A 68644-nucleotide genomic window follows, 5' to 3' on the forward strand; every position below is an offset into this window, starting at 1 on the left:
GTGGCCCATGGTTTGGCAAAGCATGCTCTGCGGTTAGACGATGAGCTATCCTAGTTCGAGGAGGATCCAGCGCTGGTTGTAGATGTCTGGGTCGTAAATTCATGAGTGATTATAATCACTTCGTTAAAAAAAAAAAAAAATCATCTGGCAAAGAGCAACAAAAAGGTGGGAGGCTTCCCCTGCCGAAATAGGAAAAAAAATAAAAAAATAACCTCAAGTATGAAGTTTATAATAGAATCACCATGTAAATTACTTGCTCTCAGTCAATTCCTCCATTAGTATCCCTTAAATAAGGCTCCTTAATCACCACGTGTATAACAAATTGATAATTAAATTGGGGGGCTGTTTTTTTCCAAAAAAATTAATATTGAATTTAGGTTTTTCTAGATAGCCATGGTCATATAATTTGAGCTCCCTTTTCGTATTACAAACTCAAGTTAATTTTTTTTTTAATAGAACTTAAGTTAATTTTTAATACCAAGAGAATTGAATAAAACATATACCATAAAATTATACCATGTATATAATAATTTCATTTTGGGTAAGAAGAAAAATACCTTCTTGAGATTAGTGGTTACGATGTAGGGGTGAGATACACTTCACTGCAAACAAAGCTCAGGTATTTATTTTTTATATAGTTTATTTTGACCTTTGATAACAAACAAAAGCAATCGTTCTGTATTTTTAGCTTTTCTTTCTAAAGAGGATAGTTTTAAAAATGTAGTTGAAGCTAAGGGTGTTTATACATTTAATTCAATTCGTATTATTTTGCTCATAGTACATCTGATCCGCACTAAGTACAGATTTCATATTTTAAATTCAATCTAATCTGCATAGTAACTCAAATCTAATCTAATCTACAAAAATACGGATTAGATCGGTTATCTTGAATTAGTTTCTTTTAATATTGAATTATTTAATATTTATTAAAAAAATATTTTTTTTTCCGTATAACTAACAATAAAATAAAATAAATTATTGTTATTTTATGTCTCCAATAATAAATTAAAATAAATAAAATAAATAAATTTAAAGCAAGAAGGAAAAAATTGTATGTATATAGATGTCAAATTTGATATTAAATTATATGTTCATTATAAATAATAATAGAATATATATTTAATTTATTATATTCTGAAATATATTTGTATTAGATTTTTAAATTATTGTTTTTTATATTAAAATATTAGTTGTATATATAATTTTTAAATATATATATATATATGGATTGAATTGAATTAGTTACTTTTACATGTCAATCAACATTTAATCCGCACAAGTGCGGATATCCACAGTTTGCGAATAGAATTGAATTGGATCGTGGGGATTGGACTAGATTGGTTATTTTATGAGCACCCCTACTTGCACTCCTCATTAAGGTTGGACACTTTTGTTTGGCAAAAATAAAGGTGTGGGAAATCTGTCAGACAAGCGTGTGATTATGGGTGTTCATAAAATAGTCAATCCAATCTGCACAATCTGATCTAATTCAATCTGCAAAGTACAGATATCTGCTCTTATGCGGATTAAATGTTGATTGATATGCAAAAGTAATTGATCCAATCTCATCCAATCTACATATATTTATATAAAATTTAAAAAAAAATTATATGTATACAATTAACATTTTAATGTAAAAAAATAACAATTTAAAAATCTAATACATATAATACAAATATATTTCAAAACTTAATTGATCAAATGGATAATCTATTCTTACATAAAAAAAAATTCGATACATTTTAAAACAAAATTAAATATTTTTTTACATATAATTTTTTTCTTCTTCTTTTGAATTTGTTATTTATTTTAATTTGTCGTTGGAGATATAAAATAGCAATAATTTATTTTATTTTGTTGTTTGTTACGTAAAAAAAATATGTTTTCATAAATATTAAATAATAAAATATAAAAAATTAATCAATCCAAAATAATAGATTTAATCCGCACTTACTGCGAATTGGATGCACTATAAACAAAATAGTACGGATTGGATTGGAAGAACACCCTTACATGTATTGTGAGAAACCTGCATTTTTTAGCTTTTAATTCAAAAAAATGTTGATTTTAAAATTATACTTACAAACTGAGAAATATCGTCTATACCACAATGTTCAAAGGAACATCAAGTCGTTAATCACGTGATAAAGTGAATGGAATACTATTTGAAAACTAATTATTAATGAAAGAAGTAATCCATTCATCTTATATATAGTAATTTATTTTTACACATTAGCAATGTGAGACTAACGATTTATTAGCTTATACCAACTATAAAGTCCCATTTTACTTGAATTTTATAAAAAATATGTTCAACTTATATTAGAATTAGCTGGCCAATATTTGTTATTGCCGGCCCACTATTTTTGGCCCACTTTACTTCATGGACTGCCTTCTCCTTTGCCCTATATATACATCTCAATGTAATAACCTAAAAACACTTTTGGCATTTCTGCCGTTTATACAATGCAGTAAAATAAAAGAGTTTTTCTCATTTATTATGGTATCAGACGATAACAACCTTTCCTAGCCCTTGTTCATCATCTTCTATGGCTCCAAGAACAAGGAACTCTACCATTGTCACCGCCTCTGTCAGCGAACCGTCGCCTCCTCCTACTGTCATCTCCGATCAAGACATCTCCTCCATTGACGCCACCACCTCCGATGTCGTAGCTCTGCCCGCATCTCCTCCTGTTGTTCCACCTTTGTCGGAAACGATCGGAGCTCATCCTTCTATGTTCAATCCTCCCACTTCTGGTGTGTTCGCCTCCGGTTACACTGCCGATCTCCCCACTTGTGGAACGATTGGACAAACTTCTACAGCTCCGATCGGTTCCAGCTCTGTTCCGACATCATCTTTCATGGCTTCTCAACCACACATTCCGCTTCTGCCATCTTCCGCTCCTATCTTGACCCCAATGGTCCAACAGCCGACTTCCCTCCCTTCCGGCACCACCACGACTCCAGCCACCACCTTCAGTCCTCCACCCGTCCAGAACTTTGTTGGAAATATTTTACCAGGATCTAGATTTACTACCATGTATGTTTCATTAACATCCTAATATGAATTCTAAAACAATGAAATAAACACATATAAAGTTTAGAAAACCTTACATTGGGTCCAGCGGAATAATATGTCTCCTTCCACTCAGATCTCTAACCCTTGTATCTTTTCGGTCACAGAGTATTATCAAGATCTGAGCCCGAATCTCCTTCTTTGTTGAATTCGGATTCTTCACAATCTTCCACACTATGATTGAGATACCACTTGATGTGTGTGGGCACTACTCTATCACTCAAGGGTCGAAATTAAAGAGAAGAAGAAGAAGAGAATAAGGGCGGCTATGAATAGAATAGGAGGCTAGTCTTTTCTCTGAAAGAAACAATGTACAAGTCATAGTTTCCTGAAGCCATCACTTTCTATTTATAGAATGCCATCTAGGTTTATGTTAGAATTGTATGGCATTAAAATAATAAAAAATATAAATGGTAAAATTTAATCATAGTGGCCGGCCATATAAGGATTGTAAAGCCCGCTTAGTTAATTTGGAAATTAGCAGTTATTTATGTTAATCATGAAATTATTTATAGCTATTTAAATAATTTAGTATTGATATTTATGGAATTCAGATATGCATAATTATGTCATCAGCAGTTTTTATATTTCGCATTTCCGGTGTCCGGTATTTTGGAACTCGGCGTTTGGCTCAGTAGAAATCACAACTTAGTATGTTAGTATTTTGGGGACGGGTTTTAGACATTGGGAATGTCGGGAATGGCCGGGAATTTAGAATGTCCCAAAAATACCCCTTTAGTATGATTTTAGTGATTTTATGGTGGAGGGGCAAAATGGTCTTTTTGCCCCATTAGTGTTTTGTCTTATGTGAGTTTTTATTTGGAAATTAAATGTTTATTTGGAGTTAATTGTTGGCTGAAATAAATGAATAATGTGATTTAAATTCCTTTTTCTCAAACATTTTTACACTTAGTCAAATTTAAGAAAAATAGAAAAAACTCAAGCTCTCTTTTCCTTCTCTCCATTTCGGCTTGGTGTTGGCTGCTAGGGCAGAGATTTTTCTCTTCAATTCTTGTGATTTTCTTCTCATCTAAGTGTAATTCAATTGTAGGTAAGATCCTTGAACTTATCCTTCTATGTTTTCTTGGAATTTTTGATAAAAGATGAGTAAATGCATGTGATTTTGGATGTTGTTGGCTGCTGTGTTTTGTGATTATTTTATGTGGTTCAAAGCATGTTAAATTGATAGGAATTAAGCTATGTTGAAAGCATGTAGGTTAGATTGTTAAGCTTGTAGTTTTTATGTGAAAAAGTATGAATTTTGGAAGGAAAATGTTGTGATTATGTTCTGTGTTGTTGCTGTTGTTCTTGTTAGTTTGCAGAGGTTATTTTATGCTTAGTTATGTTGATTTAAGCTAGTTTGATTGCTTGTTTTGGTGGTTTGCTCAAGCTTGAGTTTGGAACTCAAAGCTTGAGCTCCAATGGTGAATTTTGCATGTGTGGTTTCTGGGTAGGTTTGATGCCTTGGAATTGTTATTTGGGGCATATAGAACAGGTCTGGAAAGTTTGGGATCAATTGGGTTCGAATTGGTCAAGTTAGGAGATTTTTAGTTTGTCGCTCGCGAGGAACCGGAATTCGGTTGAGCATCCGAATTCCGGATGGGGGTTCGAATTTCCCGAACCGAATTCCGGTTGGGCAACCGTCTGCTTAGGTTGGGGATTTTTCAGAACCCTAGTTTTCCTCGTTTTTGGGTTTTTAGGGGTATTGCCATGCTTTTTATCGATAGGGAAACTTTTAGTTTCAAGTTTTAGTCCCCGGGAAGTGATTTAGCGTGTCACTTATAGCGTTGTGATTTTTATGGTTTAGGAGCCGATGTCCGCCGTTCGGCTTCGGTTCCGGTCGGGTTGACCGCACACCCGAAATCGGAATCCGTAAGATTAGTATAACAAGATGCATATGTAGATTACATGTTTAGCGTGCATGTAGGAAGCCCGTTAGATTACATTAGATATGTATTTAGGCTTCGAACCATCCAACCCCGTCACGTCGGTACAGTGGAGTATGACCGAATGCCGGAGTATGACCGGTTCGGCCGATCAGTGACACTTGGTTGGTGGTTCGATCTATTGACCTATCCCGTCGGTACAGCCGGAGTATGACCCGGCGGCGGAGTATGACCGGTTCGACCGATCAGAGGATACTTGTCAATAGTACCGTCCCCGAACGTTCAAAACTCAGTACCATGTTGGACATGGCAGTAGTGCTCAGTACCATGTTGGACATGGCAGTAGCGGGACTCAGTATCGTGTTGGACACGGCAGTCAGTTTTATGTATGATATTAGTATGCTTTTCTTACTGAGTCTGTCGACTCACAGTTTATGTTCATGTGTAGGTAAAGGCAAGGCTGTAGCTGATGGACCGTGACCGAGCATATGAGATTGTACATGTCGGGGCGGTTAGGCCTGGAGCGTACGATCCTCGGGACAGCAGGGCTGAGATTTTGTAACTGTCGTTAGACGACTTTATTTTGATGTAAAAATTGAACAGTAAAAACGTTTGTAAATATTTTTATAAATCGGGATCCCGAGACTTTTTGCAAAATGGTTTATAAGTTTAATGAAAAAGCAAAATTTTAATTAATCACGTTTTTCCATAAACCTCGTTGATTAGCAACGAGCTGCACAGTACGTTTAAAAATCACGTAATACGCCTAAAATAGTTAGGGTGTTACAAGGATAATGGGCCTCACTTTGTAATTTTGCCATTTTGTCATTTTTTCAATCCCATTTTCTCAAAAATACCAATTTTTCAATTTAACCATTTAAATGCCAATTCTAATTATTTAATAACTAAAAATTAATTATTAAATAATATTTTCATTTAATATATTTATTAATTAGACATATAAAGTCTCTTAATTAACAAATAAAACCTAGAATCTCTTTTCTTTACAATTTCGCCTTTGCTTAGTGAAAATTCATAAACTAGACATAGTCTAACTTTCGAATTATAATTGATTAATCAAAATTAATTAACTGAGTCTTACAAGCAGTATGGTCTCAACTAGTATGGGGACCATGGGCCTATATAACCGAGCTTCCAATAAGTCGAACCGAATTTACCAAGTAAATTCCCTAACTTATTAATTCCTTATTGAATCCACACTTAGAACTTGGAATTGCACTCTCAGTCATATAGAACGCTCTATATGTTCCACGATATAGATACGCTATTAGTTATCCATTGTTATAATCCTAATTTGATCAATGACCCTCTAATAGATGATCTACATTGAATAGGAACTAAATTACCGTTACACCTTCAATGTATTTTATCCTTAAAACACTTAGCTCCGTATAAATGATATTTCAGCGAAGTGAAATGAGATCTCCACCATTTATCTCTGTTTAGCCAAGCTCGAAGGATATCATCATTTCACTTCTAAATTCCTATAGAAGTTAAAGACTCCATATTTATGTTAGCGCTCCCACTCAATTATACTATCATGTTCCCAAAATGTACGTATCACCCTGACTGTTCAAACGTAGGCTTAACTAACAAATCAAAGAACATGTATAATACTCTTGAGATCAAACCTAACCATACCAGGATTAAGATCATTTGATCTAGGATCAACAGGTGATATTGAATTGAATAGATATTACGGTAAATTTTAACAAATCTAATCAAAGTTCAATATCGATCCCTTCCGATGTATACTCCATACATCTGATACTGGTAAACTTTGCCAATGCCCTGGAAAGGACATAACACTTATCCAAGGTGTAAGAATACCTACGCTGATTATATCATGCCAGTCTAAATCTAGTGAACTGATAAATCAGGGAATAAACTTTCGAACATATAATTAAGATTATATTCCACTGTGCTGACAACACTATAATCATTAACAAATTCACATGTTCTGGACTTAAATAGAATTCATACATTATATGCATATAATCATGAAATAAATCATGTGAACCATGCAACATAAAATGTTATTTCTGATCTTTATTAATAAGTAAATCTGATTATATTGAAATGGGTTTTATTTAGGGCACAAAACCCAACAAACTTTTCATTTCTTGGTGGTAACCTTCCTTATCTTGGACATCAAGGCCAAATGCCTTTTACTCATAACTCATTGTTTATTGCTAATCACGGCTTTTCTCGTGTCGTTCTTGGTCAACCTTCCCATGAACTGGAGATCACCCAAATAACCTCATCGCTTCATTTCTCTTGACTGGTCAAGAAAATTTCCAATCATGGAAGCATGCAACCTCTATTAACATCGCTGCCAAAAAACAAAACTCCCTTCATTGAAGGCACCATACCTCGTCCACCTCCAAATGATCCTTCTTGCTCCACATGGGACATTTGCAACAACATGGTTATGTCATGGATTCTTCAGTATGTATCTCGCGAGATCGCTGCTAGTATTATGCTCAAAACCACTGCTTGTGAGATGTGGACAAACATCCATGATCGATCTAATCAAAGCAATGGTCTCCGAATCTTACAACTCAAAACTTTCGTTGGCAATGTTAAATAGGGTGATAACTCGGTCACCACTTATTTCACCCAATTGCAAGCTTTTTGGGATGAGCTCAACGAGTACCAACCCAATATCCCCTGCACCTGCGGCTGTACTTGCGGTGCGATGCAAAAAGTTCAAGATTATTACACAAGAGACCAGATCATTCAGTTCTTGTTTGGTCTCAATGAGTCTTACTAGGGTATTCGGGCTCATATATTACTCTATGATCCATTCCCCTCGCTGTTGAAGGTGTTCTCCATGGTTGTTCAACAAGAGCGCCAACACTGTCTTGGCAATACTGACGTTGTTACTGCTACTTCGGCCAAACCAAATCTGAACCAACCATCTCGGAGCAAGAAACCTCGACCAACTTGTTCTAATTGCCTTAAACCGGGTCACCTTGTCGATAAATGCTACTTCCTCCACGGTTTTCCTCCTAGATATGGAGACAAGGAAAAGACCACCACCACTGCTCGGGCAAATCACGCCTCGGTGACTCCCACTCCAGACCCCTCTGCGGCTGGCTCTTCCCAACTTCAGCTCAGTCAACAACTAATCTCCCTATGGTTTCTAACATCTTCGGTAATGACGATCTTTTTTCTCTTTTCTTGTGGATTGTAGATAGTGGCGCTACACATCACATATCACTCTCTTCATTGCTTTACATCTTTAAATAAAAATAATGTTGTTAACTTGGTTACATTACGTAATGGTCATCAAATTCATATCAACAAATTTGGAACTGTTACAAATTCTTACCAACTTGTCTTAACGAATGTCTTGTATATTCCTGAATTCAAATTCAATTTATTTTTTGTCAATGCTTATCTTGAACATTGTGTTAATAAACTCACTTTCACTTTTGATCAATGTTTGATTCAGGATCCCTCCCTGACTTCTACGATTGGGACAACTAACAAAGTTGGACAACTATTTTTCTTTAAACAAAATCATCGTTTTCTCACTATGGATATTTCTGTTTTTGCAAACAATACATGTAATTTGAAGGAACCCTGGCATTTTCGCCTGGGTCATCCTTCTATGAACATTTCTACTATCTTAAATAATCGTTTACAATTTTGTGAAAAACCTTTCAATTTTATGTGTTCTATATGTCATTTTGCCAAACAAAAGCGACTTCCATTTACATCTAACGATAATTTTGCCTCTTCTGCTTTTGATTTAATACATTTTGATATATGGGGTCCTGTTCATGTTACTAGTATTGAAGGTTACCGATATTTCTTAACTATTGTTGATGATTTTTCTCGCTATACTTGGGTATACATGCTCACTTCTAAATTTGATGTTTCTTTCATTATTCCTCAATTCTTTTCTCTCATTGCCACTCAATTTTCAGTTAACATTAAAGTTGTTCGTTGTGACAATACTAAAAGAGCTCAATTATACATTCTTCTATGCTACTAAGGGAATCTCAATAAATAATTCTTGTGTTGGTCGTCCTTAACAAAATTATTGTCGTTGAGCGAAAACGTCAACACATATTAAATGTTGGTAGAGCATTGTTATTTCAATCTCATTTATCCTTACCTTATTGGAGTCATGTCATTAATACTACTGTACATCTTATAAATCGTACTCCATCTAAATTACTAACAAAAGAACTTCATTTGAGATACTTTATAACAAAGCTCCCAACTATGATCACCTCAAAGTCTTTGATTGTCTTGCCTTTGCTTCGACATTAGAAACCAAACGATACAAGTTCTCCCTAAGATCTCGACCTTACATTTTTATAGGTTACCCCCTGGTATGAAAGCTTATAATCTTTTAAATATTAAAACTCAAGAAATCATTCAATCTAGAAATGTCTACTTTCATGAAGATATTTTTCCACTTTCTGAAACTACATCTCCCACATCTATAAATGAATTGTTCTCACTTTCTTTGCTTCCTTCTACAGGACAGTCACATACTCCCTCTAAGGACATCTCACCTGTTCCCAAACCTAATGACATTTCATCCTCTAACATTTTTCCTGTCACCAACACTACTCCTGATGAAGTACCATCCACACCCAGGAACATATCAACTACTTCTCCTATCACTTCCACAGTGGGAAGAATTTTATCTAAACTTAAACGTCTTTCTGATTACATTTATAATACCACTACTGCTTATTCTACTGCTTACCCTATTAATAAATATTTGTCTTACAATAGGTTAACACAGAACTTTCGAGCAGTGGCTCTTGCTGCCCATACCTTTGTAGAACCTACCAGCTATAAAATGGCACCAAAAGATCCCATATGGCAAAAAGCCATGGATGCTAAAACTGATGCCCTTGAAGCCAATGACACTTGGATTGTTGTCACTCTTCCTGATGGCCACCATGCCATTGGCTGCAAATGGGTATACAGAATCAAATACAATGCTGATGGATCTGTTGATCGATGTAAAGCACGATTGATTGCCAAAAGGTTTTAACCAAAAACAAGGTATTGATTATCTTCACACTTATTCCCCTGTTGCAAAGTTTAATACCTTAAAACTTATGCTCGCTGTTGCGGCCATTAACAATTGGTCTCTGTACCAACTTGATATTACAATGCCTTTCTTCATGGCGATTTAAATGAAACTGTCTATATGACACTCCCAAAAGGGTACAAACCCAAGGGACAAATTCCCCCAAATGTTGTTTGTAAGTTAACCAAGTCTTTATGGCTTGAAACAAGCCTCTAGACAATGGTACACAAAACTCAGCAATTACCTTCTATCTACTGGTTTCACTCAGTCTCTCTCAGGCCACACCTTGTTCATCAGAAATGATAAAGGCATTTTTCTCGCCCTATTAATATATGTTGGTGACATTGTGATTACCTCTAATAATGATGATGTTGTTACATCTTTTAAACAGCAACTTAACTCTGTGTTTCAGCTTAAGGACCTGGGTCCTTTACGTTTTTCTTGGGATTCGAGATTGGTCGTTCTTCCTTTGGGATATTTGTCTCTCAACGACCTTTCACCCTTCAACTTTTGACTGACACACATTTTTTACGAGCTTCTACTGCTCCCACACCAATGGAATCCGACATTCGGCTCTCATCCGATGTTGGAAAACCATTAGAAAATCCAAAAATCTACCGCAGCCTCATTGGTAAACTTTTTCACTTAACCATTATACGGTCTGATATCTCTTTTGCCGTAAACAAACTAAGTCAATTTCTATCCAATCCGAGGACTCCCCACCTCACTGCTGCTCATAGAATACTACAATATCTTAAGGGTTCTCTAGCCAAGGGCTATTTTTTTACTCAGCATCTTCCACTAACTTATCTGCTTATGCTGAAACTGATATATCAAACATAGACTTTCATCTCAAAAAAATTTCAGATGCTAATTGAGCTTCCTGCAGTGACACTAGAAGATCCGTTTCGGGTTACTGTGTCTTCCTTTGCAGATCACTTATCTCTTGGAAATCGAAAAAAGCAGTCCACCATTTCTCGTTCTTCCGCTGAAGCAGAATACCGAGCCATGGCTCATGCCCCTTGTGAGATCACCTGGCTATTGTTACTCCTTCAAGACTATCCATCACAAAGATCCCGCCATCCTTTATTGTGACAACACTGCCGCCATCTACATCTCCAAAAATCCCGTATTCGAGGAACGCACAAAATACATCAAGATTGGCTGCCATGTTATCCGAGAGAAGATCCAAGAGTGCACACTAAAGCTAATTCATGTCACCACCAAAAATAACATTGTTGACATCCTTACCAAGCCTCTTTTCCCAGGCTATTTTCACACTATTGTAACCAAGATGAACTTAAAAAACTTATATATTTCATCTTGAGCCACTATTTTCGGCCCACTTTACTTCATGGGCTGCCTTCTCCTTTGCCCTATATATACATCTCAATGTAATAACCTAAAAACACTTTTGACATTTCTGCGTTTATACAATGCAGTAAAATAAAAGAGTTTTTCTCATCTATTAACTTAATCCGACTACATGTACTATAATCTAATTAATGTAAAATATTTTTCCAGGATAATGAAAAAGAAGAATAAGTGTTACTGTCGTAAACCTTAAAAAAATTTGAAAAAAAAAAATTGATTATAAGATTTGTATTGTCGAAGTCAATCCACGCTGTTTTATTTCAATACAAAAAGTCACATGAACCCACAAATGAATATATGAATGTCTTCGTCTTCATTGTAAGCTTGGCTTCAGTATGTTATTTTACAAGCTTCAACTTCCTTCTCAACAGTAAAACCACAAACCTGTCTCGGGCTGCAAGAACAGCAGAGCCTTGCTGGCTTGATTTAACAATATAAACAGTCAACATTCCATGCAAAATAATACAAACAGCAATGGAGAAACTCAATGTATTACCAATGTACCAATGTGGATCGATAATAATTAAATCTAAGGATACATCACATTAATTTAATTTCAGACGAAATAAGAAATCTACATGTCACAACATAGAATAAGATAATTTAACTGCACACAATATGGCTTTACCTGTATTATGGTAGAAGTACACATTTGTCATCAGCAATGTCTTAACCGAAGCAACATCATTATCCTCATTGTCATTTATCAGATTTCTTTCATATGGATTTTAAAACCTCTTCAAGGACTAGTCCCCACTGAGTCCAATGGGTGCCACCCTGCAATGGAAAGTTTAAGTAAACTTGTGATTCAGTCTGGGGAAAAAACAAGTGATAAATTACAACTGGATACTTTTATATCCTTTACATTTGACACAACTTTCAAATCAAAGAATATTCTATGATTCAAATCAGGATGAATGGAAAAATGGAGAAGAACAAGCATCCACGACATACCTGGCAATATACAGCATAGGGTTCTCTTAATGGTCCGTCACATGAAAGCTCACTTGTACTACCATCAATGAAAGTTCCATCAGCAAAAATGACCTGTGACATATTAGCTAAGAAGGTGATGAAGAGAACAAATTGATAGAAAGAAATAGCACCAAAAGATCTATTCGTATCATAACATATAACTTGATTTAAAGCTTGCATATGGTCAGACCTCGGAGGCATATCCAGGAGTTGTACCAGCCACTGGTTTAGTGAATGAACCTACTGGGGAGATTCTTTGTACAGCCTCACAAAAAGAAAGGAGACGCTCACGGCTTCTGAGTTGTACGGCCTGAAAGGTATCATAAAATGAGCTTTTTTCTTGTGTCTGCATCATGCTTGGGTCAAGTGGAGGCAAAAAATCTAGAGAGTTCTGTATTAGCTTTGATTAGATCATATTAAATATTAATTTTTAGATGCATGCAAAGTGTTCCCCAGAACTAGATTACTACATCTTCAATTTGAAAAAGAACAGGATTTTTTAAGAGTTTATAAGATATGAAACATTGTACAGTAATGTGTTAATACATGTAAACAATTTAGCTAAAATTAACTTTTAAGAGTTCATAGGATATATACATAATAAATAAAACTCACCTGTACAGTATCATGACGAGTAACACGAGGAAGAGGCTCTACTTTATACCCTTTTGATGCCATTACTTCAGCTATAAGCAGGGTTCCCTAATGTCACAAGAAAAAAATCAAAGTCGAGTAGTGTGTTTAATTTTAAGTAATGGACAAGGATGCTGCAAATTCTAGTACCTTGATTGCTTCTCCAACCATCTGAGGTGAAAGAAACAATCCCTGGAAAAAAGACCGCATAATATCACCAGGAGTTGAGCCACAATCTACTCCGAGCCCTGGTGCAGACAAACGAGATGCTGCTGCTTTAACCAATATCTCCTTCCCTGCAACATATCCACCACATGGTGCTATGGTTCCACCTGGATTTTTAATTAAACTTCCAGCAATTAAATCTGCACCCTGCACATGATATTGGTAATTTTATGATCATTCTCAAAAATATTGAAAGAAAGGGACGAAAAAGTATGTCACATACCACATACCACATATGGAGGCTCAATATTTTCAACAAATTCACCGTAACAATTGTCCACCATGACCAAGCAATTAGGGTTCTGCATCTGTTAAATGCGAGTAAAACACGAAAACAGTAACTATTCGATATTAAAGAACTGGAAAAATATTGTTGCAAATAACTAGGCACAAACACAGTGCTTGTTGTCCTGAGAAGCTTACCTTGATTATCTTTATTGCTCTACCTATCTCACTCACACTTAAACTCCGTCTCCAAGAATAACCACGAGATCTTTGTATGAGTGCACATTTAGTCTCAGGTTTCAAAGCCCTGCTAAGTTTATCCCAATCAAGTCCACCATCCTCAGCTAGCTGAAAATAATCAACATGAGAGCATTTCATAAAGTAGGAATGAGACTTCTACATTTTTTAGAGTAGTTACTCACAGGAACTTCTCGGTATGTTACTCCAAAATCTTTCAGGGACCCCATCCCATGGGAGTCTCTTTTTCCAATAACTTCCTCTAAGGTATCATAAGGAGCACCTGCAACTGCCAAAAGCTGATAAATAATTCAGTCTAGACTGAATTGTAAAATAAAAGATTGGAAGAAATATTTTAAACTTCCTATAAAACATTCAATCGATAGCTCACCTCATCCCCCGGCCTTAAAATAGCAAACAATGCACAAGTTATAGCATGTGTTCCTGAGAAAAACTGGCACACGGATGATGAGCAATTGAATGTACGAAATACCCATCTAAATAAACACAAGCAAAGAAATAAATGGCAGACCTGAGAGCGAACTATGGCAGATTCAGCCCCAACGATTTCAGCAAATACTTGGTCAAGTGCTTCACGTCCCCCAGCTTCATCATGACCATAGCCAGTACATCCGGCAAAGTGCTGATTTTAAATGATAGGACAAGATGGTCCATTGAAAAACCAGACAGAATCAGTTACAACTTCTATATACACAGCAATGGTAAGACTAAAAACCTAAATTCCAAAATGAAGAAAGGGCATGAATCCAATGACATTAGACAACCATACAGAAAAGGGCAATGCATTATTTATCCCATGAACAATAAAACATTACATGATTGCATAATGAATAGTACATATAATTGCTTGTGCTAATTTCATCAAGCATGGTTCTTTCACTACATTTTACTGAATCACTCATCCTAAACATCAAAATCACGGATTTTTTTTTCCCTCACTCTCAAGTATGTAAATTTCAATGAGAAAACATCATTGAACTTTAAACTGTAGACTTACATGGGACCCAACTCGGGCATTTTTGAAAGCTTTAAGAACACGGCTGGTATTGCAAGCAACCAAATCATCCACTGCTCTGAACTCTGAATATAAGGAGTCCGCAGCTTCAATAACCTGCACACATAAATGAATGAAGACCCTTTACAGAAAGTTTTGCCAAACAAAATCCGAACTTTCTGAGGAAAATAAAAAATTCTATGTTTTGCCAGGAAGTGAGAAATACTCACCTCTGGAACAAAAGGGCTGTGATTAAGATGATAATGGTGAGTAATTTGAGGGACTGAGAGTTGAGAGCTTGAACGAGGAGCAGTGAACATGGATACTGAGGTTTTCAGAGTTGGTGCAGGATAAGGACGGGTAGCATAGGATAAGCCCCACATGGTAAAGCAGTATGAAGAAGAAGAAGTGTTCATTTCTTCTCTTTTTGTTTTCCTAACTCAAGGAGGGAATAAGAAGGGGAGTTCTACTGTGTTTGGATACGGTTCTTACAAAAAAGAAAACTATTATTATTATTTTTATATTATTGCCCTATATATATATAGGGCCATGATAGGACCTAACAAAAGTTCCTTACGGGTAGGGAATTTTTTTTAACTATTGATTTTAGATCGTGTGGTTATTAAAATATAAGGTGTATACTCTTACAATAGGACTGTTGGTATACAATTAAAACTTTATACATATTATAATAATATTTAATTATATATTTATTTTTTAAAAAATAAAATAATATTAATAATTAAAAAAATTATTAATTTTTAATTTGAATTATTATTTTTTTAAGTTAACTCTCATGTAAATCTTGACAGTTTCCGCACCAATATTATTGTTATTCTAATTTTTTTCTCACTCGATATATTAAACTAGTGTGTTTTTCTTTTTTTTTCCTTTTATTTATTTTTTTCGTTTTTTTGTTGGGAAATTTCTTTTTCTTTTATTCATCAATAAATTTTAGGAGTTTTTTTATCAAGTCATTTTTTTTATCAATTTTGACTATAATATTATTATTATTATTATTATTATTATGACGTGATTTGGATCACTTAAGAATTTATAATAAAAACATCAACATTTGAAGTGGGAACCTTTATTTATTTATTTTTTTTTTCATTTTATTGATTAATAAATTTTATGGGTTTCTAGATTAGCATCTTTTTTTTCATCGTCGAAGTAATTGTCAATGTTAGAAAAGTCGTTAGAGCTGCTGCATGTAGGGGTGTTCATCAAACCGTTCAAACCGCCCACACCGCACCATACCGCAAAAAAATGTGGTTTGAAATTCTTTGCGGTGTGGTCGCTGATGTCGCCCAATTAGTTACACTGTGGTCGCGGTAGTAAACGGGCTATATGTCGTATCCACAGGGAGGAAAAATACACTCAAAAGGACAATTAGTAATTTTACAAGAATAAAATATGAACGTTGAATGTGATGAGAATATTGAGAAATGATTTTTAAAAATTAAACAAGTAATTAAAATGAGAAGTGATCAGAAAATGATTATGGAAGACACAAGCTTTGTACATGCAATTATATTTTCTTAATAAAATTGATTCTTTAACCTCAACTATAATTCTACACCATTAATTATAGTTGGAAAATGTGTATGATTAAGCTCACTAGAAAAATATGTTCTCTAATTAAATTAATACTACTTCTAAAAATACTATCATATTATATAATTTAAATCGACAAAATACCACCGGCAGAATGCAGTAAAAATCATATAATATAATAAACACTCTAATAATTAATAGCCTAACTTACATAAGAAAAGCATGACTGAACTTATATAAAAGTTACTATTAAATTTAAAGTGCAATTAAGAAGAAGAGAAATTTAATATAACAAATGTGAAAATGAAGAACAAAGAGAATCAATATATTAAAAGAATAAAAATTGCATGAACTTACACTTGAGTCTTGCCAAAGAAATTAGCCTAGAAAAGGCATTGTCTTTACACCAAAATTAATAAAGTAAAATAAAGAAGAAGGAAAGAAAAAGATAAAATTTTGGTATAATAACACTACTAAAATCTGATGCCTTTTTCATTGTATTTAGCTCTTATTTATAGTGCACATTTGCTCTCTAAACTGGTAAAAATTCGTGTACTATGTAGTAGGGGAAGTGGCTTGAAAAGCTGAAAATATGAGAATGTGGGCCATGTTGCATCAAATTGTGGGAAGTGAAGACCAGCTCAAACACGTGGAGCTCCTGGAGGAAGTGGCTGGCGTAGTGGGAGACATGATCAGTTCAGTTCGTGTCCCTTTGATCATTCAACAAAGCTCCAATATTTGATATTTGAGCCCAATTTGTTAACTTATATTGTGGTTATGGGCCTTCTTTCTTGATCTCATTGATTTGTAATTTTATCACTTCATAAAATTTTTGGAAAAATAACACAAAAATGAATATAAATTAAATATTTCCAATTAAAATAAATTTACCATAAAAACTAAGGAATATCTAATTTATATTAATTATATATGTATAAATAAAGGCTTAAAATGTACCAATTTGAGCCTTAATCAGTCGCGATTTGAATTTTTCCTAAACTGTGCAGTGCAGTGCGATTTGCAGTTTTGAATTGTTAATATGTGGTTCAAACTGCACCGCATCGCATATTATAAAAATTTTAATTTTTATATTTATTTAAGTTCAATATGTGAAGGCCCACCTAAGCCCACTAATTATTTTTTTTTTTTGCTGAAAAAATAATTATTGTATCGTTGAAACTTACAATTTTTTTTTTCATATTTTTTTTTCAAGTCTTATGATATTTTTGACAAGTGTTGCTCAAACTTTGTTGTATTTGTGATAATTTAATTATTTAGTGATAGTCCAAACTGCAAAAATTGCATAAACCGCACCGCACCACACCATTTTTTGCGGTTCGATTTTTGCGGTTTTTTAGTTTCGCGGTGCGGGTGCGGTTTGGGAAATTAGAAAAATACATGTGCGGGTTGGTTTGAAAAAATAGTCAAAAACTGCACCACCCACATCGTGAACACCCCTAGTTGCTGACACTGGAAAAGTCATCGAAATTGGTATTGTACCCAGAAAAATCACTGAAAAAATTACCAGCAAGAAGCCGGTTTCTTGATGAAGTAACCAGTTTCTTGATGATTTTTCCGGCGACAATACCAATTCTGATGACTTTTTCGGAGTTTTTTCGGAAAAGTCGACAGAGTAGCTGTCCGTGTCGGAAAAATTGCCGGAGTTGCTGACAACATCGAAAAAATCATTTGAATTGGCATTGTCACTGGAAAAATTACCGAAAAATCATCAAGAAACTGAATTGGCATCTGAATTGGTAATTTTTCTAAGAAACCAGTTTCTTAGTAATTTTTTCGGTGTGCCAATTCCGATGACTTTTCTAGCACCAGCAGCAACTCCGGTAACTTTTCTGACACCTGCAGCTACTCTAACGATTTTTCCAACGCCTGTAATAAACTTCGGTAATTTTTTTGGTACCAATAACAAATAAAATTGTCTAAATAAATAAAAATATTAAATATGGGCTTTGAAAACCTAATTTATATATATATGGCATATTAAATACTATAAAATATTTAAAAATAAAAAAAATACCATATAAATTAGTCAAACTTAAAAGTACCATATTTAAGTAAATAACTTTTAAAATTCTGAATATAATTTTCTCTTTTGTTATATGATAGTGTATATTATTATTATTGGAATATTATATGAATTTTTGAAAATTTATAAATAATTTATAGTATTAAAATTTTAATGGATTACTTTTATTACAATATTAAAAAAAAATTAAAAGACTTGTTAATATATAGAGTCAGCCCACTGTGGTTTCTTTGATAAAGTAATTTTTATTATTTTTTTTTTCTTAAAGAAAAAATTGGCTGTCGATGAATAGATTAATATTAGGTACAATTTTTTTTCTTAATTCTTATTGGCCAATTTAACTTCCTTATACCGTGAGGTAAAATGAAAGGGGCCTACACTAGATTTCCCCTATATATATAGAGTAAGACTGTGGTAAGACTTATCATAAATTCTCTATTGGTAGGGAAGTTTTTTTGATCATTTATTTTAGATTATTACGGTAGAGATTGGTATTTTACCTATCAATAGGGATATTGATTTATAGCCCCTGATTTAATCCAATGACTCAAATCAACTCTTGAAAACTACACCAAAATTAATATATTTTTTTATTTATAATTAATCTTTAATATTATTAATTATAGGTTCAACTAACAAACTCTAAACCTAACTCCAAACCTAATGTTTTTATCTTTCTATTTTATTTCTATTTAAAATTTAGTTTTAATTATATATTTTTTTTATTAAAATTTACATAAAAAAATATTTTAACTAAATTTATTTTTAAAACAATAATTATACTTATAAAAACTTATAACATATTCAACTTATAATAATTTTATAATAATCACTCTTAAAATAATTAACATGTCACGAGTTCAATACTTTAGAAGTAATATTTTCTTTTCTTTTCTTTACTTATATTTAATTTAAGATTTCAATTAATTTAGTAGTTTGAAAATTCTATCATATTATATTAATTAATTTTATTTTTCAAGATTATAATGTTCAATGTTTTTAAAATTTTTAGATATAAAATTAATTTTTTACATCAATTACATCATTTATAAAATCATGCATGAACTAGTAAATAATATACATTCATAGTATGCTTATTCTTAAACTTAGTTTAAGGTAGGGTTCTAAAAAAAGCCCAACCAGCAGACTGGTTCCCAACCGGAAGACCGGTTCCTGGGGATCAACCGGTCGACCGGTTGTTCTGAGCTCCCCGAACCGGTCGGCCAGGTTCGATGCGAGGAACCCCAAAAATGTCCTCAACAACTCAATTCGAGCCCAAACTCTACCATACTCTCTAGAACACTTGCATATGCTATACTAAATCCATTTCAAGCAACAGAACACATCAAATAGCTCAAAAATTAAAAACACCATTAGAGAGCCAACTTAGGCTCTCTAACTTCAAGTTTGAGTAATCTGTAGCAGAAATAGCTATCTCAGTACAAAATCAACTAAAACAAACCTATCTTAACCCCTGAATTCAAACCCAAACTAGCTGCACACTATAGAACCTCAAATCACTAAAATCATGCAATTAACCTATCTTGAGCTAAAGAAAACCATAAAGAAGAAGGCTAAGCATTATACCTTGAATTCGACCTCCTATTTCTGATTGAAAACTCTTTAATTGTAGCAAGGGTAGTTTAGTCATTTACCACTCCCGACAAATCCCCGATATCTCCAATGCCTAACAATAGTACCCCGCTATTGACATTCTAAATCATACAAAACGTGACTCTCTAATGGCCCACGTCACTTTCCACCGTTACCGAACACAAGCACAGAAAACGCGAAATTCACATATATAGCATAATACTACAATTTGAATTTAAATAAATCTCCAAACATGCAAATCATAATTAATAACTCAATATTCCAATTAACCCTAATCATTTAATAATCTAAAATATTGATCTTAAGCGGTCATTAGAGTTATCATATACTATCTAATTTGAATGAGATCAACGGTAATCGAGATAATTTAGATTTTTTTTAGTGCAAAACTTTTTTATCTATTTATTATGCATAATTTGCTTTGACAAAGAGCCATAACTTTTCATTTGAATATTATTTATTAATGCATGTATTATTTTATTGTTCACTATTATAATTACAACCTTAAAATTTTTATAGTGTATTCCATACATATTGTTTAAAATAAAAATTTTAAATTATTAAATTAATTTGAAAGTTAAATTAATAATAAATAATAAAAAATCATGTCTTTACAAGGGTAGCAATTCGATCGTTTATAGTACGTTTGAAGCACCTTATAATTAAAGTTGTCATAAACTATAAAATTTGGATGAGATCGACAATAAATTGAAATCGTTTAGATATTTTTTTAGTACAAAATTTTTCATCTATTTATAATGTATTTTTTTTTATTTGACAAAATTTATTATTCAATTTTTATTTGACAAACTTTTTATTTGATTATTATTATTATTGTTGCATGTGTTATTTTATTGTTCACTATTATACTTTATGTAATACAATCATCAATATATATTGACAAATAAAAGTTTAAAACTATTCACCACAATAATTACAAACTTTAAAAATTTTATAGTATAAGAATTGTTCCATATTAGTAAATATTAAAAAAAAATGAACTATTGTTTAGAAAAGAAAAATAAAGAAATTCAAATTATTAAATTAATTTAAAATCTTAAATTAAAAAAAAAATCATATCTTTTGAAAGGATTGAACTCATGTTATTGTACTTGATATATAATAATTTTACCTCTTACACTATTATTATATTATTGGTTGTATTGATTATGGTAGGATTAAATAACTTGAATATTTTGTACTTTTCTAGCTGCAATTATTGTGTTAAGTAGAAAATAAAATTAATTATAAATAAATATATAAATTTTAAATTAAAAAAATAATTAATTGAAAATTATAACTAGTCATAAGATAAATAAGTAAAAAAAAAATAAGTTTGGAGTTAAGTTTGGAGTTTGTTAGTTGAACTTGTAATTAATAATATTCAAAATTAATTATAAATAAAAAAAATATATTAATTTTTGTGTAGTTTTCAAGAGTTGATTTGAGCTATTGGATTAAATCAATGACTATAAACTATTATCTCTATTGATAGGTAAAAATTACAATACCTATTGTATTAGCTATTGGATTAAATCAATGACTATAAATTCTCTATTGGTAGGGAAGTTTTTTTTGATCATTTATTTTAGATTATATGGTTACTAAGATATTGTTGGGTTTGTGCCCTAAATAAAACCCATTTCAATATAATCAGATTTACTTATTAATAAAGATCAGAAATAACATTTTATGTTGCATGGTTCACATGATTTATTTCATGATTATATGTATATAATGTGTGAATTCTTTTTAAGTCCAGAACATATGAGTTTGTTAAAGATTATAGTGTTGTCAGCACAGTGGAATATAATCTTAATTATATATTCAAAAGTTTATTCCCTGATTTGTCAGAACACTGGATTTAGACTGACATGGTATAATCAGCGATAGGTATTCTTACACCTTGGAAAAGTGTTATGTCCTTTCCAGGACATTGGCAAAGTTTACCAGTATCGGATGTATGGAGTATACATCAGAAGGGACCGATATTGAACTTTGATTAGATATATTAAAACTTACCGTAATATCTATTCAATTCAATATCACCTGTTGATCCTAGATCAAATGATCTTAATCTGATATGGTTAGGTTCAATCTCAAGAGTGTTATCCGTGTTCTTTGATTTGTTAGTTAAGCCTACTTTTGGGTCAGGGTGATACGTACATTTTGGGAACACTATAGTGCAATTGAGTGGGAGCGCTAACATAAATATGAAATCTATAGCTTCTATCTGGCGAATAGAAAGTAAAGAATGATTTCCTTCGAGCTTAACCAAACGAAAAATAAATGGTGGAGATCTCATTTCACTTAGCTGAAATATCATTTATACAGGGTTAAGTGTTTTAAGGATAAAATACATTGTAGGGTGTTACGGTAATTTAATCCCTTTACAGTGTAAATCATCTATATAGAGGATCATTGATCACATTAGGGTTATAACAATGGATAACTAATGACGTGTCTATATCATGGAACATATAGAGCGTTCTATATGACTGAGAGTGCAATTCCAAGTTCTAAGTGTGGATTCAATGAGGAATTAATAAGTTAGGGAATTTACTTGGTAAATTCGGTTCGACTTATTGGAAGCTCGGTTATATAGACCCATGGTCCCCATACTAGTTGAGACCATACTGCTTGTAAGACTCAGTTAATTGATTTTGATTAATCAATTATAATTCTAAAAGTTAGACTATGTCTACTTTATGAATTTTCACTAAGCAAGGGCAAAATTATAAAGAAAAGAGATTCTAGGTTTATTTATTGATTAAGAGACTTTATATGTCTAAATTAATAAATATACTAAATGGCAATATTATTTAATAATTGTTTTTAAGTTATTAAATAATTAGAATTGGCATTTAAAAGGTTAAATTAAAAAATTAGTATTTTTGAGAAAATGGGAATGGAAAATAACAAAATGGGAAAGTTGCAAAGTGAGGCCCAATTTCCTATTCTGGGCGCCCACTATGCATAGGCCTTTACCATTTTATTTTATTTTTTTATTATTTTAATGCCACACAAATTTAACCTAAACCTAGAAGGAATTCTATAAATAGAAAGTGTTGGCTTCAGGAAACACACAACTTTGCACTTTGTTTCCTTCAAAAAAGGCCACACGCCACCTTCTCTCTTTTCTTCTCTCTAAATTTAGAAATTCCTTGAGTGATGAGTAGTGCCCACACACATCAAGTGGTATCTCAATCATAGTATGTAAGACTATGGAAAATCTGCATCAAAGAAGGAGAAAAGAAGATCCAGATTCAGATCTTGATTATGCTCTGCTACAGAAAGGAATCAAGGGCTAGATATCTGAATGGAAGGAGTCATATTATTCCGCTGCACCCACTGTAAGGTTTTCTAAACTTTATATGTGTTTATTTTCATTGTTTTAGAATTCATATTAGGGTGTTAATCAAACATACTTGTTAGTAAATCTAGATCCTGGTAAAATAATTTCCAACAGATATAAGGTGTATACTCTTACGATAAGACTGTTTACATACAATTAAAACATGTACATATTATAATAATATTTAATTATATATTTATTTTAAAAATAAAATAATATTAATAATTAAAAAAATTATTAATTTTTAATTTGAATTATTATTATTATTATTTTAAAGTTCTTTCATATAAATCTTCACAGTTTTCGCACCAATATTATTGTTGCTCTATTTTTTTCTTCTCACTCGATATATTAAACTTCGGAGTGTTCGCGGTGCAGGTAGTGCGGTTTTTGACCATTTTTTTTAAACCAACCCGCACATGCGGTATTTCTAATTTCTCAAACCGCACCCGCACCACAAAACTAAAACACCGCAAGAACCGCACTGCAAAAAATAGTGCGGTGCGGTTTTTGCGGTTTCTGCAGTTTAGATTATTGCTAAATAATTAAACTATCACAAATACAACAAAGCTTGAGCAGCACTTGTTAAAAATACCATAAGGCTTGAAAATAAATATGAAAAAACTTTTAAGTTTCAACAATACAATAATTAATGGGCTTTGAGTTGGACATTCACATATTGGACCTAAATAAATATAAAAATTGGTATTTTTATAATATGCAGTGCGGTCCGGTTTGAACCGTATATTAACAATTCAAGACCGCAAACTGCACTGCACAGTTTTAAAAAAAAAATCAAACTCTGACTGCACCGTAAAGAATTTCAAACCACATTTTTTTTGCGGTGTGGTGCGATGCGGGCGGCTTGAACGTTGTTATATTAATTTATAATATTTTGTCGGGGTAATTTTTTAAAAAAAAAATTAAAAAGGATTTTTTTAAAATTATTTTAAACATAACATCACATATAATTTTAAATTATGTCTTATTGCCAATAAATAAAAAAAATAGACACAACATCAAATACTCTAACATAAATTAGAATAAACTATTAAAATTTTCATAAATAAAAATAATAAAAAAAAATAGAATAGTATGGAATGATCTCATACACTTCATTGAAAAGATTCTATTTACATTTCATTTTTTCTATATTTTGATTGGTTTATTTTACTTCCCTATAGTATGAGGACAAATGCATAAGTCCTACACAAGATCTTCCCTACACAAGAACCTTTATTTAAAAATACTTTATTCAAGAATATTCTCTAATTTATTAACGAAAAATTAAATTTCAATTTAAGCAAATTATAAATAAGAATAATCTCTAAATTATAATTAGTTATACATTTTCTAAGTCTTATATTAACAAAATATATTTTATAAATTTACTTATGTATTATTAATAATTTTATTTTAAATTATAATGCACGTATAAATATTATATTTACTCAAAAATAATTCTATTATAATGTAGTATTAAGGATTATTTATTGTCATTGTTATTATATTGATATTTTTGGTGTTTTAAATTTTTTTTAGTATAACTTTATTCAATTATAACCTCTCAATTAGAATATAATTTATTAAATATATTTATATATATATATTTATATGCCTTGAGAGTCCTTCAAGCCTATTTCAAAAAAAAAAAAAAGTTTATATTGGATTAAAATAATTTTGAAATATCTATAGATTGTACAAATTAGTAGTGACACACTCTAATATATACTTGTTATAGCCGGTTCTTATTGTAGAATATATCAGCTCCAAAGTTGTATATTTTTTAAGAACTAACTTGTATATATATAAAGAGCAATATATGCATACAATGAGTAATAATTTACATCCAGGAACTAAATTGTATATATATGGGGCAATAGGCTTTGGATGAAGTCACGCACAGTGTCAATTGCATGACTAGTCACGCACAATAAATAATATATATATATATTATCAACAAATATAGTACAATCTAAAAAAGTGACACATGTTCGTTTTACTTTTTCTTTTTCTGACACCTATATTATTTTAAGCCAACAAAAATTACATAAAGGACAATACTAACCTAATATAACGGGTTATACTAACCGGTTGAGTTGACACAAACATTTACTAATATATTTTGGTAATTTTATATGTGCTAGGTAAGGATACAAGTATAATTTCACATTAAGTTTTCACGCATAAGTAATCTATTACGTACGTTTTTGAGTGAATATATACCACACATAAATAATATAGATGTTACTGGGTAAATAAAGACCATGCATGAAAAATATTAGTTTATAAGAATTTTCTTTAGGAGTACAAGTAATATAGTAATTTGTTTTATTGAAAAAAGAATAATATTAATTTGAATATTTATTAAAAATAAAAATAATTAAACTTAATAAATTTTATATATTTTAAATTCTACTTAGTTATAGTATTTTCTTTAGTTTCTCTTAAAATACATTTTTTTAATATAGCTAAAACTAATAAACCTATTTCTAAAAAATATAGATATTATATGTGATAAACTATACTATAACGTTAATAATATAATTTATTCAATTTTATACTTCATTCACAATAAATTGGGTATAATTTTGTTTTTGCTAAAAAAATTAATTGGTATAATGTTTACTATATACATATTAATTAATTTATATACTTTTTAGGTAATAACAAAATCAAGATATATAATGCTCAAGATATATACATTGATATAGTTTAGTTATATGTCAATTAAATCAGTTATCTTGCTAATTGTAATATATAAACTAAATCAAAGAGTTAAGAAGCTTAAGGTAGCTAGGTAGTGTTCAAATTTAGCGAAATCTAACTATCTCAAACTATTCACTATAATAAAGTCACAATAGCATGACATATATGTTGAATTAAAATACTCCTACATATAAATTGGTAAAATAACAATTAACGGTCTCACATAATTAAATGACAATAACAATATAAAATAAGAGTTAGATGTTTGATTCAAGACTGAAGAATGGGGACTAGTCTTTTTTACTGGAATGTATTCAGCATGCATGGGTGGAAGATGATCATAGTCTTGTATGATTTTTAGACCCCTGAACTTCTCATACAAGTTCGTTTATTATGATTTCGACCTCCACAAAGTGTGCATTGCCTACCTCCTTATACACCATCGTTTGTTCCTTTTCTAAAATTCATTGAGGCCATGCCCTTCGTCCTCACTCTTACAGGATCTTGGATTATGTTTGGATTATCACGATATGTTGTGGTCAGTTGTGAGTTTTGGCTACTCTTTCCCTCCTCGTAAGACGCCCTAAAGATGGTATTAAGTTTTTCCAACTCGATCTGTGACAATTGGAATATTGCTTCTGAGTGTGATGCAAAGAAGTTCATTGAGTTTGAATAAGCATACAGTGCTCCAAACATGAACAATCACAGGAATCATAATTAAAATACTAATAGAATAAGAACAAAAGAATTTTATTTGCTAATCTAATTTTAATTTACCTTAACAATTGGGTCATCTTTGATGCTCGGATGATTGTTCACCAACTTGTGTAGAGGAAGAAGTGTTGACATTCTTTCGCAAACGAGTTAATATTAAGGATTCTGGTATAACTCGAATGTCAACACTTTTTATTACACACCATATATGCTTGCATGGAATACCATCGGACTCAAACAACAAACATGAACAATTTCACTCATTCTTCTCTATGTTATATAAGACTCGGTGCCTTATCTTACCGGATTGGAATCTTACTAAAGAGAAGAGGTATGAATGCCTTTGATCTTCCTGATGAGAAATTGAATATGGTTGCTCTACCTTAATCTGTTCTTTTAATTTATAATATATGTTTATGGTGAAAATTACAGCGGCCTGTTTGTAATATGGTTGCTAGAAATCTGTCTTACCAGCGGGAATATAAAGTTTGCATGCTTTTAAAATCTTTAGTGGCTTTATTATAGCGCATTGTGCCGATAGCATGGGTAATTCGTGAAACAAACTCTCGTAAACTGTAATTAGCAAGTAAGAATATTTTGAGTACATTGTTCATAGACTCACATCTTTGGGTTGTTCGCATGCCTCAATAGAAAACCCCTCTTAAGAACGTCTCTTCCCATTGCCCACGTGTGTTGTATTTAGTACGACACCAAGAATTTTCTTCAAGGCCGAAATGTGCCAACTAAGTAGCCCATTTTTCTTCAAACTATTTCACTGTGCAGTAGCTGTATATTAAGTCAAAGAAGCCTTTCCTGAAATTTGGAATCTTAATATTCTTTGTGGCATTGTTCCCCAGATGCCATGCACAAAGTCAATGGGTAGAGTCTCGTAACAAATGTCTGATTGCGAATCCCATCCTTTCATCATTATCAGTGAGGACTACTTTTGGTTGTTTGTTGCTCATGCAATCACGGAACACCCACAAGAACCAAATATAAGCGTCTTCCGTCTCATTAAGTAAAATTGCGAAACCGAACACACAGGTTTCAAAATGGTGATTGACGCCAACAACTACAGTCAATGGCTTATTATACTTATTTGTAACATCTCGAAAATTTATATAGTATTTAATTAGACATATTTTATTAAATATGTAATTATTTTGGTAATGAAGTAAGATTATGATCTTACTTAGGGTAATTAGTGAGGATTTATTAAATGATTATATAAAGCGTAATTTATTAATTACGGAAATTATATTGAGATATGTGGGTATCGAGGATACCATATTTGAAATAAAAATATTATTTTTGGGCTCGGCAACTGTGGAAACTTAGCAATGTGGTTAGAAATGTCACGACAATAAAGGATAGATTGTTTTGGAAATATTCTGAACTAGTTTAGAATTTTAAAATGCCGGTTTGGTAGATTAGTTATTAAATTACTAAAATACCGTAAGAGTTATTTTTAAGTTAGGATGGAGGAAAGGGGTAGAATGGTCAATAAGTAATATTTTGATTTCTTTTTCACTACAAGAAATATAAGTTTTAGCTACTACAAAGTTGGTAGCAAATAATCTATATTTGGTAGCTAATACTTTTTTTGCTACCAAATTTTTTGGTAGCAAATTGGTAGTTGTATCTCGGTCGCTGAAAGTATTTTGCTACCAAATGTTTGGTAGTTGATACTATTTTTTTGGCTTCTAATTTTTTGGTAGCAAATAATATTTATTCTAGTAGCAAAATTATTAGCTTTTAATATTCAATATAATTATTTTGCTACCAAAAATTAGTAGCAAAACTAATAAATTATAATGTCCAACTATTTATTACCAGTTTTTGGTAGTAAATTATATAAAATAATTATATAATTAATAATGATATAATTAATAATGGTAATAATTTCTTTTTTCTTTATATAATGAAATATATATTATAGTACAATCTTTAAGTACGTACAACAAACTATTTTTTAAAAAAAAACAACAAATGGTTAAAGTTATTAAATTTGTACATGCATCAATTCATAAATATTGAGTCACATTTTTAAGTGCACACATGAGCAAATCTAGAAGTATAGTTGCATCTCTTTGGTTCACAACTTCCATAGCCATGTGTAGTTTGTTATTGTTGGGTGGGTTGTTAACAGTGGCAGGATCAAAACCTTTTGGTAGAGATAGAGCTTCTCTGCTCTTATACTTCTACTCCCATATTCCATCACATGAGATCCACCGTTGACGAAATCGTTGGCATTCGCAGTCCGTTCCTTGACCTACAGAGCAAAACACATTTGGTCATCAAACGCAGCATACAATGGAAGCAAAAATTAGCTGTTTTGAATGGCTTAGTTGTTCTCACATACCATTTCATATTTTTATGTTTAATATCATGAATCATGAGAGCCGTGGACCAAGATAGCAATACGCTTAGCACTGTCTGACCAAAGATTATCCCCTTTATATATATCCAATCTGGTAGGACAAACAACTTCCTAAGTACCTCAAAACTCTTACTTTACTCAATGATTAGATAACTCGAATTTGTAATTTGCTGTGGAGGCAGTTTCATGCATGCATAATATATGTATATGTATACAAGACAAGATTGTTACCTCACTCGGGCTATCTGGAGAAAACCACCGCAATAAGACCCCAAGATGAACAAAGGCAGAAATCAACTTGAAGAGCAGTGGCGTTGTTACCAGACTGAGAGCTGTCGTTCCAAGAAGCAACAGATATAATTTTCCCTGCAAAAGAGCTTAATCCTTCAGAAAAATTGCAGCAGAAAAACTTGCAGTTTGGTTTAAATTTGATAAAGTTCACATTGGCAAAATTGACAATTTTTAAGAAAAATCCACTGAATGACCAAAATTTTTGTACCTCTCTACAAGCATTCACAAGAAAAGAGATGTATTCCTTTAAAAAAGTACAATAATAAACCAAACTCCTCTGTCACTCTATAGAACAAAATTGGGTGCAGGGTTCACGGATTAACTTTACTCTTTTTTCTTTTTTTTTTTGAAGAAGCGATATTAGGGTACCAAACAATAAGCAAATGAGATAACAAAATTGAGGAACAGCAAATGGACGAGTTCACTTAAACAATACGATTCGAATACTTAAACAAACTGATACGTTATTTTCTTTTTTTTTTTTGAAAAAAAAAACAGCACAATATTATATAGGCCAAAAGCATAAAAATGCTACTTGCTCTAGACAACTGAAGCGTATAGTTTCCAACATAAATCCCCGGCGCTGCTGCATATTTGAACATCAATGGCGGTATGTGGCATAGCAATCCCGATAGCAGAAGAAGTGAGTTCACATCTGCCTGTTTCTGCACTTATTATTATACTAGGCCAAACAAGCCAAATTGTTTTCAAAAAATAATTTTCTGTTTTTAAAAACAAAAAACAATTTTTTAGTTATGATGTCAAACATGCACTAATTTTTATGAATTCAAACCAACAATAGTAGGAGGACAAATTATACGAACTTTCCCTGTGATTGATTAGCTATTGGTTCAAAAATTAGAACATACTTTTATGAATTTCTTTTTAAAAAAATTCATCTTAAAGATCAACCCTACTTGACCAGGGAAATATGTTTGTGTATGTGTGTTCAAGTGTGTTTATTGTTTACACAAACATATATCACAGAGAGTGGATTTGTATGAACAATATACTAAACTGGATCAATGTATTAGAGATTTCTATGATCAAATCCATTGAACTGGATCCATGCGTGTGTGCAAATTTATATTTATTTACTCATAAATGTATCATATTGAGATTATTTTAATTATAAATTTCTCTCAACCTGGTCAAAGTATGTTTGTGAATACTTATTGTTTGCACAAACATGTATCAACAAGAACTTATTTTAGTTATCATATTTAATCCCCCTTTGTGTAGCCAGTGTTGGTAAACACATGTAAAGAACCTAGACAAGTAGATAAACCAGCTTAGTTGTTAAAATAGGGAATGCAAATTAATGGTTTCATAATGTTATGTTTCAGACAACACACTTTCTACTGTAAAAAAAAATGTTAAATGATGACTTTCAAGAATGTCAACCAGTAAAAAGTAAAAATATATTTTCACAATTTTAAGTTAGTAATATATAGATTAACTTATGAGTGAATAATGATAAATTTTCCAAAATAATTGAACACAATTCTCATCAGTAGTTAAACTCATCACTTAAAGGCTCCTCACCTTTCATCTGATCAAAACGAAGTGGACATACACAATTGTATACAAGATACAAATTCTATTTTAGATTCAAATCAATATTAAAAATTTTGTCTAAAAAAACTACCAAAAAAGTAAAGAATTTTACATATAACCTGACATGAATTCAGAAGTGATTTGTAAATTCTTTTATGTTGCCAAATATACTGTGAAACCTCCAGACTACATGATCTCAACAAAAACCTGTAATGCTGATCCTAGTACAATATTAAGCATTTTTTTTTTGCAGCTCTTAAAAACACACAAGTGACTCATTCACATCAATACATTACAGTGTTTACGATCACTATTACTCAACAGCTTGACCGTTGCCAAAATATCATATGTCACCACAAAACTTCACATATTATGGGAGCTAGCTGCTGCTTCTAGCAACCTAAACCCTCCAAATCCAAATGCAACAATTCATCAACATAGAACATATAAAGAAAAAAAGCATTCAAATAAAAGAAAAACTCGATGCTGTAGCATGGACTGTCTCAAAATACACTTGAATGGTGAATTAACTTGAAAGATCTACCAGCTAACCAATTCTACGACTACGATCAAGATCAAGGCAAGAATTGACTACAACAGATATAATTCAGATAAATTTGAAAAATATAGAAAAAAACTATAATGGAATGCTCAAATTCTGAAGAAAATACATATCTCAAGTTTTAGAAATAAAAAAGTGAAAAATGGGTATTGCTATTAAGAATAAATATTATCACCTCAACAACACCATAATTGAAATCTAATCACTGAAGTTAGAAAAAAAAACATAACAAAATGACAAATTGGCATCGATTGAGGTCAGAGAATTCACTTTCACATTCAAGTAACATCCATCAACATACTTATGGGGTAGCTACTGCCACCGTTTCTCTCTGGTTTTCCTCGACACCGAACACAGCGATAGTAAAGCTCCAACTATCAATCTCAGCTTTTTAACAAATTCATAGCACACATGCCCTTCCCAGTATTACGTGCCACCTGATTCCGATTAGGATTAATTTTCTAACTAACTAATTAACCTATTTTAAAGCTAGATATTAGGATGAATTTGAATTTGAATAACAATAAAATTGCCAGATGAAAAAAAAATAAGAATAAAAAAGAGATTATATATCATTAAAATATTTAAAATATTTATATTTAAAAATAATAAAACCCTAAATAAAACCTAAATATCTCCCCATATATAGTTCTGTCGATCTATTCTTCCTTCTGTCAATATATTTCTGCCAAAAAAAATAGAACTCATCCGAAAACCTCAATATCTATATCTATATATTATTATGAAAAGTAAAGATTTTTGGATTGAAGAGCTTTGAAAAACAAGGACTGAAAGACAAAAAGGTATAATGTATATTTATATGTCTAGATTAGATATAGTAATGTATGTATGATATGTGTGGATACTGATTGAAATTTATGATGAATAACATAAATTTCTTTATAATAGGTGTGTGAGGCCATTTTTGAAGGAAAATTTCCAATTCGAGGCAATTGGAGGACTTGATCACAATAAGGTATATTGTTTGTTTATTTAAATGTTTTGATAAATGGATACTGTTTTTTTTTTTTACTCTCAGCCTTTAATTCAGACGACAGCCCTTTTATTAAAGAGCTACAAGTCGTATTATAAACACATAAACACAGCCACTAAAGATTAACCCTAGCCGTTCTCCTTCTTTGTTCTTCTCTGAAGAACACAGAGACATCAACAAAATCAACCCAGAAATTAATCCTTGCTGCCCAATTCGAAATACCCCAAACAGAGCCTCCTTCTTCGTTGTTCTTCTTTGAAGAACACGAAGAACAACCCTCTTACAAACCCAGAAAATAAAACCCAGCAGCACCCCTTTCTAAACCGATTCTAACCCAGAAAATCCCAAGCAGAAAAATAAAAAACAGACAGCATCAACAAATTAATTTATATACAAATTAAGATTTAGATATTAATCAAATTATGAAAGTGAATAAAATACCTTTCTTAGAAATTCTCAATTAAGCAAATAGCTTCCTTTGCTCCTTTGACAGAAACTACCAATCTTTTTTCTTTGAGATTGACTGCTCCTATAATTGCAAAGTGGAATTGTTTGCTGTCCACGGATCTTATGCTCTTAATAACTGTGTCGTTCAGATAGTTCATTCTAATATTCTGTTCATTCCATTCCATTAATTAATTATCCAAACAATATACATATAAAAATAAAATAAAATAAATATATAGTACTCACAACGGGGAGTTTGCTGCAATATTGGGTCCTTTTACAATGCTGTCCCCAGCTGGATTCACCGTTACCGTCAAAAGTTCCGCCACCATAAATGGTTAGCTGGTTGATTTTTTCAAAAGTAATCCATCCCTGCCCCTCTTGGAACCCATTAGCCTTAAACAAAAGTGCCTGCGATTTTGTTGTTTAGGCAGAAAGAGTTGATTGTGGTAAGTGTCGGACCTGGGGTTGTTCTATTGATCCCTGAGAGAGAGTGCGAGATCAGGAGAGGAAACGAGAGAGAGTGCGAGATCAGGAGATCGGAAACGAGAGAGAGTGCGAGAAGGAGAGGAAACGAGAGAGAGAGCGACTGATCATCAGATTCGCACAAAGCTGCGGTTGAAGAAGCTTAGCTGGGAGTGATGAAATTAGGGTTTTTTTACCCAAATTACATTGTTTTTGCCTATATTGGTACTGAAAAAAAATTAAAAAAAAATAAATAGTGTTTAATAATAAAATTTTATTAATATTTTATTTTATATAAAATTTATTTATTTAATTGTATTAAATTTTTTTAATTTTTTTTCTCAATTTATATTTTTAAAAAGACTTAAGTTTTTTTAATTTTTTTTTTCCAATTTATATTTTTAAAATATTTATTTATATATTTTTGAAAAATAATTCTAGTGAAAATTCTTTTTTTTTTTAATTTTAATTAAAAATTAAAAAGTGTTAGTAGTTAATATTTGAATAAAAAAAATATAATTTTTTTTATAATATAATTACTTTTAAAAAATATTCATTAATATTATTTTTTTATTGTTTTTTTTAAATTTGGTCATATTGTTTCTTTGGATTTTTTTTTCTAGTGTAACACATCATCCTCACACCTCTGAAAAGGAATAAACAAGCTATGGATAAGAGTTGGATTTCTAATAACAATAGATTGTCTGCCAAGTACAATAAGGGATTGCAAAAATTCATTAGATTATCAAGTAGTCATCTGAATGAGGAGAATAAGATTCGGTGCCCATGTGTTATGTGTATGAATTTATACTTTCATGACTTACAGACAATTGAGCGTCATATCTACGTAAAAGGGTTTTATACTCGATATGTTAACTGGGTACATCACGGGGAAGATATTTTAGAAGAAAGTGATCATGATAATAATGATGCTACTGATGTCGAAGATTTCAGTGATATTGGCGATAATAATAATGACATTGACCATGATGACAATGATGATATGATCCCAGCAATTGAAGACTTGGCTCAAGAAGTTCCTACACATAATGCTTCTGAGAATTTTGAGGATTCAAGTCATAAGGAGAAATGGAAAAACTTCCATAACTTATTTGATGAAGTAGAAAAAGAATTGTATCCTGGATGTACAAAGTTTTCAAGTTTGACTTTCATGGTTAAGCTAATGCATATAAAAGTATTGACTAGCTTGAGTATTAAAGGCTTCGACATGATTCTTGAGCTTCTTAAGGATGCATTTCCTGATGATAACAAAATCCCAAATTCTTATTATGAGGTTAAGAAAATATTGAGTGGTCTTGGTTTAGAGTGCGAAACAATAGATGTATGTAAGGATGATTGTTGTTTGTACTGGAAAAATAATAAAGATGCTACAAATTGTCCTATATGTGGTCATGAAAGATATGAGTACCAAGGAACTAAAGGAAAAAAAATACCACATAAAAAGATGCATTATTTTCCAATAACTCCCCGTTTACAACGACTTTTTATGTCAAGACACACCGCAGCAGATATGAAGTGGCACAAAGAAAAACGTGTGGATGCGAAGGTGTACTTAGACATCCAGGATGCGAGAGGCTTGGAAAGATTTCGATAAGCAATATCCTGATTTTGCCAAAGAGCCTCGAAACATTAGGTTGGGATTTGCAACAGATGGGTTTAATCCGTTTGGTGATTTATCAAACTCATACAGCATGTGGCCAGTAATACTAATGCCATATAATATGCCACCATGGATATGCATGAAACGAGAATCTTTAATGATGGCAGTACTTATTCCTGGACGTCGTGCTCCAGGTAAGGACATAGATGTCTATTTACAACCCTTAATTGAAGAACTAAAAGAATTATGGGAGAAAGGAGTAAGAACTTTTGATGTTGTTGATAAAACATATTTTACAATGCGTCTTTCGCCGTGTTATGGACAATTAATGATTTCCCCGCATATGGTACGTGTCCGGCTATAGCACTCAAGGGTATAAGGCATGTCCAGTTTGTGAGGATGACACATCTTCATTTCGAGTTAGGGGTAAGATCTCTTACATGGGACATCGTCGATATTTGTGTGCTGAACATCAGTGGCGCAATGATAAGGAATACGATGGTACAATTGAAACACGAAATCCCCCTCAAGAGTTAACAAGTGATGAAATTTTAACTAAATTAGATGGTATGTGGAAATGTAGGCCGGGTAAAAATGTTGATATTGTAAAAGATGATCAGAATCAGATGAAGAATGCAGGCTATCAAAATAAAACAAATTGGAGGCGTAAAAGTATTTTGTGGGAGTTAGCATACTGGCCCAAACTTAAACTAAGGCATAATTTGGATGTGATGCATATTGAGAAAAATATATGTGATAGTGTGGTTGGAACAATGTTTAGCATCGACGGCAAGTGTAAGGATACCGATAAGGCACGACTTGACTTACAAGATTTGAAAATTCGTAAGCAATTGCAAATGAAGAAACGGGGAAACAAGTGGGTGAAACCTACGGCTTGTTATACATTATCGATGAAGGAAACGACAAACTATTTGTAAGTTCTTGGAGTCTGTTAAATTTCCAGATGGATATGCGGCAAACTTGTCTCGAAATATAATTATGAAAGATGGGAAGATTACTGGTTTAAAAAGTCACGATTGTCATATATTATTACAGATATTGCTACCTATTTGTGTAAGGCCATACTTGAAAAAAAAAGTGATGAGTGTAATTGCTGAATTATCCTTATTTTTTCAAAAACTATGTGCGAAGACATTGTATGTGAAAGACTTAAATGATTTGGAAGAAGGCATCGTGTTCACACTTTGTAAGATGGAAAGTATTTTCCCCCCTGCCTTTTTCGATGTGATGATTCATCTAGCGGTCCACTTGCCAAAGGAAGCCAAGTTAGGTGGTCCTGTCCAAATGCGATGGATGTATTCAATTGAAAGGTAACAAAATTTTTGTTACCTTAACAAATAATGAATTTTAAAAATGTGCACTAATGTATATATTAATTATATAACCTTTTATAGGGAAATGGGTCATTTGAAAAAATATGTAAAGAACAAAGCTCGGCCTGAAGGTTCCATTGCTAAAGGATATATAATTAGTGAGGCATTAAATTTTTGTTCTATGTATCTTCATGGGATAGAAACTCGTTTCAATCGTCCGTATCGAAATCCGGATGATGTCGGAGTAAGAAGATAATCAACATTATCCATATTCAACTTACCAACTAGACCATTTGGGAAACAATCATCAATCGAATAAGTGAAGATGAACGAAATATGGTTCATTGGTACATTCGAATAATTGTCCCGAATTGGAGCCATATTTGGAGTAAGTTTTCTTTAATTCATCTTAAATATATCCTAAAAAATTTATGTTGTCGTAAATAAAATAATTCTTATCTGAGAGTTACTTACTTTGAATCAGAGAACACAGATTGTTTTTACAATCTAAAGGTGTTTTGGATATTGACGAATCGCAGAAAAAAAAATTTCCATCTTGGTTTGAAAATAAAGTAAGTTCGTAAATTTGTATATCTTTCAAATGGAATATGCATATTTATTCTCATTTTAACTATACAAATTATTATCTCAGGTTAAAAGAATGAATGAATGCTCATATTCTACAGCCCAAGATGATTTATATGCCATTGCAATTCAGCCTAATTTTTTAATTTGCAAGTATCTTGGTTGTATGGTTAATGGTGTTAGATATAACACAAAAACTCGAGATGAAAAACGAGTCACTCAAAATTATGGAATTCGAGTTGAGGCATAATATAATGGGAACCTTTGTGATTTTTATGGTGTCATCGATGAAATATGGGAAGTACATTACATCTATTTCAATAAGGTGATATTGTTCAAATGTTCTTGGTATAACACCAGTGAGAGTCCACGTAGAATCTATACGGAATATCATATGACTAGTATAAATATTAGCTCATATTGGTTTGAAGACGACCCGTTTCTTCTTGCAAATCAAGTTAATCCAGTATTCTATTTAGATGACATTAAAAAAGGAGAAAATTGGAAAGTGGTGCAAAAGGTAAACCATCGTCATATTTGGGAAATACCATCAGAGCCTGAAGTTGATGATGGAGAACGAGTTGTCCAGAATCGTGAAGCATATCAAGAAGATTCCTCAAACAACATTAATCTCACATTGGATTCTTCAAACAACATGGACGACGTTCTAATTCGAAAAGATATTGATGAAGTTGAAACTGATGAGTTATTGATTGACTCTTCAAAAATATCAAAATAATCTTGTTCAACACGAATTAAACATTGATGATATTGATGAAGAAGCACTACTTAGTGGTTCAGATTCTGAAACTGACTGTGATGAAAGTGATTAATATAAAGGGTGTGTAAATAACTTTATTTTGTTAATGGGATAATTTAATATTAGCTACTAATAATTTATCATTTCAGATTTTATTATGTCAAGTAGTACGAGAAAAGGTAGTTCAAAACGGGGACGCACTGATACTTCAGATCAACCCTTGAGTAGTACGAGAAGATTTAGCTCTAAACGGGCACACAATGATACTCAATCATCATCAGATTCACCGCAATCCTTGACACCTTCTACTGATGACCCTTCAACAGTTCCATTACATGATGAACAACGTCAATCTTCAAAAGGTACAAAAATTTATCATCACTCTTATTTTGGAAAAAAATACATTTATAAATACTTATTAATTATATATTTTTCTTACAAAAAATAGAAATACAAAAGAATGTACGTGGTCCTACTCGTGGAGATCGCTTAAGCCGTGAACTGAAGAATGACAAAATAACTAATCTAACTATTACCTATAATAAGGGCGAGCTTCGAGTTTATGGTGATAATGCTTCTGATTTTACAACTAATGTTGGCGTAAATGTACGCCATCATGCTCCATTGCAATATAGTGGTTGGAGCAAAGTTCCACCCGCAGAAAAAAAAGCTGTATATGCTCGTATACAGGTACATTTGTTAATATATTCATTTTTCAATATTTTTTTTAATTAGGTAATTTTATATTTATTTATTCAAAACTTATGCAGGATGTATTCAAATTGGACTTTGCAAAAGATCCATATCTTGAGGTAATTTGTGATGAATATTGCAAAAATGCATACAGCAATCATCGTCATAATTGTCACCGACATTATAAAAAAATGATCGAGGAAGGAAAAAATCCATTAGAGCATCGACCTACGAGTTTGGTGATAAAAGAAGCTGACTGGAAATGGATGTGCACTGCATGTTTCTCCAGCGAAGAGTGGAAGGTATCATAATGTCTATTTCATCATATAAATTTTTAATTTTCTTAAAAAATTATTAATGTCAATTACTTTTTTTTTGCAGAAAAAGTCTGTGGCTGGCTCAAAAAATAGATCAAAAGTAAAATTTATGCATAGGGGTGGAAGTAAATCATTTACTCAACACTTACATGAGACGGTAAAAATAATTTATTATTAATAATTAATTTTAAATTACTATGTATAAGTTTTAAAAAAAATTTCACTTAATTATTTCAGAAGTCTACACCGGTAATGGATGTAGATGAAGGACAATCAAAGTCTATTAAAGCCGGAGAGATTGAAACATTCAAAAAAACTCACTACACGAGAAAAAATGGATGGATCAACCAAATTGCTGAGGAAAAATATGTATGCAACACATTCACTATAAGTTAATAACATTTTCTCCACTATTTACATTTTATATAAATATATTACACAATTTTTTTTATCTTTGTAGAAAGAGATGATTGAGTTACGTGAAGATCAACTTAATCAACTCGAAGCTGGTACATTAATAATGGTAGACGATACGCTATCTATAGACAAGTTTTAGGTGATGCTAAGTATGGGTGGCTAAGAGGAATTTGGACTGTAATAGGAAAAAAATTATCAATAGAGTTATCATCTAAATCCAAGGAGCTTCAAGAACAACGCATTGAAAAATTAGAAAAAATCATCAAAGATTTTACCAGTGAAAAAGATGGTGTTTTTGAAAAATATCTTCAAGAAAAAGTGGACAAGCGGGTTGAATCATTGGAAAGAAAATTCTTGGAAGGACATAAATTTCAATCATCATCAAATAAAGAGACAAATCCACCACAACAGTGGCCAACTCCACCAACAATGGTTTTTTCTTTTTTTTTTTATTTAAAATAATATTGATTTTACTACTATTATAACTAATTCTTCTATGTTGTTTGTAGGATAAAACTTATAGATTAACTTTGGGAGACGGTGATGTAGTTGCTATTGGTGAAATTTTTCCGGGAAAACAAGTTCATGGGAAAGATTTGGAAAAAGGCAATGTACGAGTATGCATAATTGAATGTTTGAATGAAAATGCTCGTCTTCCTGTCCATGTTCGTGATGATTTAATCTTCGTAAAAGATGCAGTCCAAAGCTTTGTTGCATGGCCGGAACACTTAATCATCTTTGGTGATTCTGAGGTAAAAGAAAATAGTTTGATTTGTATTTAGCCTTTCTATTATAATTATTTATTGTTTAATAATATTTTAGGCATTAAAAACTATGGAGAAAAATGAACATTTATCTCCACACATGCCAACTCAGAAAGCTTCAACAAGTTCGATGAATGTGAAAGACTCTCCTGTTCCATTTGTTATGCCCAAAATCATCCCAAGGAGCGTCAAAGCTATATTGTTAAGTGTTCAATATCGCAAAAGTAGAGAAGAGTATCGTATTGAAATGGATCCAAATATTTTTGGGTCTGATCAAGATTTGTATATTGAACCTAAAGATATAGTTCATCTTGGCACAAATGTTGAGATTGGAGCTGAGTGTATCGCATTTTATATAAGGTAAGAGATTTTTTTATCATATTTTTTAATCGCACACTTAATAACATTATTTAATTTGGTATTGTTATAATGTTTAGGATCTTACATGAAAGGTTAAAAAATTCAAAAAGAGAGAAGTATTTTCGTTTTATTCATCCAAGTTGGGCTTCTATAGTGGGATCCTATTTGCAGCAAAATGTAGAATCAATAGCAGATCGATTAGCAAGCGCAGGGGAGATGCAACTTTCATTGATCCCTATTAATTTAGGGTAAGATTAACTTAAATTATTATTTTAGCTATATAGTAATATATTTATATATTAAAATTTTTTCTTCCATCACTAGTTATCATTGGGTGCTAATAATAATTGATCCATCACGTGAGATGTGTTTCTGGCTCAATCCAACTGGAGAACTACCAAGTGATACCATTAAGAATTTTATCGCAATGTAAGTGAATAATATTTATCATTAGTATAATAAGCATCAAATTAAAATTTATATGTAATAGTGTTGATGTTAATTTGTTTATTATTTAGGATTTTTGACTATTACAATGCTTCAAAAAAGAAAACTCCAAGACCAGCTGGTATTATATGGAAAATTATAAAAGTGAGTAGTCTTTATCTCTCAAAATATATAAAAAAAAATTGTATTTCACAAATATTTAATGATTTTACAACAAAATATTACTTTTAATTATTTATTTTAAGAGATTCTTACACATCTATATAAATGTGCAGTGTCCTCGACAACCCAAACACTTTGAATGTGGATATTATGTTATGAAATACATGCGGGATTTATGCATGGATTCAAGACCTCTCAATTGGTTAAATACTAATGTATATGAAATATACATCTTTTTCAATATATATATATATATATATAAATAATATTTAAGTTCACTAATATTTATTAATATTTTTTTTTCAGTGCAACAATAGAATGGAGAATTATTACACAAATGAAGAAATTGATGAAATTCGAATAGAGTGGGCCGATGCATTCATAGAATTGATTTAATATTTTATTATGTTTTTATTCATTTTTATTGAACAAATGAATCATACTATATTATCATTTTATTTTATTTGTTTTTATTAATATTTTAGTTTATCTTTTTTCTCTTCTATTTTTCAACACTCTTTAGAAGTTTCAATAAAGCAACGATATAAGTTTTTATTTTGTGAGAAAATTATAATTCTACTCTTTAAAATTTTTTATTTTTAAAATAATATTTAGTAATACTGTTTGTATTAGGTGCGAACCTAATTATAATTAATTTTAATTTTTTTAAAAAATACATGCAAATTGTATATATTTACCAAATTAATAATTTGGGTAATAAATGCAATAAAGGATAAAAAAAATAAAATAATTTCACTAAAATTAATAAAAAAAATTACATAAATAATTTACGTTTGGAGAAACATTAAAAATAATATTTATATTTTCGTAAAAAAATCAATTATTTACTGTATTTTCTAATATTTAGTATAACAATTTTATAAATAATAATTATATTTTTACTCTAATAAATGAATTAGTAGGTACAAAATATTATATTTTATTAAATATAAAATACAAAAGTGGTAAATAATATTTTTATACAAGAAAAAATAATTGCTGAGTATTGATTGCGAGAAGAAATATGTTTCTACTAAAAAATGCATATGGTAGCAAAAATTAGTAGCTGAAAATATTATTTTGCTACTAAACACAATTGGTAGTAAAATTGGTAGCAAAAAATACAAAGATCTTTTGCTATTAAGAAATATGGTAGTTAAATTGGTAGCTAAACACAAAAATTTTGCTACCAAAATTTATTGGTAGCTAAAAATCACAATTGCCTACTAAATAATTTGGCAGTAGAAATATTTGGTCTTATTTGTTTGGTATTGGCTACTAAGAAATTTTACTACTAAAATTTGGTAGCAATAAGCTACATTTTGCTACCAATAAAATTTGGTAGCTAAAAGCATGGTAGCTAAAAGATATTTTTCTTGTAGTGTTTGTTATGCTGAACTATGTTTAATAAATGAAATAATAATACTAGTTATATAAGAGATTTATGTAGTAGGTTACTATTAAGAAAAGTTGAATTAATCTTAGAAAAAAACATTTCTCTCTTTTTCTTGTTTCTTGGTTGAACCCTAAGGAAGAAAAGCAAGGATTTCCTTTTTCAAATTCAACATATTTTGGTTGGATTATTTAGGTGTAGGGATCAATTATTCATTAAGGTAAGTGTTTAGCGTAATCTCCTACTTGTTCTTGAAGCTTTAGATTAATAACGTTAGAATTTATTTGAGTATTAGGACTGTGATGTTAGTTTAGGGTTACGATGTGTTTTTGAGTTGATTTATAAGTTTGTTGAGCTTGTGGTGGTTATATGTAAGGATTGGTTGGATTGAATATGTTGAGTGAAGTATTTTGAGTTTAAACTATTCATTTGAGAAAGTAATTTTGAGTAATTGATGAGTGGTGATGAACTAATGATTTGGGTATGTGATTTTTGTGATTTTGAACTGTTCTGGAGGTGTTTTACATGTATTGTTGGTTCTCGTTCGAGCTGGGAAGAAAGCCCACAATTTTTCTGGTCTGCCAAAACCAGTCGACCAGTTAGTTCTTATGCACCAAAACCGGTCGACCAGTTGGTTCTGGTGCACTAGAACTGATCGACCGGTTGCCTTGTAGGGGAAAAATCTCGAGTTTTCTTCGAGTTCTGTTTTGGCTCAGGGTGGAATCTGGTACCTGTTTCATGTCATTTGGGTATTATGTAACCTATTTTGAAGTTTTTGGGGGTTAGGTTCTTATTCGGTTTTGAATTAGGGTTTTATTATGGAATTTCGATTTAAAGCATTTATTGAGTTTTGGTTGTCGTGACATAGGACTGAGATCGCCTAGCTTGTTTTCCACTCAGGTCTGCCTGCACGCTTGAGTTCTGAATTGGGGTAAGAAAAGTGGTAAGCATCGTATGTGGCTAAATGTTAACGGTTGAATGGTTATGGCCTTGATTATTATTAAGACTCTAATTAAATGTTGTTGAGCCTCGGTTATGACCTAGGGTTGGAAACGGTTATTACCGTTAAGGGTAATTACTCTTGAAATCGTGGATAGGTTTTTTACTTATCGTTTGCTTCATCGGGCAACGATAGTGACATATTCAGCTCGTGGTTAACGAGTGGGTAAAAATGGTGCTTTATAAAGTACCAGAATTGTGTTTATGATATTGTGTCAATGTGTATGCATGATAATTTGAGATTTAATTGCTAAATGTTATTGGTTATTGTTTTATTCACTTTTCTTGCTGAGTCTCTGTAACTCACGAGTGCTTTATGGTGCAGGTAAAGGGAAGGCAAAGATTGAGTAGCCATGAGTTCGAGGTCGTAGCAACAATGTACATATCAGTCGTAGTGGCACAGCCCAGTGAACAGGATGCTCTATTTTTAATGTGTTTTGGAAATGCAAAGTTTATGTTGTAAAAGCACTATTAAACCAGTTTGTAAATATTTTGAAAATAAGGAGACCTCCTAATTAATATTACTTATCTTTTATTATAAAGAAGTTTTATATATCTGTTTTTAATTATAAAAATTTAATTACTCACACTTTTGGTATAATTATATAGCACATAAAGTAAGAATTTTATAAAAGCACACACATATGGCGTCCTTGTTGGACAGGGCGTTATAACATGATATCAGAGCACCAAGGTTTTTAGATCCTGAAGACTGGTTTGATATGTACATTTGCTGCGAAGACTCGTTCGACTCATGGTTCAGTAAGCTTTAATTAATAGATAATTTGTTAATTATCTGATTGCCTAATTATTTGAATTATGTTAATATTGGAAATGTGTGAGAAGAATTATGATTTATGGATATACTTATTAGTATTGTTATTATCTGGAATGTGACTGCAAGTGTATAGATTATGTACCCAAGGTGGACTGGTAGAGGTAACCGCGAGCTAGCTAGGCTCGGGGTTCTGGTGAGGGCGAGAACCTCCACCACAACCAAATTGGGAAGAGTTATATGCCGCGATGCAAGAGACTATACGCCAGCAGGGTGAACAAATCCGAGAACTGAGAGAGCAGCGACCAGGGGCGAAATACAGGATTTTTGGCAAGTTTTTGACTTTTTCAAAGGTAACAACCCTAATTTCTATTTAAGGGGCTCGTGTTTTAGAAGTAATAGAGGCAGAAATTGGACCCAAAAGTGAAAGAAGGAGGCAGAGGAAGCAATGGTGACGTTCCGGAATGCAATCACCAACTAGTTCTTTCTTAAACTCTTGATTTCTATGTTAGTTTCTGTTTTAGTTTTGATTATGGATGTTATTATGGATTTTATGAACTAAACTCCTATTTATGGAGATGATGAATGTTGATTGAAATTACTTTTGGTTAATGATGATCGCTATTTCTCCTTTCTTAATTGTGAATTTGTCCATATTTGTGGTTAATAACATGTTTAAGATTGATCACCTTCTACATGTTCTATGATCCCAATTCAAAATCTGAAAAGTGAGAATTGGGAATGCTAAAATTGGATAAACTAGGTTTTGATGTAAAACAAAAGTATTTGCATAGCCTTTGTGACATTTATATTATTGCTTAATGTTGATTATATGTTAATCTATCTCAGAGATGATTAGATAACATGTGATTTAGGACCTAAAGGATCTGAAAAGAGTTAGGTTAATTTTTATAATCTGTCATTCACATTAAGAAAGAGAATAGTAATTAGCATTAACAATTGGGTAATTAAATCAACATGATTCTTTCCCCTAATTTCTCATCCTTGATTAAACACCTTTATTGCTTTCTTTAATTTTCTTGTTTTTCTTTATTTGAAAATCTATCAAAATTATTTATCTACCAAATAGAATCATAAGTCTACTTTAGTGGTATTCAGTTCAATTCTCTATGGTTCGACCTCACTTGCGTGAGTTTACTACTTGATTATGTGCACTTGCGTATTGTCTATAAATTTCGTAACAAGTTTTTGGCACCGTTGCCGGGGAATTATATAAAGATTAATATTACATAAAATTATACTAACTTCTACTTTGGTCTATTTCTCTTGCTAATTTCTAATCTGTTTCTTGCAATATTGTCTCTATCTATTTCAGGGATTTTAAGTGTATGCGCCGTCAAGGACAAGGAGTCATATTGCCCGTTGATCCTGAAATTGAGAAGACTTGTAGGAGAAACAGAAGGAACAAAAGGCAAGAGAGAGTTTCAGCAATTGCTGAAACACCAGAAATCATGGCTGATAACGCTAATGTTGTGAATAATGGAGGCAACAATGGTAATAATGGAGGTGCCGTTGAAGATCAAGCAAATGGCCGCAGCTTGAGAGATTATATTCTCCCAACTCTTACGGTGGCTCAGTCATGCATCAGACCACCAGCAGTGGATGCTAACAACTTCGAAATAAAGCCTGCCATACTTCAAATGGTGCAGTCTTCAGTCCAGTTTGGTGGACTCTCTTCTGAAGACCCCAATCTGCACTTGTAAAACTTCATGGAATTATGTGAGACTTTCAAAGTCAATGGAGTTAGTGATGATGTCATCCGTTTGAGACTGTTTCCATTCTCGTTGAGAGAACGAGCCAAGAGTTGGTTGAACTCCTTGCCGCCAAATTTTATAGCCACATGGAATGAGTTGGCAACAAAATTTCTGTCTAAGTTCTTTCCTCCAGCAAAGTCTACTAAGTTGCGAGGAGAAATCAACAATTTTTGTCAGCTGGATAATGAATCTCTCCATGAGTCTTGGGAGAGGTTCAAGGATATCATCAGAAAGTGCCCTCATCATGGTATTGAGAAGTGGATGTTGGTTCAAAATTTTTACAACAGGCTGGTAGGTAACACTAGAACCCTTATAGATGCAGCAGCTGGTGGAGCATTTATGAGAAACAGTGCGAATGAGGCTTATGATTTGTTGGAGGAGATGGCCCTGAAGAATCAGCAGTGGCCAACTGAAAGGAGCCAAACAAAGAAGGTGGCTGGTATGCTTGAGGTGGATGCCATTACCAAGATGACAGCCCAGGTAAAGGCCCTAACAAAACTGATGGCTGTTCAAGCAAAACAAGCTCAAGTGGTCTGTGAGTTATGTGGAGGTCCTCGTCCCTATGCAGAGTGCCAGGAAGATGTGAATAATTTGCCAATGAATGAAGCAAAAGCCATTGGAAATTACTCTCAAAACAACAACAACTATGGGTTTAATCAAGGAGGGAATCGGAGGAATAGTGGGTTCTATCAACAGAGAAATCAGAACCAGACACAGAACCAACAACAGACTCAGCAACAGAGCTCTAGTGGGAATTCTAGTCTTCAGACAGATTTATTATTGCAATTTATGACAGAGACTAGATCTTCCATTAAGGACTTACAAACTCAGATGGGGCAATTGGCAACTTAGATAGCAACTCGTCCTCAGGGAAACTTGCCTAGTACAACCGAAGTTAATCCTAAAGAAAATTGTAAGGCAATTACCCTGCGAAGTGGAAAGAAATATGATGGGCCTGATATGGTACAACCAGCGGATGAAGAAATTAAAGATCAATCAGCACCAACTCCAACATCAACAGAGAAGAAGGCTACTGATAGTCTTGCACCACAACAACAGTCTCCGCTAATCAGTATAGATCATCATGTGAAGATACCGTATCTGTAGAGACTCTGAAAGACCAATCTAGACAAGCAGTTCTCAAAATTTCTAGAGGTCTTTAAAAGATTACACATCAACATTCCTTTTGTTGAACCCTTGGAACAAATGCCTAGTTATGTGAAGTTCATGAAGGAGATATTGTCTAATAAGAGAAAAATGGAGGATTATGAAACAGTCGCATTAACTAAGGAGTGTAGCGCCATTCTGCAAAAGAAACTCCCTCCCAAACTCAGAGATCCTGGGTAGTTTCAATATTCCATGCTCTATAGGGGGTTCGGTGGAGACTAAAGCTCTTTGTGATCTGGGAGAAAGCATTAATATAATGCCCTTGTCTGTCTTCAAAAGGCTAGAATTAGGAAAAGCAAAGCCCACAACAGTGACTTTACAACTGGCGGATCGTTCTTTGACTCGTGGGATAATTGAAGATGTACTAGTGAAGGTTTGTAAGTTTATCTTCCCTGCTGATTTCCTAATTCTTGATATGGAGGAAGATTCAACTATTCCTATTATTTTGGGAAGACCATTCTTAGCCACGGGGCAAGAATTAATAGATATTCAAAAGGGGGAGTTAAAGTTGCGAGTGCAAGATGAAGAGGTCAATTTTAATGTTTTTTCCCCAACCGACATTCCTACCTGTTTTAAGATTGAGATGGTGAAGGGTTCTTTTGTTAAAGCTGATAAGAAGAGAGTAAAGCCTAAAGAGCGACTTTGAACGATTTGGCATCGTTGAAAAAGATTGATGTGTGGCAGTTCTGAAGGTAAACTTACTCTTGTGCAAAACTCTAAAATTAACAATATTGGAGGTCAATTTCTGTCATTCGGTACGAGGGCTCTATTGGATGCAAGGGGTGGACTTGATCCAATTTGAAGCAGTATTGAGTTTCTACCCCTTCTGATGAGGGTACAGGTAAGTCTCCCTTTCCTTGTTTTGCATGACACATTGGGGACAATGTGTATTCTAAGTTTGGGGGAGGGGACTTATAAAAAAAATTAATTGTTTTAGTTATTCTGTTCTTTTTAGTTATTTTGCTTTAGTTTAGTCTTTTTATTTGGTTTTCAATCGATTAAATAAACTGAAGATAATTGTGTGTTGCTATTAATTGTGATATGTCCTAAAATTTTGAAACTGTGGGCTTAATTCTGTTAACTCTTTGGATTAGTTTGGATGCTTGTAAAACCTGTGTATGAATGTAATTGGACAATCTGTGAAATATATTATAATTGTTTTACTGTGGTTTGTGGTAAGATTGATTGAATAGCTTAGAACTTGCATTTTTTATTCTTTTGAGGCGAAATCCTTGACAACATTTACTAGGAACATGATTTAGGCAGTTTGTTTGGATAGTTTGAGCCTTTCAAGCCTACCATAAAATGAATATCCTTAGTGAACCCTTTGAGCCTAAACCTGTTTTGTTTATTCACCCTTTGAACCAAAAGATGTATCCGCACTGTTATTTTTGTCTTCAATACATTTTCAATGATATCATAAGCTTTAAAATAAGTTTGGGGGAGCGAAATACATAGTGTGTGAAAGGATAGAATAAAGAAAACTTGTGAGATTGAGAAAGGTAAAAGAAGAAAAAAAAATATTTTGTAAAATCAGCATCACTTGAAAGAAAAGGGAAAAGGAAAGATAAATGTGACTGAAATGAGAAAAATATAGCAAAAATTTCAGTGATGTCGGGTGAATGAAAAAAAATAGAGAAATTTTTCTCATTCGTGGTTAATTGTGTGAACACTTCAGGAAATTTTAATTTATGGGAAGCTTGTGGGTTATAAAGGTGCTTATGATATCTTTTGCCAGAAATACTTTTCAGTACTAAATGCTTAAGCCCGAAAATTTTACCCTGCAAGACCTATTGATTTTGAAAAGAATGTTGTCAATATTAGTGGAGAGAGGTAAGCATGCAAGCATACTGGCTATCGGATTGTGGAATGATTGGAAAGAGTAAGACTATTATAACATTGTTTCAATTGTGAAGTCATTTTATGTTTGTGCATTATGTGATAAGATGAGCATCCTAATTAATTGTTAGAGTTTTTGGAATTGAAAATCTAGTTTAGTTAATGGAAGGAAATTTCACATGAGCCAGCAGTAATATAATTATCTGATTGCTTAGTTAATCGAGTTTTAGTGTTAGTCTTAGTCTTACTCAAGGGCGAGTAAGAATCTAGTTTGGAGGAATTTGTTAGGCTATTTTTAGCCTATGTTTTGGGTCACTTTTTATAGTTGTTTTCATTCTTTATTATTATATTTGGAATAGAATTACGCTTGTTTTCTTTGGTTTCAGGTTTCACACTTGGAATGTATAAATTGATAAAATTTCGGAAAACAACAATCTATAGAATAGAGAAAATTCTGCAAGAAAATAAAGCCGATACTTCAAGCCTTAATTTGACTATGTTTTAATCAGATTTTAGAAAAGATCAAAACATAGAAGTTTTAGATTTCTTTTTCTTCTTTCCAACGCATCTTGAATCAACTCATTTGGAGTTCTTATGTGAAAGTTATGCACATTTTACTAAAAGATGCTGAAGCTGTCAAATTTGCTTCAGTAGTCGCGACCCCACTTTCCATGGTCGCGACCCTTTTTCATGGTCGCGACCATGGTCGCGACTAGGAGGCCATACAACAAGTTTATTTTCGTATTTTGCCTATGGTTGCAACTAGGCTTTATGTAGTCGCGACAAGGGGCGAAATACTAGATTTTTGGCCAGTTTTTGACTTTTTCAAAGGTAGCAACCCTAATTTCTATTTAAGGGGCTCGTGTTTTACAAGGAATAAAGGCAGAAATCGGACCCAAAAGTGAAAGAAGGAGGTAGAGGAAGCAATGGTGACGTTCCGAAATGCAATCACCAACTAGTTCTTTCTTAAACTCTAGATTTCTATGTTAATTTTTGTTTTAGTTTTGATTATGGATGTTATTATGGATTTTATGAACTAACTCCTATTTAGGGAGATGATGAATGTTGATTGAAATTACTTTTGATTAATGATAATTGCTATTTTTCCTTTCTTGATTGTGAATTTGTCCATATTTGTGTTTAATTACATGTTTAAGATTGATCACCTTCTACATGTTCTATGATCCCAATTTAAAATCTGAAAAGTGAGAAGTGGGAATGCTAAAATTGGATAAACTAGGTTTTGATGTAAAACGAAAGTATTTGCATAGCCTTTGTGACATTTAGATTATTGCTTAATGTTGATTATATGTTAATCTATCTCAGAGATGATTATATAACATGTGATTTAGGACCTAAAAGATCTGAAAAGAGTTAGGTTAATTTTTATAATCTATCATTCACATTAAGAAAGATAATAGTAATTAGCATTAACAATTGGGTAATTAAATCAACAGAATTCTTTTTCCTAATTTCCCATCCTTGATTAAACACCTTTATTTCTTTCTTTAATTTTCTTGTTTTTCTTTATTTCAAAATCTATCAAAATTATTTATCTACCAAATAGAATCATAAGTCTAATTTAGTGGTATTCAGTTCAATTCCCTGTGGTTCGACCTCACTTGCGTGAGTTTACTACTTGATTATGTGCACTTGCGTATTGTTCATAGTTTTCATAATAAGAAGTACTATAATGAGTCTATTCGGGCAGCAAAGGCTGAAGAGTTTATACGATTGACTCAGGACAGGATGGCAGTAACATAATATGCCACTAAATTTGATCGACTGGGAAAATTTACTTCGAATGAAGTGGCTACTGAAGCTGCTAGAATTGGTCAACATATCGCACGGGATGTGATAGTTTCTGCTTGTTTGGACTTATGCTCAGATAGTTGAGTTGGCCCTAGCTGCTGAGGGTGCAGAAGACCAGATACGAAAGAAAAATATTGCCAGAAGAGATTCATGGAAGCAAACATCTGGTGTTGGTTCTGGAAGGGCGTACTAACTCTGGTAATCGTAAGAAAACGCCTAATGAACCAGCATCTGCAGGCCGAACAAAAGGTTCCAGGGTAACCAAGGTTTTCGTCGTGGTGGGAACGAAAACTAGCAGACTTTTCTTGAATGTTCGAGATGTAAAAGGCGCCACCAGGGCGAGTGTCAGTCCGTGGCCTGTTTTCACTGTGGGGTAGTGGGTCACATGAAGAGGAATTGCCCACAGTTGCTGCGACCAGAACAAAAGAAGGATGATACACCTGCTCCTGCTCAGGTGTTTGCCCTGACTTAGGCCGAGGCTAATGCCGCCCCTTCCACTATGACAGGTTAGCTTTCTATTGCTGGTACTTTATTGACTGTTCTGATTGATTCTAGTGCGATTCATTCTTATATTTCAAGTAGAATAATTGAGAAATTGAATATGCCAAGTGATGTACTTGCTAGAGGCTTCAGAACTTTGCTGCCTACTGGAGAGTTGGTTATCTCTAGCAGGTGGGTGAGTGTAACACCATAACTAGCATAGGCGTGTTGACGTGATTTTTAACGTAATGTGCAGCTCGTTGCTAATCAACGAGGTTAATGAAAAACGTGATTAATTAAAATTTTTCTTATTAATAATGAAATACTTATAACATAGTATACAAAATACTTTGGGATCCCATTTACAAAACACTTTACAAAAGTTTACTAGTTCTTTACAAAATATTTGTCGCCCAGCGACTAACTACAAAAGCACTGTTGTCCCGAGGATCGTACGCTCCAGGCCTAACCACCCCGACATGTACAATCTTCATCGGCTCGTCCTCACGGTTCCTCAACTTTGGCCTTGCCCTTACTAACACATAAACATAGCACTGTGAGTCGACAGACTCAGTAAGAAAAGCATAATATAATAAACATACTAAATTCCGGGTTATAATCAGGCGCCCATACACCTGACCATAACCCTAACTGAATCAGGGACGTCCAAGACAAAGTATGATTAACCGCAAATCCAGCCTATACTCGGTACTCTAGTCGTACCGATGTGGTAGCAGTTAATCCATACTATCTGATAGCCTAGCATATATCTGGTTGCATCTCGGTGCAACTCTATGTACACCTCACTGTTGCCCTGATATGCTAATCTGACGGCTATATAGAATTTGCCTAACATATATCTAATATGTTAATCTGACGGCAACTGACATGTACGCTAAACATGTATAAGCATATGCATGACATTATACTAATCTTAGCTCGATTCCGAATTCAGGTGTGCCGGTCAACCTGAGTGGAACAATCTACTCGGCGAATTACAAGCTCGTAAATCATAATAATCACAACACTGTTAAGTGACACGCTAAATCACTTCCCGGGGACTTAAACTCAAAAGTAGAAGTTTCCCTATCGATAAACCACATGGCAATACCCTAAATCACACAAAAATGGGAAAAACTAGGGTTCCCAAATTTGCCCCCAACCGGTAGACCGGTTCCTCAACCGAAATTCCGGTTCTGGGAGGAAATCCTGGAAGCCAACCGGAATTCCAGTTCAGTGCAGGAAACACTAAAAATTCCATATCACAACCAATTCAATCCCAAACCACACCAAACTTTCCAAACCTGCTTATTAGACCCCAAAGATCATTTCCAAAGCAATAAAACAAAGCTTCATGCGCAAATACAAAAATTGCCATTGATGAGTCAAGCTTGAGTTCAAAAACTCAAAGCTTGCTCATCCAACTAATTGGCAATCAAAACCTGCTTAAATCACTTCAATTAACTATAATATAACACCAGAAAACAAATCCAAGCACAAACAACAACCACAACAACTAATTCATCATTTTACCATAAAAACCAAAGTTTTGAGTTCAAAGCTTACACTTGGTTAAATCCAACTATCTAGCAACAAAATCAGTTTGAATTCACTCAAATAAACATATATAAGCCTCTGAATGCAACAACAACTAACCACAGCCATTAAAACAACAAAAACACCAAGCATGCAAAATTTTCTTTCTTGAAATTCAAGGAAAATAGAAGAGGAGGTTGCTATAAATCATACCTTGGCTTGGATTATACAATAAGCTGCTGGAAACAAAGAATTCAGGAAGCAAACACAAGAACCCTAGTTGGTTCTAAGATGGCCGAAAGAGAGAAAGAGAGAGTGAGAGGAAATGGAGTGATCTTTTCTAGTTTTTTCTAATTTTGTAAAAATGAGAGATAAAATGATGTTGATACATTACTTCAGCCAAAATAATTAAACACATCAACAAAAATTCATTTAATTGATTCATATAAAGACAAAACACCAAACGGGCGAAAAGACCAAAATGCTCTTCCCCACACCAAACTAATTTAAAAAGTACTAAGGGTATTTTGGGAAATTCTAAATTCCCGACCAATCTCGACATTCCCAATGTCTAACCATACCGCCCCGCTATACTAAAATAGTAAATTGTGATTGTAATGAGCCACACACCGCGTTCCATGTTGCCGAGCACCGAAAATGCAAAATTATGAAATTCCACTAAATGACATAAAAATGCATTCAGAATTCAACTAAATCAACATAAATAATTATTTAAATATCAATAAATAATTTTCATAATTAAACCCTAATTATCTGCTAATTTCCAAATTTAAACTAAGCGGTCTTTACAGTGAGATTCCTTCCGGTATTTGTGGAAGGAAGGGAGTTATCGGTTGATTTGATAGAACTAAATTTGGAAGACTTTGAAGTTATTTTGGGTATGGATTGGCTTGCTACATACAACACCATTATTGATTGCAAAAGAAATATGGTAACTTTTCAGCCTGAGGGCGAGGACCCCTTCGTATTTGTGGGGAAGATGCAGGGATCCCGAATTCCCTTAATTTCAACGCTTAAGGTAAGAGATTTGTTGTGTGAGGGGTGCATCAGTTTCTTAGCAATTGTTGTGGATATTACCGGGGAACCACCAGCCGGACCGGAGCATGTCATAGTGGTTAAAGAGTTTCTGGATGTTTTTCTAGAGGAGTTACCGGAGTTACCACCGAAACGAGAAATTGATTTTGAGATTGATCTAATATTAGGGGCAGAGCCTGTATCAAGAACTCCCTACAGGATGGCACCTACGGAGTTGAAAGAGTTAAAAGTTCAATTACAGGGGATGATGGATTTAAAATTTACAAGACCAAGTACCTCACCTTGGGGTGCGCCAGTTTTGTTCGTGAAAAAGAAGGATGGAACTTTACAAATGTGCATTGATTACCGGGAGTTGAATAAGTTAACAGTGAAGAACAAGTATCCTTTGCCAAGGATAGATGACTTATTTGATCAGCTTCAGGAAAAGATCGTCTTCTCCAAGATCGATCTTCGATCTGGTTATCACCAGTTGAGGATTCGGGAAGAGGATATTCCCAAGATAGCTTTCCAGACCCAGTATGGACACTATGAATTCCTGGTAATGTCTTTCGGATTAACAAATGCTCCGGCAGCATTTATGGACTTGATGAACAGAGTGTTCAAAGACTTCCTAGATGATTTTGTTATTATCTTTATTAATAATATTCTACTTTATTTAGACACATGAAAGACATCTTTGGATGGTGTTACAACGTCTTAGGGAGCATAAGTTGTATGCCAAGTTCAAGAAATGCAAATTCTGGTTGCCTCAGGTGAGTTTCTTAGGGCATGTGGTAAGTAAAGATGGTATTCTTATGGATCCGGTAAAGATTGAAGCGGTACGAGACTGACCTCGACCTAAGTTAGCAACTGAAGTTAGAAGTTTTCTGGGGTTGGCAAGGTATTATAGAAGGTTTGTTGAGGGTTTTGCAAAGATTTCTACACCCTTAACAGAGTTGACTCGAAAGAACTGCAAGTTCATTTGGAATGATAAGTGTGAAAGCAGTTTCCAGGAACTGAAGCAAAGGTTAATTACCACTCCTGTGCTAACTTTACCGGTTAGTGATGAAAAGTTTGTGATTTATTGTGATGTGTCCAAACAAGGGCTAGGTTGTGTTCTTATGAATTCAGGGAAAGTGATTGCTTATGCATCCAGGCAATTTAAAGAGTATGAACAACGGTATCCTACCCATGATATTGAACTGGCAGCAACTGTTTTTGCATTAAAACTCTGGCTTCATTATCTTTATGGTAAAAAGTGTGAGATCTACACCGATCATAAAAGCCTCAAGTACTTTTTCACTCAGAAGGATTTAAATATGAGGCAACGACGATGGTTGGAACTAGTCAAGGATTATGACAGTTAGATTCTCCACCACCCTGGAAAAGCAAATGTGGTAGCGGATGCTCTAAGTTGGAAAGGCCCAAGGCAAGTTTGTAAATTAAAGAAGATTTTTACAAAGGTTGCTGAAGATATGATCAGAGCGGGAATTGAATTTGTGGTTGGGAAACTCGCTAACATTACCTTATAGTCTGATTTGCTGGAAAGAATTAAAGTGGCCCAGTAAGGTGATTCTGAGTTACAGGGGTGCAAGGAGAAGTTAGAGGCCAGGTCAACAAAAGACTTTTCACTTTTGTCTGATGGGTTATTGCGATACAGAAATAAGGTTTGCGTACCAACAAATAAAGTTATCAGACAAGAGATTCTTGATGAATCTCATACTACACCGTACTCTTTACACTCAAGAACGACCAAAATGTATCATGATGTGAAAGCTTTATATTGGTGGCTGGGTATGAAAAGGGATATTGTTGCACATGTGTCAAGATGCTTAATCTGTCAGTAAATCAAAGTAGAACATCAAAGGCCAGCAGGTTTGCTTCAGCCTCTAAAGATTCCCGAGTGGAAATGGGAAGACATCACCATGGATTTTGTGGTGGGATTGCCTAGAACAATAGGGTATTATGACTCTATTTGGGTGATAATGGATCGATATACAAAGTTTGCACACTTTCTACCAGTGCGAACAACGTATACAGTGGATCAGTATGTTGATTTGTATATTAAGGAGATAGTTCGGCTTCGTGGTGCCCCGAAGTCGATAGTTTCAAATCTATATCCAAAGTTTACATCCAAATTCTAGGATTGCTTACAGCGAGCAATGGGTACTAAATTAAAATTCAGTACAACTTTTCATCCTTAAACAGATGGTCAATCTGAGAGGACTATCCACATACTTGAGGATATGCTGAGGGCATGTGTAATGGATTTTGAAGTCCAAAGCGTAGAGATGTTGAATTCTAGATTAGAGATTTTGTCTTCCTTTGGGTATCCCTAATGAAAGGAATTCGAAGGTTCGGGAAGAAAGGAAAGTTGAGTCCCAAGTTTATTGGTTCATTCGAGATTCTTGAGAAAGTAGGTCAGGTAGCTTATCGGTTGGCTCTACCTCCTGCTTTATCTGGGGTTCACAGCGTGTTTCATGTCTCAATGCTTCAGAAATATGTATCTGATACAACTCGTGTCTTAAGTTATGAAGACATTGAGCTTCAAACCGACCTGTCATATGAAGAACAACCAGTACAGATTTTAGACAGGAAGGAAAACGTATTGCAGAACAAGACTATTCTGCTAGTTAAAGTGTTGTGGCAGAACAACAAGGTTGAAGAAGCAACTTGGGAATCAGAGTCGCAGATGCGGGAGCAGTATCCCGAGCTTTTCAGGTAAATTTCAAGGAAAAAATTCTTATAAGGGGGGATAGTTGTAACATCCTGGAAATTTATATTGTATTTAATTGGACATATCTTATTAAATATGTAATTATTTTGGTAATGAAGTAAGATTATGATCTTACTTAGGGTAACTAGTGAGGATTTATTAAATAATTATATAAAGCGTAATTTATTAATTACGGAGATTGTATTGTGATATATGGGTATCGAGGATACCATATTTGAAATAAAAATATTTTTTTCAGGCTCAATGACTATGGAAACTTGGCAATGTGATTAGGAATGTCAGGACAATTAAGGATGGATTATTTTAGAAATATTCTGAACTAGTCTAGAATTTTAGAATACCAGTTTGGTGGATTAGTTATTAAAATACTAAAATACCCTAAAAGTTATTTTGAAGTTAGGATGGAGGAAAGGGGTAGAATGGTCAATAAGTAATAATTTGATTTCTTTTTGTTTTGCTGAACTAAGTTTAATAAATATAATAATAATAATAGTTATATAAGGGATTTATGTAGTAGGTTAATATTAAGAAAAGTTAACTTAATCTTAGAAAAAAACATCTCTCTCTTTTTCTTGTTTCTTGGTCGAACCTAAGGAAGAAAAGCAAGGATTTCCTTTTTCAAATTCAGCATATTTTGGTTGGATTATTTGGATGTAGGGATCAATTATTCATTAAGGTGAGTGTTTAGCATAATCTCGTACTTGTTCTTGAAGCTTTAGATTAATAAAGTTAAAATTTATTTGAGTATTAGGCCTGTGATGTTAGTTTAGGGTTAGGATGTGTTTTTGAGTTAATTTATAAGTTTGTTGAGCTTATGGTAGTTAGATGTAAGGATTGGTTGGATTGAATATGTTGAGTGAAGTATTTTGAGTTTAAACTTTTCATTTGAGAAAGTAATTTAGAGCAATAGATGAGTGGTGATGAACTAATGATTTGGCTATGTGATTTTTGTGATTTTGAACTATTCTGGAGGTGTTTTACAGGTATGGTTGGTTCTGGTTCGAGCTGGGAAGAAAACCCAGAATTTTTCTAGTCTGGCAGATCCATTCTACCGGTTGGTTCTGGTGCACCAGAATCGTTCGATCGGTTGCCCTATAGGGGAAAAATCTCGGGTTTTCTTCGAGTTCCGTTTTGGCTCGGGGTGGAATTTGGTACCTGTTTTATGTCATTTGGGTATTATATAACCTATTTTGGAGTTTTTAGGGGTTAGGTTCTTATTCGGTTTTGAATTAGGGTTTTATTTTGGAATTTTGATTTAAAGCATTTATTGAGTTTTGGTTGTCGTGACAAGGACCGGGATCGCCTAGCTTGTTTTCCACTCAGGTCGGCCCGCATGCTTGAGTTTTGAATTGAGGTAAGAAAAGTGGTAAGCACCGTATGTGGCTAAATTTTAATGGTTAAATGGTTATGGCCTTGATTATTATCAAGACTCTGATTAAGTGTTGTTGAGCCTCGATTATGACTTAGGGTTGGAAACGGTTATTACCGTTAAGGGTAATTACTCTTGAAACTGCGGATAGGTTTATTACTTCTTGTTTGCTTCATCAAGCAACGATAGTGACATATTCAGCTCGTGTTTAACGAGTGGTAAAAAGGGGTACTTTATAAAGTACCAGAATTGTGTTTATGATATTGTGTAAAAGTGTATGCACGTTAATTTGAGATTGAATTGCTAAATGTTACTGGTTATTGTTTTATTCACTTTTCTTCCCGAGTCTCTGTGACTCACGGGTACTTTATGGTGCAGGTAAAGGGAAGGCAAAGGTTGAGCAGCCATGAGTTCGAGGTCGTAACAGCAATGTACATATCAGCCGCACTGGCACAGCCCAGTGAACAGGATGCTCTATTTTTAATGTATTTTGGAAATGCAAAGTTTATGTTGTAAAAGCACTATTAAACCAGTTTGTAAATATTTTGAAAACAGGGGGACCCTGTAGTTAATATTACTTATCCTTTATTATAAAGAAGTTTTATATATCTGTTTTTAATTATAAAAATTTAATCACCCACAGTTTGGGTATAATTATATAGCATATATAGTAAGAATTTTATAAAAGCACACACACGTGGCGTCCCTGTTGGACAAGGCGTTACATTATTGGTGCGGTATGTTGTATCAAAAGCAATAGCTTCCCTGAATAACAAGTAGTCTCCTCTACACATACCATCAGCCCGAAAAAGGAATGCCAATCGATTTTTGTCATCAATCTCTTACTCGGCGTAGAATTCAGGTTCCACTGATGATAAGCCGTCCACGAAACCAAATGTCCCTTCTACATCACTTGATATGTTCTCTTGCTTTCTTAAACTAGCCACTTTGTTCTACACACCTCTTAGTTGGAAAGGAAGATTGTCATGCCCTCCAGATTGTAGGGCAATATGTGCAACAACGAAAGAAGTTTTGATACCACATCTATTCATGCTAATTACTTGTGGAGCTACTCCTTCAAGAACCTCGCGGTTTGCCTGAATGAATTGCATTTGTGATGGTATTATTAAATCATGATTATGAAATGGTACAAATTCTTGACACCTCCAAAGATTTGTTTTTTGTAACCGAATGATTCGTAACGCAGCTTGACACCCACAGTGTGTTACTTCTTTTGCTCGCTACTTCCTGACTGGCATGTTCAAAAATTCCTCCTTTCGGAAACCTTCTTTGTTACAAACCCATTGTCGAATGTATACTTCACCATTACTTTTCCTCAAATTTGTATCGTTAATTCTAGGACTGAATCCTTTCCATCATGCATAAGTATAATAGAATGCCTCCCAGATTTTTAGACTTACCATCTCTTTCCCTTCAATATCATGAGTATCTACTTTTGCAACTGATTTGGATAGCTGAAGTGTGTCCAAAATTTCTTTCTACTGAGAGTTGGAGGCAATATCAGCGTCCGTCATACTTTTCCTAATAATTCAATAAAATGAATATTAGTCATTCAAGTGTACGATGAAAACACATTAACTTACATATTAAAGTTAATGAAGTTGATGAGTTTCCTTAAATATTTGACACATAATTTTGTTAGAGATATTATTACAATGGAAGAAAATCAAGATGTATTACAACTCTATTGCAATATAATACAAAGACCAACAAAGAGATTAAATAAATGTTATGACACATAATATATAATATATTTACACTATATATATTATATATATAAGAAATGTAGAAGAAATGAAAAGATTACACAATACATATATATAATATGAAAAAATATGTATACTCACTCACAACCTTGAGTGTAGATTAGTGGGGATCACCATGACTTCAACAAGGTATTACATCTTTGTCCAAAAGATTATTTCCCCCTATCTCTAAGCACTAAGGGAACTCTCTAGGAAATAGCTTTGGGAATTATCAAGCCTTAGGGTTTTCTAGCAAAGTGTTTTCTTGATAGAAAACATGATCTCTCTCAAATGAGCACCAAAGACCTCCTTTTATAATGTTTAGGTGATCACACATAGAATTCAAAGTACACACCTCATTTCTCTCCCATAAATGAGTATTAATCCATTTTGTAACAACTATATCATCATAATTTTGAATTCTATCATCAATTTTGTGTAACATCTCTTTTATTACACAAAAATATGATCAACCAAAAGAAGTTACAAAAGCAATTAACTTTGTAACTCATCTCCATGTTATAAAGTGTAGGTTACAATTTTAGGTTAAATAAATTATATGCTACACAATTTATTTACCAAAAACTTAATACGTATTATTCACATAGTAATATATATTACTACATTTTAATCTACACATATTATATTATAAAATAATATAACAATCCCCCACTAGATTAAAATGTGTGACACACTTGTAATATTTATTTAATCAATCAAAATATTATATCAAAATATAACATTCCCCTACTTTGATTGAATAAACACACACTTTCAAAGAAGTCTTGCTCAGGTGCATTAGGTAAAATGTCTTTCGACTTGAATTTTACCTTAGTATAGTTACCACAAAGTTTGATGAAATTCTTGGTTGCCAAAGCATTGAACCACTATTCCTTTAGTACAAACCGGTGATAACACACACACCCTCGCTAATGCTCACTTGAGACCGCATGTCTCGCTCTTGCACCGTTAATGGCCATGTGCAAAATTCCAATTCATGGACTCTCTAGAGAATACTCCAATTCTCATAAGAGGCGGCACCACATCTAGTCCATATAGGTAGAGTTTTAGTGTCTCACCACCCTTTACACACTTCTTAAGCTTAAGTGAGTTTTCTTAAGCTTAAGCTCCATTAAAAATTAATAGCCACATGTACTCATCCATAGATGGGACAATTGAGTACCACATTCGCTCTATTGACTTGTTATTACCTATTGAACTTAAGACTAGATTTTTACTAGTGTTAAGATAGGTTACCATCAACGAGCAAAACACTATGAGAGTTTAAGTCCCATCTCTCGAAAATTCATGCTTTAATCTTGTATGGAGATTAAGCGACTTGTTATAACCTCTCACTATTGATTCCATTGAATCATGCATGCCAAAATATATTTGTGACCACTTTTCTCCTTAAGTACTTAAGCTTTGAAAATTCAATCATACAAGATTAATTTTCAAATTACACAATTATATATGTTACATATCTCACACATATTACATACATATACATTTTAATATGCATGATATATATTATATACACATATATATTATATATGGGTGTCTCATATAAATATATAGAAATAAATATTTACACATATTTAATCTCACAACATATTTATGTATATTATATTATATCTCATCATATATATAATACACATAATTCGTATTCATGCTATATATTATATATCTCATATATATACATATAATAACATGATATAAATTCAAATATCATATTATATACTACTATATATATTAATGTGATACAAACACATAATCACATATATATAACTCATATATATACATCATATATATTACTATCATATAAAATAGTAAATCACATAATATACACCATTATGCTCACCCATGAATGATTTTCACATAAAATCTCTTATCCTTGTATTATCACAATCTTGATTTATCCCCTCTTCCATTAAAAAGAGATAAGCTTTTGATTGTTAAAGATATTATTACAATGGAAGAAAATCAAGATGTATTACAACTCTATTGTAATATAATACAAAGACCAACAAAGAGATTAAATAAATGTTACGAAACATAATATATAATATATGTACACTATAGATTATATATATAAGAAATGTAGAAGAAATGAAAAGATTACACAATATTATATAACACACACATATATATAATATGAAAAAATATATATACTCACTCACAACCTTGAGTGTAGATTAGTGGGGATCACCATGACTTGAACAATGTATTACACCTTTGTCCAAAAGATTATTTCCCCCTATCTCTAAGCACTAAGGGAACTATCTAGGAAATAGCTTTGGAAATTATCAAGCCTTAGGGTTTTCTAGCAAAGTGCTTTCTTGATAGAAAACATGATCTCTCTCAAATGAGCACCAAAGACCTCCTTTTATAATGTTTAGGTGATCACACATAGAATTCAAAGTACACACCTCATTTCTCTCCCATAAATGAGTATTACTCCATTTTATAACAACTATATCATCATAATTTTGAATTCTATCATCAATTTTGTGTAACATCTTTTTTATTACACAAAAATATGATCAACCAAAAGAAGTTACAAAAGTAATTAACTTTGTAACTCCTCTCCATGTTATAAAGTGTAGGTTACAATTTTAAGTTAAATAAATTATATGTTACACAATTTATTTACCAAAAACTTAATACATATTATTCACATAATAATATATATTACTACATTTTAATCTACACTTATTATATTATAAAATAATATAACAAATTTAAGCTTTTCCGTTTTGACTTCTAACAATAATCTCCATTGATGTACTAACTCTCATAGTTAATAGTATTGCAAATAGTGAAGAACAAATTTACCAAAAAAAATATACTATTTTGATTTACGTTCTATTGTAATTTCATGCACTTTTATTAATTAACCAATCAAAATATTAAAATAATGCTCTCATATGTACAACAAAACAAAAATAATGCTCTTACTTTAAAAAAAAATCCTACATTTATAAAAATATATATTATGTAATAACCATAGAATGAACATGCTTTGAATCCATGACTCAATATAGTTGGACTCCATTTATATGGTAAATGAAAAATAAGCACATGCTGTCAAAATAAGATATTGTGTTAATAAGACATACCTTTATAATTGTAATAGGAGACTTACGAGACTATCCAAGTTGAATGACAGTGAGATTGATTCATCCACCAAAACTCTACCAAATGACACTATAGAAAGAAGTTGAATGAGAGTGAGACCAATAGCTTTTTATAAGTACTTACTTTTAGTTGTTTAATTTTGCCATTGTGAGGTCCTCATATTTGTAAACTTGTAGGTGGTGTGATTGGTGTAGTTATTTATGAAACTAACACAAAAATTAAATTTAATATATAGGTTGTAGTTAAATATAAATGTGTATAGGCTAATCAATTGCTTGGCCTATTTGGACCGTAGTCTAACTATGTATCAAGGCCCAATATCAAGATTTATTATTTTCTTTTAAAGCAACATCTATATTTACCATAAATGAAACATGGTTTTGTAATAGTCTTTAGTGAACTCAAACATAGTATCACATCTTATTAGTCATAAGGATTTTAGAAAAATAAATTTTATATTAGTTAACACGTCCAAATATTGTGATGGTAATTAAATATTCATCAGTATACCTTCTATCTATTTTCATGAATTAGATAAATAATGTAATCTTTTAATCTTGTTTGTCATTTTTTTGAGTATTATAGCTTTTTTTTTTGGGAAACAACACACTTATTTCTCTTAGCTCAATACTTCTTTTGTTATGAAGATTTGTCTCTTGGATAATATATACTTATCTATGTTATTGTACCATATATAATACTGGTCAGTTGGAGAGCTTTTATGATTGATTTTTTAGTAATTAACAAATTAATCTCTAAAATTTTAAATTGCACTTAGATATATATAAGATCATTATTAATAATAAAAAAAAAGAGATTACATGATACTAGGGATAGAGAATACCCTTTCACCACATGCATGCATGTTTTTAAGAGTATTGTAGAAGGACATGATTCAATACCAACTAAAGTTACTAATAAACATGTGAACACAAACTAAAACGCAACATACTCTTAGAAAGACAATATAAAGCGTACCATAATAAGAACACACAACAAAATATCATAAAATAATTTAGAAAAATGTTAGACCATTCGTAGGTTTGGAGAGGATGGGGCGGGCCAGTGAATGGTGCATAAAAGGCGAGTTCCCAAGACCTCAATCGAGACGAATCACCTCAGAGACTCTCACTTCACCTTTGAGGTAGTCATTGACAGCTTCCAGAAATGCTCCCAACGTCTTCACCTGGTCACTTATTCCCTCACCCTGGAGCTTGTTTTGTCGGTACATAGTCGAAGCAAGCTCGATAATCCTCTTTCGAGCCTCATCTAGCAGGTCAACACATTTGTTTTTGAAGCATTCACTGAGTTAAGAGTGCTCTGCAACATGACATAATTGCAGCAAGGTTCTATCGCCTGAGACCGGTATCTCCTAGACCGAGAGGGAGATGGAGGAAATTTCATGCAAATTGATGAAGGAGTCCCTAAGTTCATTGGACATACATGGCCGTCCGGATTGTAATTCTTAGCTGAGCCGTAACAGGAGTTAGTGGCAGGGAATAGGTTCTTGGAAATGGATTTAGTCTTAGTCATTTATTGGTGATGCACTAAATTTTGTAGTTATGGACTTATAAACTTGATTTAGTGATTGATTCAGTGGTTAGGCAATTGCAAATGGTAAAATCTATATTTATATGCACATAATTTCACTCACAAATGTCATACCTCGAGCAAAACAATTGTATAGACAATGGAAGACCCATTATGATTTCAAGAAAAACCCTTCATACTCAATGGTTTTACATCTTCATTTAGTAAATTCAACCTACAACTGTATGTACTATATCTTCTTTTGCCTAATTTTAAAAGCAATAAAAATAAAATTGCATGCATACATGAAGTGATTAAAATATAAAATAATAATGGTGATCTGTTCTAGCAGAAAACTAGGTCATTTTATATAGTCATTGTATAGGTTAAACCTTTGGACAAAGACTTGTATTTATCACTAACACAAAATAGGAAAGCTTGCCAAAGCAATACTCAAACCATGCATGTACTTCAAACTATTTAAAAAAATAATAATTGTTATATAAGTTGAATTGCATGCAAAGTAATAAAAGACAAAACAAATAAAGGAACAAAATTAATATATTATTAATTATAAGTTTGTCAATAAACGGAACAAATGTGTAGTCTTATCACAATAATAAATGTGTAGTCTTCACCAATAGTACTATATATCAGTACTTTATTTTACTTTAAGCACAATAAAGAAATTAAAATACAAATAAAAAATAAATTAAAAATGGTCGTTGGCTCTTGGCGGGAAACAATGTTATTTTAAATATATCATTGTATTGGTAAAACTTTGGGCATTAGAAAAGACTTGTCATTGAGCAACACAATCACAAAATGTTTAGTCTTATCCAATGGTACCACATTCTCATTCTAGCAAATATATCCTACAACTTTATGTACTATGTATCTCTTTTTTTACTTATACACAAATGAACAATAATATGCATGCAAGAATTAATTTCTTAATTTGTAGGAAACTAAAATATATTACAAAATAAAATAGAAATAGTCACTATCATAAAATAGGAACGTTTACCAAGTTAAACCAAATATCATGCGTGTACTTCAAACCATTTGGAAGAAATAATAATTATTAATATGAATAATTTAAAAGGTATTTTCATTATTATATCTAAAATTAATTTTATTTAATAGAAATACCTTTAAGAAAATTATTTGTATAAATACTGTTGTGTCACATCAGCATACATACCGAAATTCAAAATAATTACTAAAAATAGAAAAAACTAGAAAAATCTCGTTTCCAGGAATTTTTACTTTTTGGGAGTTTGGAAAAAAGCAACCATTTAGTTGCTTTTGATGTGAATAATATATCAACTGGTTACTTTTCCACTAAAAAAATTATTTCAAAATTTTATACATATATAAATAATAAAATAACCATTATAATATGTGAGAAACATATATTTTTCTGTCTCCAAAAAATAACGACTAATATTCAAAGAAACTTTTTTGTTTTTTTTTTTTGTATATTTTTAGGCTATATTATGTTATTTTATTGTTTAAGATACCTATATTACTTTTTTTTTTCTAATGTAACTCATACGATGTTTATATACAATTCAATTTATTTATTTACAAATTATTTTACAAACTTATTAAAATAGTTTTATAAAAATAAATTTATTTTTATTTAATCTTGTAATGTCTAAATATAAAAATAAAAAATATATATATATTTTTTAGTAACTAAGTTGTTTGATACATTAAATTTTATTAAAATTTAAATATTATTTATTTATTTATTAAAAAAATATATAAAAAAAACTAAAATACTTAATAAAAAAAACAAGAAAGAGAATATTTGACAAATTTATCATTATTATTAAAAAAAATAATTTCACTATATATGATTGAGCCACATAAAAACAAAAAAAAAAAAAGTAATTTGCAAAAAGAAAAAAAAAAAGGTGTAGGCTTCAATGCCTAGAAGATAGTCACTAGTATATGAGTGAGTAATTAGTTTTTTATAATATTTAATAGATTTATATATATATATATACTAGGTAATTGTTACGTGTCAAGCCACGTAGTGTTAGTTTTATTTAATATTTTAGTTTTTTATTTGAATTAATAATTAAAATAGTATAATTATTTGAACGATTTGTTTTATAAAAATAAAATATGTGTCAGTATATTTAGTAAGTAAAATATAGTTGTGTTATAATAATGTATGTTATTAATAGTAAAATGTACATTAATCTTCTAATTGAAAAAAAGTTCTATTATCTCATTTCATATCTAATAATAGCTACACAACTATATATTTATAGATTGTCACATTCTTTGCAAATTACTAATAAGCACCAATAATATTTTCATATTCTAATATTTTTCAACCTTCTCCTCTTGGTGGTAAAATTAAAAATAAAACTAATAATAAGCACAAACATATAAGGTAAATACTAATTACAGCCCATTTTATCTTTTTTTTATTATTATTTTTTTAAGCCCAAGCCCAAAAATCTCTAAGCCAACACAATCAATCTTCTTTTATATTATCTTTTCTAAATATTTTATCTATATTTTTCTTTTTTAAAAAATAAATAAAAAAATTATTAATATTCTCCCAAGATAGGGTTTGTTAGAGAGATATGTGGCTAAGATGATTTTTTTAATTTAAAAAGAGATTATTAATATTTAAAAGATTGTTTATTTAAAAGATTGTTTAATTTTTTGGGTTTAATTATTGGGTTTATTTTTTAACGGGAGATCAAACCTAATCGTTAAATTTAACAGAATATTCTTTTATTTTTAAGTATATTCTGTTAAACCAAGAAATGCCGTTAGATAGGCACTTTTAATATATAAAGATATATTAAAAGCTCATAAAAAAAGAAAACTGTGGAAAGAAATATCCAAAATGATATTTTTCTAACACATATAATTGTAGTATAAATAACATTTGCGGTATATATATTAATTAAAATTAGTGATAATATTTCTATAAATAAAATGAAAATGACGTTCTTGAATGCAATTTTCTCTAATTTAAATGCATGCAAAACAGATTTAAAAAAAAAAAACAAAACAAATACATGCAAAGCAATAAATGACAAAACCTATCCCTGCTTAACGCCTCAAATACAATAAGACTAGATAAAAAAAATTACTTTTACAATCACTTTTTTAGAAATTATATATTATCACAGCAAGAAATTTCAAAGTATATACATATTCAATGACTAATTTGTAACCAATGAGTAAATATGATCAAGATCGGTAACTATAGTAAATTGTGTAATAGTCACGCCGGGATGACCGAGGATGAATAACGGATCGCACGTGCCTTCCTAAAATGCCCCTAATCATTATGAAAATGAACTTTCAACGACGATTGATAACTGATAGTGATGATTTGTAACCAACGAGTAACTTTGACCTAGATCGGTTCTAGTCAACTATAGTGAATCTACTAGTAGTCATGCTGGGATGACCAAGGATGAATAACGGATCGCACGTGCCTTTCTAAAACGCCCCTAATAATTATGGAAACAAACTTTCAACGATGACTGATAACCGTAGTAATGATTTGAAACCAACGAGTAACTTTGATCAAGATCGGTTCTAGTCAACTATAGTGAATCCACTAGTAGTCTCGTCGGGATGATCGGGGATGAATAAAAAATCGCATGTGCCTTCCTAAAATGCCCCTAGTCATTATGGAAATTGACTTGCAACGATGATTGATAACCGATAGTGATGATTTGTAACCCACGAGTAACTTTGACCAGGATCGGTTTTAGTCAATTATAGTGAATCCACTAGTAGTCACAACGAGACGATTGGGGATGCATAAAGGATCGCACGAGCCTTCCTAAAATGCCCCAGTCATTATGGAAATGGACTTGCAACGATGATTGATACCCGATAGTGATGATTTATAACCAACGAGTAACTTTGACCAAGATCGGTTCTAGTCAACTATAGTGAATCCACTAGTAGGTTTTTAAGAGGGTATTTTAGTAATTTAACATTTTAAATTTTGGGGTTTCTCCCCAAAAGGTGCAATCAATACACATTGGAGTGTCCAACTGCTAGCACGCGACCCAAAGCACATTTTTTGAGGTGAAGCATTAAATGCTCAAAAATATGAAAGGACAACTCTATTTACCAACCTCGTAGTCTGAGCATATGTCTCCCCATTCACCTAGTATGTAGTCTGAGCAAGTCCACGTATGAACAAAAAGTTCCCACACAGACTTGGGGGAAAATTTTGTCCCAAATTTTGCACCAGTTGATGTGATGTTCATCTAGGTGACACATGGAACATTTTAAGACTTGGACAGGTGATACCTCCTTGGCATGTCGTCTAGAGTGGGTTATTCCTCAAATAGCTTATTTAAAGAAAAAGTTGGAGCATCTGGACAGGGTAAATGACAATGTTCGACTAGCATCGATCT

At 32.3% G+C, this 68644-nt stretch overlaps 3 protein-coding genes, 2 long non-coding RNA genes and 1 other non-coding gene across 13 annotated transcripts; 3 read left to right on the top strand and 3 right to left on the bottom strand.

Moving 5' to 3' along the window:
* Nucleotides 1-11574: 11574 nt before the first annotated feature.
* LOC115724438 (uncharacterized) lies at nt 11575-15231 on the bottom strand. 8 transcript variants are annotated; one of them, XR_009688326.1, is made up of 13 exons: nt 14960-15231; nt 14733-14846; nt 14247-14357; nt 14106-14168; nt 13900-14013; nt 13676-13825; nt 13483-13560; nt 13178-13399; nt 13010-13096; nt 12585-12704; nt 12374-12466; nt 12048-12196; nt 11575-11839 (listed from the first exon to the last, which is right to left on the bottom strand). XR_009688326.1 is itself a non-coding variant. In XM_061117161.1 (12 exons), exons 1-12 carry the CDS (start codon nt 15143-15145, stop codon nt 12137-12139), a joined length of 1398 nt encoding a protein of 465 aa, XP_060973144.1. In that variant the 5' UTR covers nt 15146-15220; the 3' UTR covers nt 11575-12136. The 8 variants fall into 8 exon arrangements, 2 of the variants coding, with proteins under 2 accessions (XP_060973144.1, XP_060973142.1); XR_009688328.1 differs by having other exon boundaries at nt 11575-11813; nt 14960-15220; XR_009688327.1 differs by having other exon boundaries at nt 11575-11835; nt 14960-15220.
* A 13044-nt stretch (nt 15232-28275) lies between these two features.
* Nucleotides 28276-29865, bottom strand: LOC133039078 (uncharacterized). Its single transcript, XR_009688606.1, has 3 exons — nt 29334-29865; nt 29085-29193; nt 28276-28994 (listed from the first exon to the last, which is right to left on the bottom strand). It is a non-coding gene; the product is annotated as an uncharacterized LOC133039078 (long non-coding RNA).
* Nucleotides 29866-34085: 4220 nt separating this feature from the next.
* Nucleotides 34086-35033, top strand: LOC133039203 (uncharacterized). Its single transcript, XM_061118038.1, has one exon. The coding sequence runs from the start codon at nt 34086-34088 to the stop codon at nt 35031-35033; it is 948 nt and encodes a 315-aa protein (XP_060974021.1).
* Nucleotides 35034-39335: 4302 nt separating this feature from the next.
* On the top strand, nt 39336-40702 carry LOC133039204 (uncharacterized). Its single transcript, XM_061118039.1, has 4 exons — nt 39336-39897; nt 39968-40269; nt 40347-40517; nt 40594-40702. Exons 2-4 carry the CDS (start codon nt 39980-39982, stop codon nt 40700-40702), a joined length of 570 nt encoding a protein of 189 aa, XP_060974022.1. The 5' UTR covers nt 39336-39897; nt 39968-39979.
* A 10-nt stretch (nt 40703-40712) lies between these two features.
* LOC133039079 (uncharacterized) lies at nt 40713-41571 on the top strand. The gene is made up of 3 exons (XR_009688607.1): nt 40713-40860; nt 40992-41093; nt 41185-41571. It is a non-coding gene; the product is annotated as an uncharacterized LOC133039079 (long non-coding RNA).
* Nucleotides 41572-45964: 4393 nt separating this feature from the next.
* On the bottom strand, nt 45965-46071 carry LOC115696045 (small nucleolar RNA R71). The gene has a single exon (XR_004007646.1). It is a non-coding gene; the product is annotated as a small nucleolar RNA R71 (small nucleolar RNA).
* Nucleotides 46072-68644: the final 22573 nt, after the last annotated feature.

This window comes from Cannabis sativa, chromosome 6, assembly GCF_029168945.1.
Source record: "Cannabis sativa cultivar Pink pepper isolate KNU-18-1 chromosome 6, ASM2916894v1, whole genome shotgun sequence".
Taxonomy (NCBI): Eukaryota; Viridiplantae; Streptophyta; class Magnoliopsida; order Rosales; family Cannabaceae; genus Cannabis; species Cannabis sativa.

Bases quoted from the DNA above. Each gene is read 5' to 3' on its own strand.
- LOC115724438 (XM_061117159.1), bottom strand. From the start codon at position 15,145: ATGAACACTTCTTCTTCTTCATACTGCTTTACCATGTGGGGCTTATCC. The intron at 14,847-14,959 runs GTGAGTATTTCT...TTATGTGTGCAG, and splicing joins ACAGCCCTTTTGTTCCAGAG to GTTATTGAAGCTGCGGACTC. The intron at 13,561-13,675 runs GTAAGCTTCTCA...CGCATTTAACAG, and splicing joins GAGCAATAAAGATAATCAAG to ATGCAGAACCCTAATTGCTT.
- LOC133039203 (XM_061118038.1), top strand. From the start codon at position 34,086: ATGGATAAGAGTTGGATTTCTAATAACAATAGATTGTCTGCCAAGTAC.
- LOC133039204 (XM_061118039.1), top strand. From the start codon at position 39,980: ATGGAGAAAAATGAACATTTATCTCCACACATGCCAACTCAGAAAGCT. The intron at 40,270-40,346 runs GTAAGAGATTTT...TATAATGTTTAG, and splicing joins TGTATCGCATTTTATATAAG to GATCTTACATGAAAGGTTAA. The intron at 40,518-40,593 runs GTAAGATTAACT...TTCCATCACTAG, and splicing joins TTGATCCCTATTAATTTAGG to TTATCATTGGGTGCTAATAA.